Genomic DNA, 71,309 nt, shown 5'->3' with positions numbered 1-71,309 from the left:
TTCTTCCATCTGGGCTGAGTGTTTTGATGAAGAGCCAATAAACCAATTGTGTGAATTTGGTTTTGTAATGCTTCTTAGGTAAGGAATACAGAGCAGGAAGAGAACGCCATGGGGGAAAAAAGGTAGCTGTACAACATCATCCTTGGACACAGTGTCCCTGCTAACTATAGTCCCACATTCCCCTGGCTGAGGCTCACTATCCAGGCTCTTCTTCACTATTTATAGCTTCTCTTCAGAAGGTCAATTGTAGCAGGAACCTAGTGGGGGGAAGGAGTTGGGAGCTAGCAGCACAACTAAGAAAAGATCCAGACCAGGAACAAGAGCCATTACTTGTGTGTGTGTGTGTGTGTGTGTGTGTGTGTGTGTGTGTGTGTGATGGCATCTGGCATTATGACAAAGAATCCTAAGGACACTTTCTTAGAAAAAGGTCTTAGAAAATTCACCTTGAAACCCCACTGTGAACAGGAAGACCTGGGTTCCAGTACCATTTCCAACACTACCTAGCTCTCCAAACCTCAGTTTGCTTATCTATAAAAGTGGTTATGATAATAACCTCACAAGAGTTGGCTAAAAGAAGTTAACTTGAAGCACTACAGTATTTGCCACCCAAGTTAAAACACTCTTGTGTACCAGAGGCCTCTTCCCTTCCCCCATTCTCTGGCAATGCAACAGAACTATCAGCTCTCACTCCTAAGGCCATTCATTTAACTCCTTTCACTCAGTAAGCTGGATGGTCAGGAAAGAAGTTGGTGGAATTTCTGTTCAACAGAACTTCATAGCCTCACTACATAAGATAACTATATCAGTTGAAAAAACATGAATTATGGATTCCTTTTCAAAAAACCCATAGTGTCTTCTCCTTGATATCAAAGGAAGGAAACCCCCTGAATCAGACATCAATAAGCCTTTACTTTTTACTTCTTACTTCTACGGTTTATGACGCCGAGACCCAGCTTTGTTAATAAAAACATTTATTTTGCGTTTATACAGAACAACCTTAAGTCTGCAACAGGACTTTTGACAATTACCCAGGGGTTCATAGACAGTGTGTCCATCTCAACAGCTTGGTTCTAGGGACAAGGGATCCACACAAACACAGGCAAGATTGGAGAGGTTGGATGAAGGGGACACAGTGAGAGGAGTGTATTTCAGTCCTTTCTGGAAGAGGCAGCAGAGCATTCTGAATCACTGAAAAACCTGTGCAAATGGGGCTTTAAACAATGAACCACATGGGGGGGGAATTTGGAGGGGACAAGATTGGTTGGGGGAGTGAGCTGTGTGTGTGTGTGGTTATTTATATTAATGCCCTAAGCCCTGGGGTCTAATACTAACAGGATCAAATCCATTCAAGTAATTTTCACTTCCAGGTTAAAAAAAAATTATCCCTGTGGGCATATCATAAAGACAAGCATGCTCTAGGCCATTTGCAGGCCCCTGCTCTTTAAAATATGTATGGGGGGTGGAGGGAAGTGGTTAGAGATTTATAGCCTGATTCTGTCTATCTGGATGTGAACACAGTTCACACTAAAGGTAGGGGGTGTCAGAGACAGAGAGACTGTGACTGTGGAGAGGCTAAAACCAGTGGTATGTACAAAATGAAAGTTAAGAGAAGCCCCCAAAATGGTTAAGTCCAAAGCTTTTTCGGCCCAAGGAGTAGCAAGTACATAAAGTCTGCATGAAGGTTCCTTTAAAATAGTGAAAGGTAAGGTATCCCAAGACCTTTCGAAGGAAAAATAAAACAACCAAAAAAAAGTCCAAATCCCAGGTGCCATCCTAATAAATGCTATTGCCTCTGATGGCAGAGGATGCCAAAATGTCCTGCCAACTAATATAAGTGTGTGAGTGGGGAGTGGGTGAGGGCATAGTAGGCTGTAATGTGTTTGGGGTTGGTGCTGACACTCCAACATGATTCCTATGGAAAATGATTTAGGGGTCAGGATTCTGGTTTTTGGCCTATTGGTGGGTAGGTGGGGTTAGGCAAAAGTAAAACAAAACCCTAAATCTCCAAAATAAAGAAGTGAATGCATATTCCCTGTAACCAGCATTGACCCTTTTGGGGCAGGGCATACACTAGACTTCTGCTGTAGATGAGGCAGGGGGCCTATCGTGCCCCAGATCTGTATTAGTCTTGTTCAAACTACAAGTCAATGGACAATTCCTACATTGGGCAGGGAAGAGGGACTGACTAGTTAGGGGAAATAGTCTCATCTGTTTTTTTTTTTTAAATCTTAATTTACACTTTAAATAACCTCAAACTTAGTGTCAGTGCCTCAAATATAATTTAATCCTAAATCTTTAAAGGCCCCCTGAAACAAAAACAAAAAAGTATGTACTGTCTCTCTTAAGTCTCCTCACTCTGGTAGGCATTCTCTCCCCCCTCCCTGCCCAGCCCAGTCCCCATCTTTACCCTGACTTGGAGCTTACAAACTGCATTAAGCCTTCCGTGCTCATAGACTTGGGCCTCTCTAGGGGGAAGCCCAGAGCTCTGCTCCAAATGAGCTGTGCCAACACCCCCAGCGCCCGTGACACCCCAAAGAGAACTGTATAGTAATTCATCTCTGTCATCCCGTAGTACTGCAGGGTAGAAAAAGAAAAAAAAAAGTTTTAAGATGAGGACCAGTGATGATAATCAACAGAAAGCCTTAAATAAATCAAAGATGGATAGTGCTAGGAGAGGCATGACAACTTGGAAATTAGAAGGGAAAACATCTGGACATTTTGTTGGAAAAATATTGGGAAGCATGTAGAAGAGAATTGGGAAAACTGCCTAGAGAATTTGTCCAGCCAGTCATGACAAGTGAGATCAGGGAGGAAGAGAAACAGAAAGTAGGAGAGGCTCTTACCTGCAGAAGCACCCCACTGTGCGCATCTACATTAGGCCAAGGGTTCTTGGCTTTGCCCTGCTCCAAAAGGACATCAGGTACAATCTTGTAGAGTTGAGCCACCAGTTTAAACATGGGATCATTAGGCAGATGTTTCAGGGCAAATTCCCGCTGGCAGGTATATCGTGGATCAGTTTTTCTTAAAACAGCATGGCCATAACCAGGGACCACCTACAAATGGTATGGAACTAATCGGTACCTTTTAGGAAAGAACTCCCATTCTCTTCCCCAAATTTCTCTAAGTGGACAATGAGAAATCATCAACCTACTGAGGTGTTTAGGCAGACTCTCAACTCTTGTTTCAAATGCCAGGGAAAGCTGTAATTAATTTTCTTCTACCCAACTCTTCTCATCTAGAAAGTCTAGATCTGATATTCTCATCTTGCCATTATAATGCTTTGCTTACCCTGCCTGAATTGAGTGTGTTCCAGATGTAGTCACGCAATTTCTCATCAGACACGTCTTTGCCAACTTCTTTCTGCAACTGTGTCAGCCAGACGAGTACTTCCTGTGGATAACGTGGCAGAGGAAAGTTAACATGTAGGAGATAGCTTGAAAACTAGGAATGGAAAGAGCTGAAAGTTCAAGGGTCAGAAGCTAAAAGAATATTACCTGGTTGGCTAGTCCATGAAGGGGTCCAGCCAGTCCATTCATGGCAGCTGCAAAGGACAGATAGGGATCTGAAAGAGCACTGCCCACAAGATGGCTAGTGTGGGCACTTACATTGCCACCCTCATGGTCACTGGGGGGAAAAAAGAAAATCAGGTCAGTGTATCCATAAATAACTGTGTACAGAGGATGGGGGTGTTGACAATGAATGAAAGCAAAAGATGACCTTGTTGCTTGGGGCAGCTATTTTGACTCCCTCAACTTTTTTTTTTTTTTTTTGGGGGGGTATAATAACCATTATAATCCCTAGATCCACATTTTAGGTTTATTCTTGCCTTCTGTCCTTTTCCTGGAGTAATAAGTAAAATTTTGAACACTTTTTCCTGGAATGTTCCTGGGTACTTGGTACCCAATTCTGGCTCACCTGTGGATTGTGAGGTATAAGCGCATTAACTCAGTGAACTGGGCATCATTATAACCCAACATGCTGGTGAAGTTATGAGACCAGTCAAGTTTGGTGTCTATAGCTCCAATGCTGCTGCCTTCTCGATATAGATTCCGGTAGATCTTTGCTGCAACACAAGGTAGCTTGGCAATGAGATCCATACAGTCCTCATAAATCAGCTGGGGAAGGGGAAAAGAAGGAAAAGGTGGTATTAACTAAAGAGAGCTAGATATAAAGACAGTAGTTATCCCCATGGTTTCATCCCGAGAGACTAGGAAACTAAGATGATTTCATTGAAGGTAATGTTAACTTTTTCTTATGTACTTAAGTTGCAAAAAATGAAGACAACTTCATGTGATTGGAAATGGCAAATGCAACATGTTGTTCAACATATGTGCCAAAACGTATCATAAGCAGTATATTAAAATTATGCTTTAGTTTTCATTCACTAACACTAAGTGAGGGCCAAGAAATGACATCCTATACCATAATTATTCCACAATTATATTTTTGCATTAATAGGGTTTGTTGAGCTTATCAAAATGTTACCTAGTATACCATTGCTTCTTTTTTGAACTACTGTATATTTGTATTCTAGTTGTTTCATGATAAACTTAGTCTCACTCATTTAATCATTTGTCAATGTCAACACCTATGATTTGCCTAGGTCTACAGATTGAAGATTGAACAGATGTCTGGGGAAAAAAAAGGTAGCTTTTGAAACTAATGATGTAATGTATTATAATAATGTAATGATCACTAGGAGGCAGCATGGATCTACTAGTCTTGTCATGCTATAGAGATAATATCTAGATTTCAGAAAAATTAAAAACATTTTATAGTTGCTCATTGTATCCTTATGGAGAGGATGAAGAAATGTGGGCTGGCTGATAGTTAAGGGAACCTAAAAGTAGAATGATAGAACAAGTACTGCTGATCGTTTTAGATGACAGTAAGCTAGGTGGGAAAGAACATAAAAATTGTATGACAAAAACAGCCTCTGGCTGTCCTAAAAGGATCAGTTGAACCTAGTAAGATTAAATTTGGATAATAAACATAAAAAAAGTCTACTACTTAGGCTGAAAATGATTAAACTATACAGCTTAATTTATAACAAAGATTAATATGAATTACGAATATGAATTATAGATAGTAGCCAAAACCCCTCTTCAAATTTCACATAATTTTGGGCTGCATTAATTGAAATATAGATAGTATTGAAGCAAGGGAAGTAATTGTCTACATTACAACACATGGAATGCCATATTCAGTTCTGTGCACTGAATGGAGTACAAGATTACAATACCATCTTATATTTAAAATTCTCAAAGAACTTTCATGTATATCATCTTATTTAATTTTTACAACAATAGTAGAAGGACAAGTATCATTATTCCCACATTATCAACGAGGAAACTAAAGCTCAGAAATGTCAAGCGTACTACTAAAATTCTTCCCTGACATATCAAATTACTTTTTTATAGAGGTAAAAAATATAAAATTTATTCAGAGAAACCAAAAATCAAGAATCTCGATTCAATCAAGAATGAAAAAAAGTGAAGGAAGGGGGTTCTTAGTAGCAATAGATCTCAAACTGTATTACAAAGCAGTAATTATCAAAACCATTTTCTACTAATTAAAAAAAGGTGTCCAAAAAAAAAGTGTCCATCAGTGGAACACAATTATAACCTACAGTGTAAATAACCCTAATAGCTTAGTTGCCTGATAAACCCAGGTAGGGGTATAAGTACTCACTATTTGACAAAAACTTTTGGGTAAATCCAAGAGCAATCTAGCAAAAATTAAGTTTGAGCCAACACCTCACATATCTTGAAGTATACATTCCAAATGAATACATGACTAAGATACAATTATTATTAAAGAAAGTGTTCATATTGTATAAGAGAAAAAATTCACAGAAGATAAAGTGGATAAAAACTTTGATTACATAAATATTAAAAAGTTTTATTACATAAATATTACAAAGTTTTTGCAAAACAAAACCAATGCTAAAACCATAAAGAAAACAGTTGGGGGGGGGGGGAAGAAGAGTAAATTCTTTACAAATATTCCTTTCTTATTCAAATTTACAAGAATAAGAGCCACCCCCTACCTAATTAATATATGGTCAAAGGATATGAATAGGCAATTTTTAAAAGGAAGAAATCCCAACTATTAATAACCATATGAAAAAAACCTTCCAATTAAAAGAAATTTAAACTTCAATTTAAATTTAAAGAGAAATGTAACTTAAAGCAACTGAGAGCTTATTCAGAAATACAGGCCATTTGCTTCTGGGCTCTTTTCCCTTACATTTTCCTTTTCTTCATGGAAGGCCAGAGAATGCTCAGAATTGCGGTTGACTGAAATTGGTCACTTGAAAGAGATGGCTTTGGTCCAATAGCAGAAGCAGAGTAACAAATTATTTTGTTACTAGGAAAGAGAAGATGCCAGGGAGGAGAGAAGAGGAAGAACAGGGGCTCACAGATGCTGTTTTACTCAGACCTCTGGCAGGTTTCACGAAAAGCTAACCCCTCCAAGGCTCCCAATCCCACAAACAAGTCTTTTCCTTCACCTGCTCTCACCTCCCTCCAACCTCATTTCACACTACTGATTTTCCTACCTCCCAGTACTTGGCCCGGTTGATGCCTTCAGCATAAGCCCGAGCGAAGTTACTCTCACTGTTGAGGGCTGTGATAGCTGCACTGAGCTGAGACATCGGATGCAGATTAGTAGGGAAGTTGTCCAACATGGTGACCACATGGGAGGGAAGAGCAGCTCGTTTTGCCCATTCTTTGGAAAGCCAGCTCACCTGGAGATAAGGAAACAATATGCAGAAGACTGGGGATGGAAAGAAAGTAAAAACAGGATAAAAAGAGGAGATAGCAATAGTTTACCAAATAGTGTCAAAGATAGCTCAACCCAATCCACTTAAATAGTAGATCTCTGCACTCAATTCCGTCCCTTGTCTTATCCTCACAACCACCCAGAGCAGGATTAAGTGTCTGGTATAAAGAGAAAGGGGGGGAGGGGTAAAGCCAAGTGTATTGCCTGGGTATGTGGAAGGAAGGGTAACAAACTATCCTGCTTTTACCTGTTCCTCATTTGGAATTTGTCCAGTCACAAGCAGCCAGAATAAACCCTCGGGAAGGGGTTCTTCCCCTCCCTTGACCTTAGGGAGCAACTTCTGGCACTCTGGAATACTGTAGCCACGGAAACGAATACCCTTGAAAGAAGGAAGAATGAGAATTACACCCTTGTGGATTTGTCAGTTTGAAAAGACACTACACCAAGTCCTGCAGTGTTATAAACTTCACATTAAGATTAGATGGGTCTGCTTATTCTAACCTGCCTACTTTTGGCTTAGCTTTTCTAATACGATCCTCAATAAGAAAGACCATATTTCTATATTTTCCAAAAAGCACTTCATCCATATCTCTGCACAATTACTCAATGATGTGACTTAAGAGAAGTTCTTACCTCATCAGGATCCAGAACTGATGTTTCATATATTAATCCTTTCATACCCCTCATGCCACCATACATCTAAAGAGATAAGCAAAAACAAAATGAGCTGTTCTGTGAAAACTCCCTCCCCTCCTCCACTTAGCTATGTAAAAGAGACCAAAGTGATTCTGCAGATCCATCAACTGGATGGAAGGAAAACACTGTCTCCACATAAGAATGATGGAGTTGAAATGCAGAGGGGATAAGGGAAAGAAGGCCTAACTTTAGAACCCAAAGTCAGCTAAAAGAAGCTATTATCCAGGTTCCCTCAATTGCTCCAGTTTCCAGGTGCTTCTCTGTTCTTTTTACTGAACGTTAGTGTAGGAGCATTACCTCTAATTCCCAAAAGGAAAGTATCTCTAAAAGGATGAGGATTGGGGTACAATGACTGAAGAAAGTGGTTTTCCGGACTGCTCCACATCTGAATGCACAGGAAGATATCAAAGTTTACAGCAGATAGTATCATCATCTCATAAGCAAAGCAGAAATTCCAAAGAAGAGGTAGGTATAAGGGGCAAAGCAATAAAAGAAATTTATTTCTCTTCCAGTCTAGGAGCTTCAAAGAGTTTCTTTCTTTCTTTCTTTCATTTTTCCTGAGGCAATTGGGGTTAAGTGACTTGCCCAGGATCACACAGCTAGGAAGTGTTAAGTGTCTGAGACCAGATTTGAACTCGGGTCCTCTTGACTTCAGGGCTGGTACTCTATCCACTGTGCCACCTCACTGCCCCTGGCTTCAATTAGTTTAAAGGCTGTTACATAGGGATGGATCTTTTTAGAAATTACTGATTCTCCCAATGCAGCACTCACCATGTCCACAGTGATCTGCCCCACTACAGTTTTGCCATGCTGCTGCCTGAAGTTCTTGATTCGAGTTTGTTCCTTAGGTATCATGTTGCTGAGTACGTCCTTGAGATTCTAGGAAGAAAGATGCAGAAGTTAACACTCAGAAAGCTAATGAACTTGTATCATAAAATATAGAATAATGCCCACCCCTCCTCTCTCAGAAGTGAAACATATTTATCAAAGCAACTGATTTAACTAAGCAAATCAAGACACATTTCAATAGAGAATATTTGATCTCCCTACCCTAAACTCTTGTGTAATTTCTCTGAAGTTAGTCTTCATTCCCAGAATAAAGAGAAAGGCTATTTCCAAATAAAGCCAAGCAATTATTTATATATATATATATATATATCCCATAATTATATGGTACTTAAGATTTACCAAGAGCTTTTTCAGCAAAGAAATCCAGTGAGGACTTTATAGAAGTATTAACTCTAGTAAGCAGATGATGAAACTGAGGGTCAAGGGAAAGGAAAGGGATTAAGCATTTATATATCACCTATATGGTGCCAGACACTGTATTAAAGCACTTTACAAATATTATCTCAGCTGCCCCTCCATAACATTCCAGCAAGGCGGATGTTGTTATTCCCATTTTACAGTTGAGGAAACTGAGGCAATCAGGTTAAATTGATTAATATCAATACATACAGAATATGAAGCTCATTCACATAAGCTTGTATGTAAAGTAACTCAAATTATAATGGGATACTTTACAGAATTAGATAAAATTATCAACTTTAAATAAAACCAAACCAGTAAGGTCAAGGGGAATAAATAAAAATCAGAATTTGCCATGTTATATTTCAAAATATAACCTAAATAATTATTTTAAAAACTATCTATGAATTCCTTAAAAGATCATTAGAACAGAATACAGAGCCTAAAATAAGAGACTTAATGTTTGATTAGCTCAAGATTACAAAACACTGGGGGAAAGCAATTATTGTTCAATAAGCAGTTGAGAAAAATAAACAAATAGGGCAAAAAGGTTAGTCCCACATTTCACACCACATAAAGATAGTAAGTTCAAATGAATCAATATATAAATATTTATTTTAAAAAGCATCTAAAATGTGGCCGAATTTTTTAAAAATTCCATTTACACTCAATTATCCAAGGGAAAAAACTGATGTTAAGAAAATCAGGGGCCACAACTTGCTACAAAGTAATCAGCCCTTTTTTTGTGTCAAAAAGAGGTCATAGACATACTTCATACTCCATAGGGAAGTAATACAAGACAGAATATGAAGCTCATTCATGTAATCTCCACTTCCTGTTAATGTGATCAATAATGATCAAGTGGAGCTGTATTGCCTTATCTCCCCCAACCCACCAACTCCAATCTGTACTGATCTTCGAACCTTTACCAAGACTTACTGTAGAAGCACTGACATGTCGGGCAGCAAGAACAAGACAGGATGCATTCTATAAAACAAAAACCAAAAAAAGGTGAGAACTCAGTATTAAAGTGTTCCTACCAGACTACGATGTCAACTTTGGCACTGAAAATAGACTAGAAAACAAGAAAAAATGTAAAAAAATTATCCCCTGACCAATCAGCAAACTATCACCAAAGTACTTGGCCAGAGGAAGCAGTCACAGCCCTATTAGTATTCACTGAAGAGAGGCAGTTTCTGTCATCTGGGCTCCAGGTCAGGGCTTTGCTGCATACAGTAGGAAGGGGCCAGTTACACTAGACTTATGAAGTCTTTTGGAAGCATAATATGGAAAAGAACAGAGCTAGTGGCTAGCTTGCCTCATCAAAAGTCAACTTCCAAAACCTACTAGTCAATACTCCTATGCAATTGCAATGAGAAAAGCAAGTATAGCAAAGTCCTTTGTGCTGTTGGTAAAACAGCCTTAGTTCCTATAATCTACTGTAAGCCTTTTAAAGACAGCCCATAAGTGGAAAGCAGCCCTTTGAAGAATTGTTTTCAAACCTCTAAACTTTAGAGGCAGGGGTCCTCAAACTTTTTAAATAGGGGATCAGTTCACTGTCCCTCAGACTGCTGGAGGGCCAGACTATAGTAAAAATAAAAACTTTGTTTTGTGGGCCTTTAAATAAAGAAACTTCATAGCCCTGGGTGAGGGGGATAATCGTCCTCAGCTGCAGCATCTGGCCCTCGGGCCGTAGTTTGAAGACCCCTGCAAAGGAAAAGATAAAAGAAAAATGTCTTCCAGAGACCACTTATTCTATCAAAAAGGATCCTTAGTAGCTCAATTCTCAAAGTACTTTTACTTTCAAGAAAAACAAAAACACCTGTAATCTCTCAGGACAGAAAAGAGGAATCTAGACAGCCAAGTCATCTGAGAATGTTTTAAACTTGTATGAAGACTGCCCCAACCTTTGAGCCTAAATGAAAATTTAGTATTTAGGATTTTTTTTTTTAAACCAATGAGCACTAATACTTTACCAACATTTTCCTCGATAAGCTTATTTAAAATGAAGCTAGACATTTTCCCCCTGCCCAAAGAGTATCAAGGATACTATAACACTATTTCTCATATACTTAAAAAGAAAGTACCAAGTTCACCAAGACAACCCCAGCTTAGCCAGCTGTTTCAACATTTCTTTGTGTCTTATTCTCCCACTTCCAAAATAAGACCGTTATCCACCATCTTTTCTATCAATGTGAGTCTAAAAGAAAGGCAATACAATTTTGTTTAGATTATACTGATGCCTTGTCCCCCCCCAGTTTTCATATATCCTCTTCCCCTCCCTCTGACCACTGGCAGTAATTGTAATATTCTACATTACTAGATGCCCACTGCTACCAATAGTAGGTAAGTATATTTTGGCACCTCTTTCTCCAGAGTAACAGCTGTAAGACAATGAATCTTGTCAGCCAATGGATTCAGATGTCTCTTTTAACTTTTCCTGGATTAACTTCAGCTCCAAAGTAAGATGGGAGGAGAAAATGAAGGGAACAGATACTTAAAGCTACAATCCTTCCATTAACCTTAGCTAAAGTAAGACATTCTAAGCACCGCATAGCCATTGAATTGTCAGAAGTGAAGGTACTTTAAAGATAAGTATAATGTCCTCATTTTATAAATAAGGAAACTGGGGTTCATAAATGTTAAGTGGATTTTTTTCAAGGTCATAGGTAGCACTCCACCTGCCTCTGCACTAGTCATACTTACCTACCTGGAAAAATCCTTAATTAAAATTTTTTTATACTGTCTTCCCCAATATCTTTCCTTCCCTAAATTTCCTTTTACTTATTTTGCATACACTTATATATGTACAGGACTCCACATAATAGAATGTAAACCAGAGTCTGCTGTCCTCAGGCCCTTGTTACTAATTACCGGGTAAGAGGAAATAAAGCCTATATGGCCATTTCTACAAATTCATGGGGGAAATCACAGTTCTAGAGCTGGAAATGATCTCCAAGGTCCATCAATTTGTATTCTGCCTTTTACAGGTGAAGAAACTGACCCAGAAAAACTAACCCATCTCATTTTATCCTGCTCAGTTCCATTTAGATATATTAAATCCTATAGCTCTAGAAAAGCAAAGGGGAATTTTAAAGACAAGTCTACCAAGCATAAGGCTAGAAGGAAGCCTTTAAAATTGGCTCTGACCAATCACAATCTTCTGATGACTAGTCTCATTCCATCTTCCCTAGTTCCCTCACAAAACCATCACAAAGATAATATATGAGAAAGGGCCCTAGAGGTCATCTAGTCCAACCTGCCAGGCTTGTCTATCAAGTAGAGGTGGTTTTTTTTTTTTTTTTTTTTTTAAACTCATCCATGTTAGGCTTCCTTTATTTTAGTGTCAAAAGTAGCTGACTACCTCCATTTCCTCATCTGGGCCTGCAGCTCCTTTCAGGACTGCCAGGAGGAATAAATATATGAAGAGCCAATACACAAATGCAGTTCCTAATTCAGACTGACAATTAAAGTTGCCCTGGTACCATGAGAGGTTGATGACTTGCAGTGATCATATAGCCAGTGACAGGACAAACATGGGACTTAAATTTGGGCCTTTCTAATGTTGAATCTGGCTAGTCATTCACTGTGCCATGCTGCCTCATTACCCAAAAGCATGGTTATTTTTATGGAGTTGAGATGATGCTGGATTATCAAAAATTCATCATTTCTCCAGAATTCTGGGCCAAAGAAACGACAATCAGTGCTACAAGTTCATGGGATCTCCTACAATTAGGCAACAAGAAATATACACACACACACACACACACACCCGTTTCCCTAGTAAATAGAATCTCATAAAAAAAGAGATCCTCAGAGAAAAGTACACAAATATCAGAGAGTTGATCTCAACTGCCAGTTCATAGACTGTGACAACCACATAGAAAAAAATAAACAGAACTTGAGAAAAGGGATGTTCTCCAAGACAGAGCAAGAATTTACATCCTACTTAATTTGGCAGAGATCACTATATGATCTCCATAAACACTAGCTCTAAGTTTTATAAAATATGAATGAACAGATTACAAACCTTTCAGTCATTCCTGTCCTTTCCCCTACAACTCTGAAAGAAGTGTGTCTGGGCTGTGACTCTCTGCCCTGATTACCAGACACTGACCACGTGGAAAGGCACTGTACTATGATAGTAGCTACCAGGTGAGTCAGGCACCCATTTATCCACCTTACCCAATAGGTCAATTTATTGATGGAAGAGTCATTTCCCTCAATCCGCTAGACTCTTGGCACTGTCCTACTGAAGTTTGAGACAACTCTAATGGAAATTTTGGAGAAAACAGAATCTCATTTCTTACACCAAGGAAAACCACATAAAAAAAATCCTTTTAAGAAACAAACCTTGAAAAATTGGAACAAGAGGTTTGGCAATTGTTAATGCTGTAAAGTTACCCATGCATATATCCTGTAAATAAAGGCTATTAAAAAAAAAAAAAAAAAAAACAACAACAACAACAAACCTTTACAAAAAGTTATCAAACTGTGCATATCCTTTGATCCAGCAGTGTTTCTACTGGGCTTATATCCCAAAGAAATCTTAAAGAAGGGAAAGGGACCTGTATGTGCAAGAATGTTTGTGGCAGGTCTCTTTGTAGTGGCCAGAAACTGGAAACTGAGTGGATGCCCATCAATTGGAGAATGGCTGAATAAATTGTCGTATGTGCATATTATGGAATATTATTGTTCGGTAAGAAATGACCAGCAAGATTATTTCAGAAAGACCTGGAGAGACTTACACGAACTGATGCCAAGTGAAATGAGCAGGACTAGGAGATCATTATATACTTCAACAACAATACTATATGATGATCAATTCTGATGGACCAGGCCATCTCCAGCAATGAGATGAACCAAATCAGTTCCAATAGAGCAGTAATGAATTGAACCAGCTCAGCGAAAGAACTCTGGGAGATGATGATGAACCACTACATAGAATTCCCAATCCCTCTATCTTTGTCCACCTGCATTTTTGATTTCCTTCACAGGCTAATTGTACAATATTTCAGAGTCCGATTCTTTTTGTACAGCAAAATAACTGTTTGGACATGTATACTTATATTGTATTTAATTTATACTTTAACATATTTAACATGTATTGATCAACCTGCCATCTGGGGGGGGGAGGGGGGGATGAGGGGAAGGAGGGGAAAAATTGGAACAAAAGGTTTGGCAATTGTCAATGCTGAAAAATTACCCATGCATATAACTTGTAAATAAAAAGCTATAATAAAAAAATGAAGAAAGAAAGAAACAAACCTTTAGCTCTTTTAGTACTCACTATCAAGTACTCCTTAATACTTAAACAATCTTTCCATTGTTTAAGACCTTTTCTTTATAAGTAAAGAGGTCACACTGCTCTTCCCATTTGCCTATTCCCTGCTTTCTTTTTTGTTTCTCTATCAGAACAGACCAGGATCTAGATCTTTCTTTTTTTTTATCAGATGAAGATGGAAGCCAAGCCTGCCCAAGCCAACAAGGCAGGCAAAGCTCTTTATTCAATTAAAGAGGAAAGCTTTGAGCTGCAGATGGCTCCCAGGGCAGAAGAACAACTTCATTAGGGGAAAAGCAAATCAGGACAGCACAAAGGCTCTTCTCTCCTTAAACCAGGTCAAAGAACTAAACCAGCATTTGTATTTCACAATGGGGTTGATTAGAAGTTTTCCTTGACACCTTGGTCTGACCAATTAAGCCCCAAGTCTCTATTTCAGATAACCAAACCTAGGAAAGACATTTCTTTAAGCACAGAGTTAAAAGATTAGAAAGAGTTAGAGTTAAAAGAGATAACCTGGCCAAAACCTTGCCCGATGATCCCTTCTACAACATCCCAAACAAGTAGTCATATAGGTAAAAAGAATTTCAGAATTGTAAGGGACTACTAGGGTGAGCTAGTAGAATCCATACAAGAAGACTTGCCACACTAGAAACTGGAAACTGAATGGATGTCCATCAGTTGGAGAATGGCTGAATAAATTGTGGTATATGAAAATTATGGAATATTACTGTTCTGTAAGAAATGACCAACAGGATGATTTCAGAAAGGCCTGGAGAGACTTACACGAACTGATGCTAAGTGAAATGAGCAGGACCAGGAGATCATTATATACTTCAACAACAATACTAGATGATGACTAGTCCTGATGGATCAGGCCATCCTCAGCAACAAGATCAACCAAATCATTTCTAATGGAGCAGTAATGAACTGAACTAACTATACCCAGAAAAAGAACTCTGGGAGATGACTAAAAACCATTACATTGAATTCCCAGTCCCTATATTTATGCACACCTGCATCTTTGATTTCCTTCACAAGCTAATTGTACAATAATTCAGAGTCTGATTCTTTTTGTACAGCAAAATAATGTTTTGGTCATGTATAAAAAAAAAAAAAAAAAAAAAAAAAGAAAGAAAGAATGCTAGTGCTTTCTACATAATGTTTAGTAAATACTTGTTGAATTTAATTGAAATTTAATTGGCAAAATTGAGAGCAAGCCATAAAGGTAGATTAGAATTGGATATTGAAGATCTCCAAAGCCAGATTAAAGAGCTTGATCATTACTCTGAGGGCAATGGAGAGACATTGGCAGTTTTGAGGGAAGGGATTGTGAAATGATTGCTGTCAAATAACAATTATCTATATTAATGGTGATTTATAAAGATTATATGTATATATATATATATATGTACATATATATATTTAAATGAATCTTGAGATCATAGCTACAGCAGTCTCAATTGAAAGAACTGAGGGTGCTAGCCTGGCAAAAAAAAATAATAATAATAACATCAAGGAAACATATAATAAATGATATCAAGTATTTAAAGGGCTTTCATATGAAAGAGGTAGAAGACTATAGTGGGGGAAGTGGCAAAGAGGTAAATGTAAGTTCGATATTAGAAAAAACTTCCTAATATTTAGAGCTGTCCAAATGTGAGCCAGGTTACCTGTAAAGTAGTGAATTCTCCCTGCTTGCTTGGAGATAATTCAAGCTAATCTTCTCAGGACTCTTATAGGGGAGATTTTCATTCAAGATCTTGCAATGATCTCTGAGGTTCCTCCCATCGGACTTTCTACAGTCTGTTGACCCCAATTCTAAATTGAGAGCAGCCTTCTCATTGATAATGAACTAGACTGGACAGGAAATGGTAAGTTGCCACTTTATATTTCTATACTGCTGGATTGCTATAGCTAATGCAGATTGAAACACAATAGCATCAATATGTTATTGAAAGCCATGTTGACTCAATAACCCATTCTTCCCAGATTTGCTTTTAAGCAAACGTTGGGGGGAGGGATCATCCCGTCTACCTGATAATCATCACAAAGTGAGTCTGTTTGTACCTGGAAATTGTCATATACTTGCTACCTTGGGATAGAACTAAGATGCAACTTACCATCCCCTTTTGCTGAAATGGACCTATTAGAACTGACTTTTATCTCATCACATCATCATCTTTATCATTAGTAAAGCTGGCTCTACCTTGATGCCATTGTTGATCCCCAGTGACAAGCCCATAAATGTGTTACTACCTTGACATATCTAATAAACTTCTTTTAATTCTCAAAAAAAAAAAAAAAAAAAAAGAAGACTTGCCACAGACATTTGCAATATGTGATCATCCAGTCTCCACATTGAGTCCTCTAGTGAGGAGGAATCCAGCACCAACTGGGCCAGCACATTTCACGTTTAGATAGTTTCAATTATTAGGAAGGAAATCAGGAAGTGGCCCAGGAGAGAGCCCTGGGTTCTGGGGTCAGGAAGATGCGAGTTCAAATCTGGCTTTAGTCAGACAAGACCATGTCACACACTTGTATGACATTGGGTAAAATTCCTTTAACCTGTTCACTATCTTTGCCAAGAAAACCCAACATGGGGATTGGACATGATGAATTACTAACAATTTAAAGGAAATCTGTCCTTTTACGAAACCCAAAACTGCTACTCTTACACTTTCTAGGTCTCCCCTCTGGGTCTAAACAAATCTAATCCCTCTCTTCTACATGCCAGTCACACACTGACAAGAAATCTCACAGATTTTCAGAGTTCTCTCAACCTATATCTAAAAACCTCTATAGTAATATAGAATTCATTGTCACACTAAGTCGTTTACTCTGTTGCTCCACAACTATTTGCTGTGTAATCTGTTGCCAAAAGTTTCACTGATAGTCTGTCAAGAAAAAAATCCAAAAATAAGTTCATCCAAGCACCAGACCCCAAGTCTTTTCAAGGAGATGCACTTTCCTTCTTACTCCCAGATTTAGGAACCAAATTCAAATCAAATAGAATGCTACTCTTCAGTTTTTCTTTCTAGAACGCAAAACACTTAGCAACCTTAGTTTCCAAATCTCTGCTCCATGAGCTTTATTTGGGGGTTCCTTAAAGAGATGGAAAGAATAAAGCTAGATAAGTCAGTTCAGAAGTGACATTCAAAATTATGTGACCCAAGAGCTATACTTGCAACATTAACTAAAAGAAACGCAGCATTATGCATACATACATATAATAACTAATAATAAAATATATTAATATTTTAATAAAGGAATTAGGGTTCTAATTGCAACCCAAGAGCTTTTATCTTTATGATGGAAGAAGTTCAGGGCCCAAGGATAAAGAAAAGTTGGAGATAATTGAAAGGGTATCTATGAAATAGGCAAAGAAAAATATACTGCTAAAACAACCTAAGCCCTTTGATCCAACTGTTTGGCCTGGCAAAGAAAATATTGAGGAGGCAGGGTATGACAATTTTCTTCAAATATTTGAAGGGTTATCATATGGAAGAATTAAAAGGGTACAACCAGGACAATTGGGTCAAAGTACAGCACTCGATTTCAGTTCAATATAGGAGGAAATTGCTAATAATCAAAATTGTTGAAGATTAGAATGGATATTTAGCCATTGTATTTCTTCTCTCCACATCAGCATTTTTCCAATTCTCCCTATTAGAGAAAAAAAAAAAGGAAATTCAGGGATAAAATCTATTCCTATATTGAATGGACTAATAAAGCCTTATACTTTTTGCTTCAAAGTTTCACCTCACAGTACTGATTTTGCTTTGCAGATTCATAAGATCAGATTTAGTTAGAGCTAAGAGAAACTAGTCATCTAATCCAAACCTACTTTACAGATTTTAAAAAAAAGGTTGTGAAACAAAGGTTGTCTTCCGGAATGAAAGAGCAGAACCAGGACCTGAATTTTTGGGTTCTTCTGACTCCAAACTAGTGTTCTTAATACTGTGGCATGTAGGACTTAAAGGTTCCAGGTATAATGAAAAAGTTATAGACAACAGACAACGAGCTTTGGACTATTTTCTGACTACCAAGAAATTATTCTTTTTAGTAACAGTGGTGGCAGAGCCAACTGAGTTACTTTAAGGGCCTAGAGGTGAATTATAAGCCCTGCTCAACTTCCTGGAAAGTATCATAGGTATAATAAGTTGTACCTGGGAAGGGCATAATTACATCACAAAGTAATTACTCACAGATTCTTATCACTACTTTAAACCCAAGAAAAGCTTGATGATGTACATTACTCTTTAGGCATAAACCATTTCAGATAAATGAGGTCAAAATCTCAAGGCAGAATTGGCACACCTATGGTACCATGGGATCATTTAAAATACTTGCCAGGAAGTCGAAACTGAACAAAAAGAAATCATCTGAACCTTCCAGGAATGGTAACTGAAACAGCATCATGGTGGAAGAGGGTATATCAACCTTGACACTCTAAAAGGTCAAGGGATACTTCTTTGAGGTCAGATCTTTTGAGGTTCACATGACTGCTGACTAATCCTTCAGCTACCTCTGGGGTACTGAGGCAGAGGACAGACCCATCTGATGGAGCAATCTGAACATTTGCAAGGTTTTCCAGGAAGAGGAGACATTACTTGCTATCTGGGTCACATGACCTCTGTTCTCAGTGCTTCCTCAGAGTGGTTCATTTTAAGGGTCAAGAAAACTCCACTGAATTTTAAGCCTGAGCTCCTTGGGTTAACCTTTAATAGGCTCCCAAACCAAATTAGTAGTAAAGCCAAATTCCAGCCAAATCACTTCTCTCCCAAAGCAAAGGAAAATGCCCAAGTTTTATTCTCTTTACAGTGAAGTTAAGCTATCCAGTTTAAGTTACCAGCTTAGGAATGTGCTAATTTTAGTGTCTCTCTTTCCTCTGCCAACACAGCCTGAATTTCCCAGGAGGTATCCTCAGTGTTCCCCTGGCAGCTGTAAGAAATAGCCAAATATCAAACTTTCCAAGAGACTGACCACTATCTTCTAGCTAGAAAAAGTCCCAAAGTAAAACTGACCCATTCTACCCAATTTCAACTACCAACCATGCCCAATATCAAAAGGAACAAAACTCCAAACTTATCTCCCTTTAGCAAGAAAACTGAATTATTGGGAGAAGGTAAGAACAACCAACCATACATAGAACTATTCCCTTCTTTACCTTAGAAGGCTAGGGCTTCAACACAGGAATTTTTCTGTGTAAAGGGCATACCTACCTGGAGCCAAAGTTTCTGGTAATTTGAAACCTGGGACAAGTTGAACAAAACTCTCAGAGCTTTAGAGGCAAAGAGTTTCGTAGATTTAGGACTAGAAGTCACTTCAGAGGTCATGCAGTCCACTCCCTCTCATTTTACGTAAGGAGGAAATGGGCCTGCAAAGACACCAAGAGACCAGCTTAAGGTCATACCCATCTTCGACCTCGGACTGCTACTGCTAGCTGCTCCTATGTCTCCAAACTCAGGAGGAGGAACCCCGGCTTCACTTTTTGGAAAGGAAGCAGCTTCGGCATAGTAGAGATCATAACTAGCGGCAAAAGAGGCAGAGCTAACCGTGTTAACGTGACCTTGCGCATAACCCACTTCACTGTACCTCAATGTGCTCATCTGCAGAATGGCTAGAATCCCGCTCCTCTTCCATTCTAGAAGATCAGTGACCTTCTTGCCCGGCCCGTCCAGAGGCATTCCGCCCAACCCAAGTCCCCCACGATTAGGGGGGTGGGAGGTGGGGAGAAAGCCCAAGCACAGGGTGGCCCCCAAAACGAAAGCCTCCAGCCTTTCCGGGAAGTTCGAGCCAACAGCAGAAGCGCATCTTCCCGGCAGCTGTGGCCCTCGCGCAAAGGATGAGCACATCTGGCTTCCGGACTTCAGTCTGGCAAGACAACAGCCGTCTCAGCCCCCACCCCGGGACCCCCAGTTGCAGACGAGGCTCCGGCCCACGCGCGCACGTATCACGGGACCCCGGGCCCCGCCGGTCCGAGGATGGCTGGCTCCCCGCACCCCGCAGAGCAGGGGAGTGGCCGGTCGCACATGGCCCGGGCGCCCCGGCCCGGCTTGGCTCCCAGCCCAGGGCTCGGCCCCTTTAAGGCGAGAGGACGGCGGGAGGGGACCGAGCAGGGAAGTTCGGGGGCGCGCGCGGGCCTGGCGGCCGCCTCCACCCGAACCGGAGGAGAGAGCGCGCTCCGCCTCAGTCACTCACCTTGGCCCCGAGGAGCCGGGCAGCCGCAGTGAGTAAGGCCATGGCGGGCAGTCTGGGGAGCCGCTGGGCAGGGAGGGAGGAGGGGACCCACGGCAGGAACCGAAGCAGCGGCCACGCTAGAGGCCGCGCGGAGGAGTGGACAAGGTTGAAAGAAGGCGGCTGAGGGAAAGCGGAGACAAACCGGCGGCGGCGCCCTGCCCGGGGTCCTCGCCGAAGCCCCGCCCACTCCCAGGGGCTTATTAGCATGGCCCCACCTTCCCACGTCGGGGTCCACCCCTCGTCGTACATTGGCGAAGCTAGGAGGATGGGGCGGAGCCTGCGCGGCTGATGGGGCGGCTGACGGGGAGGCTGCAGGAAGGATTGGGCTGGCGGCGTTATAGGGTAATACAAGGAGGGGGAGAACATATAGGTGTCTATATTTATGCCTGAGAACTTGGATCTGGGCTCTCACTCTGGGACCCAATTGGCACTGGGGTTGAGGATTTTGGAAGAAACCTGGGGAAAAAAAGACGAGAGAGCGGGACCACCTTATGATGCCATCAGAGAACATTCTCCCCCAGACTTGCCCCTCCCCCCCGGAGGACTCCCTTTTGAGAACGTCATTGGCTAATGACATCACTCCTCAAATCACCTTAAGATGAGGTCAGTGGCTGAAGTGGAGAAGTCCTACTGCAGCTTGATGACATCATCAAGAGACCATCCTGGTCTCTCTAGGGTTCTCTCTAGACTGTCAGTCTTGAGCTTGGTCCAGGAGCCTTAAGAAGGTTCTTCCCATACATATACCCATATACGGTACACATGTACATACGTGCATGTGTACATTACACCATCCCCATACAGGTGCATCACACACATGCCCATGTACACAGTACATATATACAGGTACATCCGTGTCTGCATGCATGTATGTAAAAACACATCCCACTGTCAGCTCCCACCTCCTCAGATCAGGAGGGCTGAAAACTGCCCCTCTTAGTAACTGTATCATTTTGCTGCCCGCTTTCTTCCCCAGAACCTTTGAACCCTTTTCTTTATTTGACTTTCACCTGTGATCTGCCCTTTTCATCTTGTTCTCTTGATGGTTTAAAGCCAGGATCGACTCTTCTTCCAAAACTTCAAATCCACTTTAAGACTATCTGTCTTGCTCTCATTTTCATTGGCTGAAGAGGCTGATTGGAATATTCTTTCCTAGTACCAAACTGTGAGAAGCCTTAGAAATGTGACTGTCTGGGACTTAACTTGATTTTGGATAGCCCTTGGCTCTCAGACAATGGATTTTAGCAACAAAAATTCCTGGTTCCCAAGTTCCTCCATTCATCCAGCTACTCACTTCTCTACCCATTGCTAAATTGTGGAGTAGACATAAGCTAGTCATAGTGTTCCAGGTTCCCTTTAATTTGGCTTTGGGACCAGATAACACTGTGCTTCCAATGAAAGAGGTATCCTCCCCAAAGAAATGGGCAAGGCTAGGTCTAGAGTTCTAGAGAAGTACTTAAAACAGCTGCCTCCTCGGCATGATCAAAGCAGTAGGGATCAATATTTATTCCCAATTTAGGGTCTTCCAGAGGATTTGCTCATAGCTCTTGCACACCATCTGACCTGAATACATTTCTTCTGGTTAATCATCCACAGAGATCCAGTCACCAGTCCTCAGGACAGGGCTTTTTCAGTGCTCCAACAGAGATGCACACTCAGTAGGATGATCCAGAAGGTAGCTATAGGGTATATAGCAACAAGCCACATTTGGTGGGCTCTAAGTAGTAAAGAAAATGGCAAGATTTATTCTTTGATACTTTTGCATAGTGTTGAATAAATATTTTTTAAGAACTAAAAGTGTCTGTTAAGATGATATAACTGTTTTGTTCTATAATTGCTATTTTTGCTATATGATGTCTCAGCAAAATCTCTTTTGTTGAAAATAGATTTATAGAATAAGGTAAGTGACTCCATTTTGTCCTCTACCTGCCATTTTTCCTTCTGCTCATACCTCTTCTGATTGTATATCTCTTTGACCTCTCTTCTCCTTAATGGTTTTAAGCCTCCAAAAGAAAACCCAGAGGACCTCAATAGTTCAAAGAGCTTCTTTTCCTTAATCCTGTCTAATAAACCATATAGACCCTTAACAAATGCTGATTAAATGCTTATTGACTGACCCAAATAAAGGTCTTTTTCTAGTATATGTTGTAAGTGGCTCTGCTAACAAGGACACATTCTTTCCTCCTTTGTTGTAATTAATACTTTTTCTCTGCTTTGTGGCAAGTACATCTTCTCTCTGTCTTATAGGCTTTGGAGTGAAAAATATATGCCTGTGTGTGTGTGTGTGTGTGTGTGTGCACGTGTGCATACCTTCACTTACTGGTACTGTGTCACACTCTTGACTGAATAAAGAAACTGCAATTTATTTATCTATCTCTAATCTTTGCCAGTTTATCTGAGCAGTAGCTAGAGGATCCTGAAAATTATGGTGACCAGTAGCTTAGACTAGTATAGACTCTCATCTCCAAGGATTTTCAGGTACACACATGAAATACATAAATTCTACAACTTCTACGAGTGGAAGAACTGGGAGAGTTGATAAAATTGCAGTCCAGTACCTTTGCCTTTAAATTGAGAAAAATACAGAAACAGGTTAGAGGTTAGTGGTTGTGTATTTTGGTTCCTGAAATTTGGTTCTGCACTAGTCTGTCTCTTTTATAATTTGTGACTGAGAAACCTTCCATGTTTCAAAGTAGGGCTTCTATTTCTGAGTAATACCTGAGCTGGGACTAGGATTTTTTTCCTTCCTAAATGTGGTTTCCTCTTCTCCTTATTTTCTGTAAGCAACTAAGTAAGAAATTTGTCTATCTGATTGTCAGTCTGTCACTTGTGATCACTATTATTTCAAACATCCTTCCTTTCTAAATTTTTCCTTCTGTTTCTAAGCTGAAGTAAACGTCCATCTCTTAGCAAGGCACTATATCATTCATGAAATCAAACGGATGCAAGCCTCAATTCCAACTGAAGTAGTTTTCAATTTGAGATCCTCTGAATTCCTTTGTCAATAATGACATAATTCTGACATAAACAGAGAAATCAGTGGTCATCTCAGAACTAATTCCAAGGACAATGTTGGCAAATTGGAAAAAAAAAATTCCAAGGATTAGTCCCTCTCTTTGTATTAGTTGAGCTGTCAATCTAAATGGCCAACAAATGAAGCCACTATATAATAGCTTTTACAAATTCTAAAGGTTAAAGTAGAATCAGTTCTGGTGCTAAATTCTCTTTTACAACAAACTAGGACTTCCACTAATCCATAGATTAAATTTTCAGTGGGAGATAAGTTTTAAGCTTAGTCTAGAAAGAGCGGGAACTTTTTCTGCTGAAAATTTCCAAACTTTCAAAAGCTCTAACCTCAGCATTGTGTTCCTAATTCTGACCAAGTTGGAAATGCAAAGAAATAAAGAAGAAGGAAGTAAATCCTTTCTTCTTTTGCAAAAATGTATAGCATTGCAAACCAAATGAGATACTAAATGTATGAACTTAAAGGAAACATTTCTTAGCCTCATCATTGTGTTCCTAATTCTGACCAAGTTGGAATTGCAGAGACAAAGGAAGTAAATCCTTCCTTCTTTTGCAAAAATGTATAGCATTTTTTTTTAATAGCCTTTAATTTACAGGATATATACATGGGTAACTTTACAGCATTAACAATTGCCAAACCTCTTGTTCCAATTTTTCACCTCTTACCCCCCCCCCGACCCCCTCCCCTAAATGGCAGGATGACCAGTAGATGTTAAATATATTAAAATATAACTTAGATACACAATAAGTATACATGACCACAACATTATTTTGCTGTACAAAAAGAATCAGACTCTGAATTATTGTACAATTAGCTTGTGAAGGAAATCAAAGATGCAGGTGTGCATAAATATAGGGACTGGGAATTCAATGTAATGGTTTTTAGTCATCTCCCAGAGTTCTTTTTCTGGGTATAGCTAGTTCAGTTCATTACTGCTCCATTAGAAATGATTTGGTTAAAAATGTATAGCATTGCAAACCAAATGAGATCCTAAATGTATGGAACTTGAAGGAAATCTATTTTTTGAAGTGTGATTTGAATATTTCTATAAATGCTGAAAGGAGTCTTCTTGTACCTATGGAATTGTTTTACATGATTACATATATATATAACATGGGATTAATTGTTTACTACCACAGGGAGGGGGGAGGAGAGGAAGAGAGAATTTAGAACTCAAAAGTTTAAAAATTGTTTTAACATGTAATGTGGAAAAATACAATATTATATAAACACAAAAATGCTGAAATATCCAAGCAAATTTTAGGAGTTACAGCCATTTGGGATTTAATTTTGTGAAAATTTCACTGGTATAACTCTTTTCTCCAGCTTGAAAACAAAGAGGTTTATTTAAATCAGAAAGCAAATAACTTGGAAGTAAGCAACATCTTATTTTAAGAGAATGTTTTACTTTGTCATTGTGTTTCTTCGTAAATTATTGAACAGAACAATTGTCTAGGTAAATTAGAAGCAAAGTCAACTAAAGGAATTAGAATAGTCTATGCATTTGTAAACCCTTAAGTAATCAAATTGGAAACAATTTTTCCTGAGTTGAGAAAATGTCTGTATATCTTGAAAGTTTCTATTTGGCCTGGGAAATAGTAAAAGTTTTTACAATATTTTCTTCCCGGGTTATTTATACCTTCTAAATCCAATTCTCCCTGAACAACAAGAAAACTGTTCGGTTCTGCACACATATATTGTATCCAAGATCTACTGTAATCTATTTAACAGGTATAGGACTGCTTGCCATCTGGGGGGAGGGGGTGGAGGGAGGGAGGGGAAAAATCGGAACAGAAATGAGTGCAAGGGATAATGTTGTAAAAAATTACCCTGGCATGGGTTCTGTCAATAAAGTTATTTAATATGAAAAAAAAAAGTTTTTACAATAAATCAGTTGCATAAGAAAATTAGTTATGAAGTTGAATTGAGATATTATTGGGAAATAAATGTGAGATTGAAAATATAAAAATGAAGGAAAATGTAGCATTTTAATCAATCTACCGAGAGATGCATCTTGGAAGTTGGTCCATCTTTAATCAAAGTCCATGGAAAACAAAGGAAAAAAACCATTGAGACTGACAGAATGTGGACATGAAGCTCAAAAAGAGGGCAACGTGAACTAAGTAATGGCAGATGAGGAAGCTAGCTCTATATTGAGGGGAAAGGGCTGCCAATTTGATTCCCGAATGCTTGCTCAAATATAATTAAAAGCCTCAGGACTGGTAAAGGTCCTTCTTTGCTTTTCCTAACTACTGAGACATATTCAGGGAGGGTGGGCCTGATTGAATTGGTCAGGAGCTGCACGATGGTGCCCCCCAGTGGCTATGAAACAACAGTTCAACGGGGGCACAGTGAAAATGTAATCTGCATTGCCCCTTTTCTCACACTAATGAGTCTTGGCTGAGCCATACCTCCTTCCTACTCCTCCTCTTAGGAACTAGAGCTGGAAAGGATTTCAGACGATATCTCGTCTAGCTCTTTTACAACACAGGCATCTCGGGGCAAGAGTGGTGAAGTGCCTTGCCCAAAGTCAACAGGCAGTCAACATCCAAGATGGGAGTGATTTTGACTTCCAGGATTTGTGACTAGAAATTAACTTATCTAGGAAAGTTCAGTATAATCTTACATTTTAAAAAATAAACATTTAATAAACTGAAAAACTTTAAGGTATTTGTGACCAAAAAAATACCCTAGAACTTAATGAAAACTTAGACATATCAGATCCAGGAGAGATGTAAAGTAAACATTAAAGACCAATTATAAGAGACTCAATAAAGTCAAACTTTTTTACTTTTTATATGTGAAAATGTTATCAGTATTCTTAAGACTGTCATTATTAGGTAGTTTAGAATTAAGATTGAGGCTGAGCTGAATATGATGGGATAATTCTAAAAAAACAAAATTGTATAGGAAAAAGATAAAAAAGAAATAAAAATCTTGATGAGATCTGGATGAGATGGTAACCAGGTGAGTGCTAGAAGAAAAAGCCTGAAGCAAGCAGGCAGGCATGTTCACTTGGATCTCAGCCTTAAGTGAGCCTTTTGTTCTTAAATAGGTGTTTTGTTCAAATGGACTTTCCATTAACGGTTCTCACTTGGAGTGGGGGGGGGGGGTCTCTAGAAATCCCACCTTTACTTATCCAATCAGAAAGCCAAGTTATGATATCAAACCCCCAAGATTATATTTCCCCTACAAAAGATCTGCTTATGGTGTAAAACTTTGCTAACTCCTTTTCAGATCTAATCCTACTCTCCGGTATTCTTACCTCATAGTCTCCTTTAATGGTTTCTTCCTCCTGATTGTAAATTCTACTCGGGGACCTTTCTTTTTCCTTTTTTGCCAACTTCTGTGTACTCTTCACATAATAAAATAGCAAAACCTTAGTAACCTATGATAGATGGTTTGTCATGGTTAATACCACTGCTTGTGTTATCACTTCAATCTCATGCAAATGAGTCGTGAAAGAAAGAACTGGTACAAGGGAAGCTGGTGGGGTTGATGGGGAACAGAGGTGCAAAACATATTGGGTTCTTTTAAAGAGATAACTTTTTCTGTGCTTTTCTCTGCGGACCTCAGGGTGTACTTGGCTTCTGGTAGAGTCAACACCCACTTAGCTACCAAGGATCCCATCCAGAAGGGAGGAGTAGTAGTGCTGGAACCTTAATCTCCCTGGGTCCAGGGTGAGGAGGGAACAATACATTTGTCTAGTAGGCTATAAAAAGTCTTCTAAATTTATAAAGAAATAAGAGGGCAAGAGAATAGGATAATGGAGAAAATTTTAGAAGCATTTGTAGATTAAGATTGAGGAAGATGTGGGAACAGAATAAGGAAGGGATTCTTAGAGGGATGGGTAGAATTATGAATATAGAGGAGGTTAAAGAAGGGATACTTTAAAAGCACGTAGATAAGAAAATGGTTAGAAGCAAACTAGACTATGAGGAACAATGTTTGCCACAATTCTGTTTCCATAATTATCCTGACCCAGTCCTAACTCAGTTTCCCTGCTTCTTAGTCCTGCAAAACCTCTCCTCCCTCTTTATCAGAATATTTGATAAGGATAAAGGATCTATATATACTTATTGTGTATCTAATTGATATTTTAATATATTTAACATCTACTGGTCATCCTGCCATCTGGGGGAGGGGGTGGGGGGAAGGAGGGGAAAAAATTGGAACAAATTGGCAATTGTCAATGCTGTAAAGTTACCCATACATATAACCTGTAAATAAAAGGCTATTAAAAAAAAAAAAAAAAGGATAAAAGATCTTATGTTTTAGAATATCAGAATGCCTCTCCCCATCCCAAACTATTGGAATGTCAGATACTGTCTTATCAAGATGCCTCTGCCCATGTCCGGAGTACCTCCCCCTGATTATGTCATCTCATCTCCTGAGGCTCACCCCACCCTGTCAGAGTCCTGTTCTCTCTCTCAGCACTCTGACTCCGCCCCTGCCTCCCTCTACCCCTGTGTCTGAGCCACGTGTATTATAGGTCACTGAGAACTCTCATTGTTGGCTGGATTCTTGGAGACCATAGTCTCATTCAGCCCTGGGACCAAAACATGGATCCATTTAGTTCCAGCATATCTCTCCATTTTATAAATTGTTAAATACTCTCTAATCTCTATCTTACTCAGTTTATCTAGCATTACAAGGATACACTAAAAAGATAAACTAAGGACAATAGTGAAGAAAAATAAGATGGAGGGAAATGCACAAATACTTTCTATTACTAATTACTGATAATGGGATGAATTCCAAATAAAGCTTAAATAGATTAAAAATCAGAATCCAACCAGGAGTTGGAGGGCAAAGGCTAGGGGAGAAGATAAAGTTTTTTGTTTTTTTTAAGAAGAAGGTATATATAAAGAATTACAAGGATGAAAGAGTAGATAACCCCTCTTAAGAGGGGTGAGGGGTGCAATTTAAAAAGCTAAAAAAAGACCAAATTAAAAACCCCCAATCAAATACTAAACTTGAAATTCTAAAATTAAAAGGAGAAATTAATGATATTGAAAGTTAAACTATTGAATTAATAAATAAAACTAAGAGTTGGTTTTATGGAAAAAAAAAAAACAAATAGATAAACCTTCGGTAAATGTGATTAGAAAAAGGAAAGAGGAAAATCAAATTGTTAGTCTTAAAAATGAAAAGGGAAAACTTTCCACCAATGAAGAGGAAATTAGAGCAATAATAAGGAATTACTTTGCCCAACTTTATGCCAATAAATTTGATAACCTAAGTGAAATGGATGACTACCTTCAAAAATATAGGCTTCCCAGACTAACAGAGGAGTAAGTAAATTACTTAAATAGTCCCATTTCAGGAAAAGAAATATAACAAGCTGTTAATCAACTCCCTAAGAAAAATTCCCTAGGACCAGATGGATTTACATGTGACTTCTATCAAACATTTAAAAAATAACTAATTCCAATGCTATATAAACTATTTGAAAAAAGGAATGAAGGAGTCTATCAAATTCCTTCTATGACACAGACATGGTACTGATACCTAAACCAGGTAGGTTGAAAACAGAGAAAGAAAATTATAGACCAATCTCCCTAATGAATATTGATGCTAAAATCTTAAATAAGATATTAGCAAATAGACTACAGAAAATCATCCCCAGGATAAGACACCATGATCAAGTTGTATTTATACCAGGAATGCAGGGCTGGTTCAATATTAGGAAAACTATTAGTATAATTGACCATATTAATAACCAAATTAACAAAAACCATATGAACATCTCAATAGATGCAGAAAAAGCATTTGATAAAATCCAATATCCATTCCTATTAAAAACACTTGAGTATAAGAATAAATGAACTTTTCCTTAAAATAATCAGTAGCATCTATTTAAAACCATCAGTAAGCATCATATGTAATGGGGATAAACTGGAACCATTCCCAATAAGATCAGGAGTGAAAAAAAGTTGCCCACTGTCACCATTACTATTTAATATTGTATTAGAAATGCTAACTTTGGCAATAAGAGTTGAGAAAGAGATTAAAGGAATTAGAGTAGGTAATGAGGAAACCAAATTATCACTCTTTGTTGATGATATGATGGTATACTTAGAGAACCAGAGAGATTCTACTAAAAAGCTATTAAAAATAATCCATATCTTTAGCAAAGTTGTAGGATACAAAATAAATCCACATAACTCATCAGCATTCTTATATATCACTAACAAAATCCAACAGTTACAAAGAGAAATTCCATTTAAAGTAACTACCGAATGTGCACGAATGTTTGTGGCAACCCTCTTTGTAGTGGCCAGAAACTGGAAACTGAATCGATTTCCATTAATTGGAGAATGGCTGAATAAATTGTGGTATATGAATATTATGGAATATTATTGTTCGGTAAGAAATGACCAGCAGGATGATTTCAGAAAGGCCTGGAGAGACTTACACGAACTGATGCTGAGTGAAACGAGCAGGGCCAGGAGATCCTTATATACTTCAGCAACAATACTATATGATGATCAATTCTGATCGACCTGGCCATCTTCAGCAATGAGATGAACCAAATCAGTTCCAGTGGAGCAGTAATGAACTGAACCAGCTACACCCAGCGAAAGAACTCTGGGAGATGACGAAGAACCATTACATTGAATTCCCAATCCCTATATTTTTGCCTGCCTGCATTTTAGATTTCCTTCACAAGCTAATTGTATAATATTTCAGAGTCCGATTCTTTTTGTACAGCAAAATAATGGTTTGGTCATGCATACTTATTGTGTATCTAATTAATACTTTAATATATTTAACATGTACTGGTCATCCTGCCATCTAGGGGAGGGGAGGGGGAAGGAGGGGAAAAATTGGAACAAAAGGTTTGGCAGTTGTCAATGCTGTAAAATTACCCATACATATAACTTGTAAATAAAAAGCTATGAAAAAAAAATAAAGTAACTACCAATAGTATAAAATATTTAGGAATCTATCTGCCAAGGGGAAATCAGAAACTATGTGAGCAAAACTACAAAACACTTGCCACCCAAATAAAGTCAGATCTAACCAATTGGAAAAATATTAAATGCTCTTGTATAGGGCAAGCAAATATAATAAAGATGACAATATTATCTAAACTAATCTATTTATTTAGTGCTATACCAATCTCCCAAAAAACTATTTTAATGATCTAGAAAAAATAACAACAAAGTTCATATGGAAAAACAAAAGGTCAAGAATTTCAAGGGGATTAATGAAAAAATTAAATGAAGGTGGCTAGCTGTACCAGATCTAAAATTATATTATAAAGCAGTGGTTACCAAAACCATTTGGTATTGGCTAAGAAACAGACTAGTTGATCTGTGGAATAGGTTAGGTTCAAAGGAGAAAACAGTCAATAACTTTAATAATCTAGTGTTTGAGAAACCCAAAGACCCCAGCTTTTGGTATAAGAACTCACTGTTTGACAAAAATTGCTGGGAAAATTGGAAACTAGTATGGCAGAAACTAGTCATTGACCCATACCCAACATTATATACCAAGATAAGGTCGAAATGGGTTTGTGATCTAGACATAAAGAATGATATTATAAACAATTTTATAAACAATTTAGAAGAACATAGGATAGTTTATCTCTCAGATCTGTGGAGGAGAAAGGAATTTGTAATCAAAGAAGAACTAGAGATCATTATTGATCACAAAATAGAAAATTTTGATTATATTAAGTTAAAAGTTTTTGTACAAACAAAACTAGTGCAGACAAGATTAGAAGGGAAGCAATAAACTGGGAAAACATTTTTTACAGCAAACATTTTGATAAAGGTCTTATTTCCAAAATATATAGAGAATTAACTCTGATTTATAAGAAAACAAGCCATTCTCCAATAGATAAATGATCAAAGGATATGAACAGACAGTTGTCGGATAAAGAAATGGAAACTATTTCTGGCCATATGAAAAGGTGCTCCAAATCATTATTAATCAGAGAAATGCAAATTAAGACAACTCTAAGATACCACTACACACCTGTCAGATTGGCTAGAATGACAAGGAAAGATAATGCAGAATGTTGGAGGGAATGTGGGAAAACTGGGACACTGATACATTGTTGGTGGAATTGTGAATACATCCAGCCATTCTGGAGAGCGATTTGGAACTATACTCAAAAAGTTATCAAACTGTGTATACCCTTTGATCCAGCAGTGTTACTACTAGGTTTATATTCCAAAGAAATTTTCAAGGAGGGAAAGGCAGCCCTCTTTGTAGTGGCCAGAAACTGGAAACTGAGTGGATGCCCATCAATTGGAGAATGGCTGAATAAATTGTGGTATATGAATATTATGGAATATTATTGTTCTGTAAGAAATGACCAGCAGGATGATTTCATTAAGGCCTGGAGAGACTTACATGAACTGATGCTGAGTAAAATGATCAGGACCAGGAGATCATTATATACTTCAACAACAATACTATATGATGATCAATTCTGATGCACGTGGCCCTCTTCAACAATGAGATGAACCAAATCAGCTCCAATAGAGCAGTAATGAATTGAACTAGCTATACCCAGTGAAAGAACTCTGGGAGATGACTATGAACATAGTCATAGAATTCCTAATCCCTCTATTTTTGTTCGCCTGCATTTTTTATTTCCTTCACAGGCTAATTGTACACTATTTCAAAGTCTGATTCTTTTTGTACAGCAAAATAACTATATGGACATGTATACATATATTGTCTTTAACTTATACTTTAACATATTTAACATGTATTGGTCAACTTGCCATCTGGGGGAGGGAGGAAGGGGAAGGAAGGGAAAATTGGAACAAAAGATTTTGCAACTATCCATGCTGAAAAATTACCCATGCATATATCTTGTAAATAAAAAGCTATAATTAAAAAAAAAAAAAAGAGGGGTGAGGGGAAGGAAAGGAAAAGTTGGAACAAAAGGTTTTGCAATTGTTCATGCTGAAAAATTACCCATGCATATATCTTGTAAATAAAAAGTTATAATAAAAAAAAAAAGAGGGGTGAGGGGATTAAGGAATAGGAAGACAAGGTAGTGAGTAAAAGTAAATTAGATTTTTAAGGAGCTATAGGGTAAGTAAGGCAAGGATAGTGAAGAATAATAGAATAACAGGATGGGAAGAAATATACATATAGTTACAAATTTTTAACACGAATGGGGATGAATTTATCCACAAAATGAAAATGGATAGCAAAATCTGAATTCAATAACATCTTGTTCACAAGAAAAAATAAAAAATTTGAAATATATACAGAGTTAAAATAAAGGGCCGGAGTAGAATTGATCATACCTTAGCTAATTAAAAAAGGCAAGGGTAGCGATCATGAACTCAAGTTAAAGGTAAAATTGATTTAATTAAATACCAAATAATGAATTCTTATCCCTAAATCTTAAATCTTTTATGTTTGACCAACACAAGGTTACTATAGTCCTTTAAAATTGAGGTGGGGGAACTTTTGCAGACAAATATAAATATGTATAGTATGATCTTACATAAATGTTTATGTATGTATATGTATAAACATATGTGTGTATATGCATGTGTATTCACGTTTAATTATAACCTTTTCTACAGTGAGGTGGGAAGGGAGGGAGTAAAAAAAAAAATAAAAAATGTCCAGAGAACAAGGAAACTGCAGGATATTTTACCAATATTATTTAACATTGTTTTAGACCATTTGAAATAATTGTACACAGTATAAAATACCTGAGAGTAAACCTGCCAAAACAGACACCAGGAACTGATGAGTTTTGGGTTTTGGGATCCCTTTCAGGGAACCAAATGATCTCTAGTTTTTTGGGGTTCCTGGTTAGAGAACCAAAACATGATGAGGTTTAGGTTTTGGAGTTCCCTTTCAGGGAACTAAATGAGGTCTAGATTTAGGGAACCAAAATGAGATTAGAGTTCCTAGTGGTCAGGGAGTTAAATGATAAGATCTAGTGGCAGGTTTGGGATCCAGGGAACCAAATGAAGAGGTCTGGCTCCCATACACCCCCTTGGGATTTGGAGAGATTCTGCAGAGATTCTCATCAGAACTACATGAATGTAATCATATAATTATAAAACACTCTTTATACAAAGTTAGATTTAAATCATTGGAGATATATTAATTGTTTATGGGTAGGCAAAAGCCAATATAATATAAATGACAATATTACCTAATTATTCAATCCCATCCTAATTAAATTACTAAAAATATATTTTACTGAGTTAGAAAAAATAACGATTCATTTTTTTAAAAAGGTCAAATTTCAAAGACACTACTAAAAAAAAAAAAGCAAAGGAAGGAGATTTAGAAGTATCAAACCTTAAATTATATTATAAGGCAGTAAACATCAAAACTCTCTGGTACTGGTTAAGAAATAAAAGGTAAATCAGTGGAACAGAGTAGACATAAAACACAGTAGTAAAGGATTATAGTAACTCTATGTTGGACAAATGTAAAAATTTAAAGTTTAGGGATAAGAATTTGTTATTTGGTAAAAATTATTATGAAAACTAGAAAGCAGTCTGGCAGAAATTGGGCATAGATCATTATTTTAAACTATGTACTGAAATAAGATTAAAATGGATACGTGACTTAGATATAAAGTGAGATATAACAAGAAAATCAGAACATGGAACATATTGCCTATGAAATTCATGGATAAGAGAATATATGAGGAAACAAAAGAGCATTGTGAGGTATAAAATAGGTAATTTTGATTATGTTAATTTTTAATTTTGTTGTACAAATAAAACTAATATATCCAAGACTGGAAGGAAACCAGAAAATTTTTGGGAAAAAACTTTCATAGACAGTCTCTCAGATAAAATTATCATTTCTGAAATAAAGTACTTTGTCAAATTTTGTAATATATGAATCGTTCCCCAATTGACAAATTGTCAGTGGGGTGGATATGAGCAAAAAGTTTTCTTTTTTTTTTTTTTTTTTTTTTTTAGTCCAACCTCCCTATTTTATTTATTTATTTATTTATTTTATTTAATAGCCTTTTATTTACAGGATATATACATGGGTAACTTTACAGCATTAACAATTGCCAAACCTCTTGTTCCAATTTTTCACCTCTTACCCCCCCCCCCCCCCTCCCCTAAATGGCAGGATGACCAGTAGATGTTAAATATATTAAAATATAACTTAGATACACAATAAGTATACATGACCAAAACATTATTTGAGCAAAAAGTTTTCAATGAAGAAATCAAAACCGTATATAGTCATATGAAAAATGTCCCATGTTATTGGACAATGTCTCCATATTATTGGAGAAATTCAAATTGAAACAACTTTGAGATATCATCTTATAGCTATCAGATTGGCTAAAATGATAGATACCCTTCAATTAGGGAATGGCTAAACAAATTATTATATGTGTGATGGAATACACGATGAATTGATTGATTTTCGAAAAACAGAAAAAAAATTGGACCTATGAAGGAAGATGTTATCTAACTTCAAAGAAAGAAATGACAAATATAAATATGTATAGTATGGTCTTATATAAATGTTTATGTGTATATATGTGTGTGTGTGTGTGTGTGTGTGTGTGTGTTTGTTAGTCTTTAATTATAATCTTCTGTAAGGTGAGGTATGGAGGAAGGGAGAATAAAAAAAAATAATGTCCATCAGAGAAAAAAAAGAAAAATTAGAAAGAAGCATAAAAAAGCTAGGTAGCTTTTAAAATAATATGTAGCATTTATCATAGATTTTCAAAAAAGTAAAAGTTGGAAATGAAAATGTTTTGTGTTAAAATCTCTTTATATTCTATTGTTTACATGGCAAATGTTCTTTTCTTTTCTTCTCATTTTGCATTTAAATTTAAAATCATTTTTTTTTTTTGCTGGGGCAATTGGGGTTAAAGTGACTTACCTAGGGTCACACAGGTAAGAAGTGTTGTGTCTGAGGCCAGATTTGAACTCAAGTCCTCCTGAGTTCAATTTTTTTTTTGAAGAAATGTTTAATTGGATTGGATTTTTAAAAAGACTTTTAAAACTTTTTGATATTGATCAATTTAATATTGATTATATTTTTTAGTTTCCCCATTATTAAGATTATTTTCCAAAACATATCTATGGGTTTGACTATAATATACCTTAAAAGAAGATATTTCAACTAAATTACAAGAAAAACATTTATCAAATAATTGTAATTAGTCTTCACATGGCATATATAAATATATGTCTTGTGTAAACTGCTTCAGCTAATCCTTCCTTTTGTTTGGAAGCTTCATCTCATTAATTTGGAGAGAATATTAATGATAGCCTGGCTTTTTACTGTCATCTCCACATTGAAGGAAATCAATCAAGTGTTAGGCTGTTTTTGAGAAATGTACAGGTAGTTATGATTCCAAACTTTTTAATATATGTAGCACTGACACTTCCAAGAATGTCCTACCTATCTGAGGAATACTTTAAAAATATATTGAACTGACTTAATTTTACAAAAAATTAGGGAGCAAAAGAATACTGCGATGAATAGGTTCTGGATTTGACACTTTTCTTTTGGGGTCTGAGCAAGGAGGACTATTGCCTTGAAGTTACTAACAATTTGTGAAGAACACAAATGTCTTTGTTGTTTGCCATGGTGTGTTTGTGTGTGTGACAGTATTCTCTACACTCTGAACTCAGCTCCATTGCTCAGTACTGCTCTCCTCTTCTATTGGGTCATTTCCAATAGCATAAAGAATAGAAATACAAACTCCCCCATCAAAGTAAATGTTTGGACAAAATGCCCCCAGGCAAACCTCATCTCTAGAAAACTCGATAGTCAAATGGAAAATCAGAGCAAGAAAAACAAAATTCAAAGTCAGTGCCTTTTGGTCCTAAAATCAAGGCTTCTCATTTATTTAAGGGACTTTACACTATTATTCCTGTGAATTAGTTGCTTATACTTGATGGGCAATGAAATGGTCTTCTCTACTATAGCAGCTCATACTCTCTCAGATATTTTTTTTTTTCCCACAAGAATTGTTGATTGATTGAAGTCACTGATATAGATCATGAACATTACAGGGCCAAAGACAGATTTTTTTTTTTTTTAAATTTAATAGCCTTTTATTTACAGGTTATATGTATAGGTAATTTTACAGCATTGACAATTGCCAAACCTCTTGTTCCAATTTTTCCTCTCCTTCCCCCCACCCTCTCCCCCAGGTGGCAGGATGACCAGTAGATGTTAAATATATTAAAATATAAATTAGATACACAATAAGTATACATGACCAAACCGTTATTTTGCTGTACAAAAAGAATCGGACTCTGAAATATTGTACAATTAGCCTGTGAAGGAAATCCAAAATGCAGGTGGGCAAAAATATAGGAATTGGGAATTCAATGTAATGGTTTTTAGTCATCTCCCAGAGTTCTTTCGCTGGGCGTAGCTGGTTCAGTTCATTACTGCTGATTTGGTTCATCTCATTGCTGGAGATGGCCAGGTTCATCAGAATTGATCATCATATAGTATTGTTGCTGAAGTATATAAGGATCTCCTGGCCCTGCTCGTTTCACTCAGCATCAGTTCATGTAAGTCTCTCCAGGCCTTTCTGAAATCATCCTGTTGGTCATTTCTTACCGAACAATAATATTCCATAATATTCATATACCACAATTTATTCAGCCATTCTCTAATTGATGGGCAAACACTCAGTTTCCAGTTTCTAGCCACTACAAAGAGGGCTGCCACAAACATTCGTGCACATACAGGTCCCTTTCCCTCAAAGTCAGATTTTTTGAAATATTCCATTAGTGCTCCCTCCAAATGGACATTCATTAATCCATTAATAACCAGTCTTTGGTTTATCTTTACTTCCAACTCTACAATCCAAATCTAGCTAAATATCACCTAGCCCTTATTTTTCCATCTTGTCTACAAAAATATAATTTTGTTATGTACTTTGTTGAAATCTATCTACTGTGATTGACTAATATAATAACCTTATCAAAAGCAAGAAATACAGTTAGGTTCATATGACTAGTTTTTTCTAAAGTTATAGTAGTTCTTGATGACTAGATTCCCTAGTAACAGATCACAAATTCTTCATTTAATATGTTCTGGAATTTTGTCAGGAATATAAGATAAGCTTTCCCTTTGTTTATGAACTACATTTTTGAGAGGAAAAAAACTGGGATATTCTGATCTTGTATAACTTCCCTTTCCCATGATTTTTCAAAAATCAAATTCATCCATGAGCTCTTTCAGTTTTTCCGGTTCTTAGAATGTAATCATCAAAACCAACTGGGTGCTCTCTTAGAACCTTCTCATTTGGAACTGTGCTCAAAAAGTTATCAAACTGTGCATACCCTTTGATGCAGCAGTGTTACTACAGGGCTTATCTCTCAAAAAGATCTTAAAGGAGGGAAAGGGACCCACATGTGCAAGAATGTTTGTGGCAGCCTTTTTTGTAGTGGCAGGAAACTGGAAACTGAGTGGATGCCCATCACTTGGAGAATGGCTGATCAATGGAACATTATTGTTCTATAAGAAATGACCAGCAGGATGATTTCAGAGAGGCTTGGAGAGACCTACATGAACTGATGCTGAGTGAAATAAGCAGAACCAGGGGATCATTATACATGGCAACAAGACTACGATGATCAATTCTGATGGACATGGCTCTCTTCAACAATGAGATTATTCAAACCAATTGTTCAGTGACGAAGAAAGCCATCTACACCCAGAGAGAAGCCTGTGGGAACTGAGTGTGGAACACAACATAGCATTCTCGCTCTTTCTGTTGTTTGCTTGCATTTTGTTTTCTTTCTGTTTTTTCCCTTCTTGATCAGATTTTTTTTTTATGCAGCAAGATAACTGTATAAACACGTATACATATATTGGATTTTATATATTAACATATGTAACATGTATTAGACTACCTGCCATCTAGGGGAAGTGGGGTGGGGGAAGAGGGGATAATTATTTGGAACAGGTTTTGCAAGGGTCAGTGTTGAAAAATTACCCATGCATATGTTTTGTAAATAAAAAGCTTTAATAAAATAAAATTTTAAAAAAGAATCTTCTCATTTATCTTGGATATCAACATTCTGTTTGACACCTTTGCTCTATCACTTGAAATCCAAAGATCCTTCTCCTTGACAGACAGAACAGAAACAAAATAAAAGTGTAGTTCTATCCTTACTCACTTATGCACTGTCAATATCCCATCTACCCAAAGAGCAGCCTTTCCTTCCTTGATCCTCTCATTTTTCTTAAGATAGCTAAAAAATTATTTTTGTTTTTGACATTCAGTTCATTCTGAGCTTTAGTACTGATACCATTTTCATGAATAGTGTCATTCTTTTGTTTGTATTTTACTTGTTTCTGTGCTCTCTGAAAATCTGGTAAACTGTAGTCAAGATGGTGGAAGCAGAAGAAAGAAGTAAAGGGAGTCTGCTCATTCCCTTTCCCTCCACTTCCAAAAAAGAAAAAAAAAGCCCACAATAATTTCAAATGGATTTGGAAAAGGTATTATATGGAATCCTGAAATCCAAGAAAAATCACAATGAGTCATTTTTCCAGTACAGAACAATATAGGAAGATAAGTGGGATCAGGTCTGGTCAGAGATGTACAAGTATAGCGTGAGCTTTCCAGCACAAGGGGAAGCTGTGCTTCAGAGCAAGAAGGGGTCTAAACTTGTGTAAGAAGCCAACCTTAGGTCATATATCTAGAACAAGGAGCAAGTTCAGAAGCAAGAGACACAGTATGTGTAGTTCCAGCTTCTAATCCAGTCTGGTGAGGAGGATAAAAATGAACAGGTTAAAACCAATTAAATATCACCTATATAAGGAACTGAATGGAATTAATGTGTCTTCACAAGCAGGGAAAATAAAACATGCACAAGTATAACCATAATATAAATAATTATACATAAATAATAGCAGAAACTCTTTGGAGGAATAGTCCAGGAAGGAATCCCAGACCAAAGGGAATCCTGTTCTGTCATTTAAAAAGAATTTCCCAGCTGGTTGATAATAGCTAAGTCCAACATCAATCTACTGAAAGTCCAAACAAGATAAACCAGCAGACCTATGGCTCAGACCCAACCTCTCAGGAACTTACAGAGTCAGTGATCAGACTTTGCCCTGGATCATACTATTTTGATAGCATAGAAAGCTTGCAGGTCCCCAGTCTGAGCTGTCCCTGAGATCCTGGATAGCACAGCCCAGAAAGCCATAGTAGGACCAACCCAGACATTCTGCCCACCTCCACCCCATCCCCATCCAATGCTTGGATCTGGCCCTAACATAAAGTCCAAAGGCATGAAGTAGGCTGAAGAATGAGCAAACAAAAGGGGGATGAAGAAAATTATCTCACATGAACAGGATGAACAAGTAGATGTTTATATAAACAAAGAGGAAGGGATAGGGGCAATAGTTGATACTTGAACTTCACTCATCTGGATTACCTAAAAGAGGAATACATCTTTACAGAGTTGGGTACAGGAATGATGAAGATCCTAGTTTGAGGTCTGGGAAGACTTGTATGAACTGATGTAGCATAAAGTGAGCAAAACTAGGAAAATAATTTATACTATAACATTGCAAAAATGAACAATTTTAAAAGACTTAAAAACTGATCAATGCAGTGATAAACCCTGATTGCACAAAACTAATAATGAAAAATGCTGCCCACCTCCTGACAGAGGTGATAGACTGACTATACAGAATGAAAAATATAATTTTTGATGTGGCCATTAAAGGAATTTGACTAGAATGAGATGGGTTTTTTTGTTTGTTTGTTTGTTTTTCTTTTTTAGTGGATAGAGGTCAGGAGAGAAAATAAATGGTTTCTAATTGATGAAAATAATTTTTAAAAGAAAAAATAATCATAGAGTATATCTTTATGAATCTCTTTAGTCTGGCCCTCCTTTTCTCCCTCATTGGATTATCAGAATTGTCTTTGATTGAATTTTGAGAAATTTTGATTTTAAAGATTCCCATTCTGTTTTTTGACTTGACTTGAAAGTTTCAGGCTATGAGTTTCTGTGATTCTTTATGTATACTTATTTATATTATGGTTATACTTGTGCATGTTTTATTTTCCCTGCTTATGAAGACACATTAATTCCATTCAGTTCTTTATATAGTTGATATTTAATTGGTTTTAACCTGTTCACTTTTATCCTTCTCACCAACCTTTCAGTACAGTACCTTTCAGTACTTATGTCAATAAGTGTTGAATTATTTCCAAAAGAAATCACTTATTATGTTTATGGAGGATATAGAAACAGAAAGCACTCAAAAATGCTTATTTACGATTCTGGTGTATTACCTAATTTGCAAGCACTTGGGGTCAGTATATCTCAAAAAAAGTCATGAGTTTAAAACAGTCAAAAAAGAGCAACTAATGACAAGTCTATTTTAGTCAAAAGAAAGATGCAAAAGATGGGCTCTCTTCAGTTTAAAAAGAAAAAGTCTGAAGAGTCATTTAATAAAAGTTGATAAAACCATAAAGGTAGGGTACAGATGACTTGTTCACACAGACTTGTTCACCTGAACCTTGAAATACTACAATTAAGTATATTTCTGGAAACTTCGAAGTATAAAAACCACTATTTTACAAAGGTTCCCATCTTCCATTCTTTTGTTTCCTTGTTTCCTATTATCAACCAGCTGGAAAATTAATTAAATGGCAGAATTCAGCAAACATTTATTGCCTGCTTGTTCTCTGCATTTTTTTATTTAAAAAAAAAAATATATATATATATATATATATTTTGCAATCATCCTTTCCTTCATCTTATCTTCCCCTCTCTTGGTTTCTTCTCCCAATTCACAAAAAAACCCTACTTTAAAATAATGCTCTCTCTTGACTGCCATCCTCACAAGCCACTATCTTTTCTTTCCTTCTTCTCAGTACCAAACTTTGAAAAAGAGTGATTTCTATCCCATACCTTATTATACACTGTTTTACCAAATCATTCCTCATTCTGGACACCTTGAAATTCAGCTTGTATGTTTACCACTCTATTTATACTCTGCAAAATCTCTGATTGCTGAATCCAATCTTTTTTTTTTTTTGTTTTCATTACGCATGATCTCTGCAGCACTAGGCATTGTGCACTATGCCCTCTTGACATGCTACTTTCTTTGTGTTCCCTTACCCCACCGCTATGCTCCTGGTTTTTGTTCATACCTCTGTGGTTGTTCCTCTGGCTTCTCTTACTCAGACATTCCTCCAAGTTTCAGTTTCTAGTTCTGACCTCTCTTTGAATTCCAGTTTTTTGATGAAAATCCCCATGTATATGGAGATCCTCTTGCCATAAACTCAACATAACCAACATGGAATTCATTTTATGTGTAATATTACCATTCTCTGTGTTGGGAGACACTGCAGACTACTTTGAAGACCTCACCTAGGTTCCATACACCTATTCTCACCCTTACGTTCAATCAGCTGCCTTTTGGATCTACAAAACTTCTCACATCAATCACCCACTTGTTTCCACTATCACTTCAACGTCATTTATTTGAGCCTTCATTCTTTCTTCTCCCATCTCATGTCTGTCCAACTCTAGTCCATCTTTGAATCTTCACTAGGCTACCAGAATAACTTTAATCTTCCAGTCCTATTCTCAGACCTCTTCAGTGGTTCCCTATCCTTTTAAAAGAAAAAAAAAAAAAACTCTCTCTTACACTAACATTTAAGTTTCTTCATGATTTACCTCTAACCTATTTCCCCTCTCAGGCAATTAAGAGTCACACAATTACTGCCAACTGTTTGAGGCCAAATAGGAACTCAGATCCTCCTAAATCCCTCAACTCAAACTACTCTTTAAAGCTCATCCCATGCTGCTCTAGCTAAGGCCTCAGTACTCTGACCTAATCCAATCTTTTTGTCCTTCTATCCCTTGATTCCTAGAATATTCAAGTGTTGACATTTTAGGTTAGTGAATCCTTTACTTCCAAGACCCACTCAACAGTTTTACTTTTCAGATTTCTCCCAAAATTGATTTCTAGCTCCTCAAAATTTTTATTTCACTGTGTGAACATCCCCTATATATTTGTAACATGTATATTATGTTTATGGGAGGTAGTGTCTTATTTGCTCTCTACCATGTAACAGTGTTTTGTGCATAACAAGCATATACTAAATGTATTGTATAACTTATTTTCAAATCAGCTCAGTGAAGCAGTGGATCAGTTAGGTCTGGAGTTCCAAGTTAAAAGTTAAAATTCAGTCTCAGATACTAGTTGTGTGATCTTAAGCAAATCCCTTCATTCCTGTGTTTCATCATTTATAAAATGGGATTAATAGCACCAATTTCACAGCGTTACTGTGAAGATCAAATGAGGTTTAACATTTGCAAAAAGCACTTAGCATACTGCCTGGCACATGGTAGGCACTATATGAATGCTTCTTCCTTTACTTTCTTAATAGTAGTTATTTAACATGAGAAACTCATAGGTTAGAACTAAATTGAATTCAAAATTAGAAATATAAAGTGTCTTATTTTAGTTGAAAATATATAAAGTGTTTTATTTTTATGATTCACTAGTCACACTTGATGGACTGGATTCTAAAACAGTTCCAATATATATGTGAGAAAGTCCAAAATATTAAACAAATTTTTACAAGAGCTTTTTTTCAAAAAGGGGATGGTTATATAAGGGCTTATAGTCTATGTGCAAGATATTATGCTAGCCACAGCGAATTAAAAACCATAATTAGAAACAGCCCCTGCCCTCAAGGAATTTGTATTCTGTTGAGGTGAGGGGTTTGGAGTTAAGTCAATCATTCAATGAGCATTTATTATGTGCCAGGCATATATGAAATGGATATTTATAACTTGAAAGAATGTGATATTTCTTTACATATACTCTAACATCTCATGAATTGGGCCTTAAATTAAATGAGGATTTTGAGAGGCAGGAGAGAAAGTAATGGACTCCATGGACAGGGGATAGTCTGTGCAGGAACTTCAACTCAGATAATAGAAATCCAACTTCAGAGAATGGCAGACGGCTAGAACATAGAAATGTGAAAAAAAAACCTTAAAAGGTAGGCTCGGGTTGGATTATAAAAGGCTATCAGTGCTGGACTTCTTAAGGCTTCAGATATGGTGAATGGAAGGGCACATACTGGGGAGGCAGGTATGCAGTATTTCTGCATGTGGATTAATTATAAATTACACTCATTATTGCAATATAATATTCCATTACAATGAAGCTGCATTTTAGGTACCACATGATTTTAGGTCAATTCTTAAGTTTCCTACAGTAACATAATGGAACTTAAAAGATTATTGAAGTATCTCCCTAGGCAGCTAGGTGGCACAGTGGCTAGTGCCAGACCTAGTCAAAAAGATCCGAATTCAAATATAGCTTCAGATACTTGTGTGACCCTGCCATTAAACCCTGCCTCTGTTCCCTTATGTATAAAATGAGCGAGAAATGACTGCTAAAAAAGGGGGTCAGGAAGAATCAGACAAGACTGAGCTACAAAAGGCACCTCGTTAAGTCTTTCTAGGTTGTTAGGGAGAATGACTACCATTTCTCCTTGCTGCTGTCAGAGGCTGCAAGGTTGGAAATTCTAGAAAATAAAGAACGAGTGGAATTTAGTACAATTGATATTTCACAGGACAGCTGTCTTCAACAAATATATGAGCATTTCCTGTGTGCAGAGAACCTTAGAGATTTACCCACTAATTAGAGCTGTTAAAAACTGAAACGGGCTGCTTAGGTGTGTCCTTTCTCACTGCCATGTTTTCATGTCTGTTCATTAAAAAGAGTAAATTCGGATCACAAGGCTGTACTAGCAGGTATTATTATAGTCCAATGACAGCCTTATCTTTGCAAAGCATAACCAGATCTACAGGACAGTGCTAATTTGTCCCTGCAGACTAGATGGGTCAACTAGTTGAACCTCTAATGATGAGGAGAGGCCTAGAGAGATTACGATTCAATATCACAGATGCAGTGTAATGAAATGAAATTCTATGCCTCCAAATCCAGTGTTTTCTCCTGTACCAAGCAGGGTTTAGCTGCAATCTAGGTATCATAGGAAGCACCAAGCAAATTAGGGTATCTACAAAGGAAACAACTACATTTAATCCGAGTATACTGGAAAAGCAAATCTCCTTTTCATCTCCTATAGACCTCGGACAACCTTTTCATATTGCTCTTCCATTCACCTTTCGGTTATGAGAGCTGGAGCCAGGCCCTATAGGAAAAGGTACAAAACATTTGTCTAACATACTCACTCCCAAAAATCAGCACCAAAGTGAAAAGACAGGACCTTCTCTCTTCCTTAGTGTTTACTATAGGGATTTGGGTAGAGTGACAGTTTCCCATCACTGTTGATAGGGAATGAAGGAATGAAACGAGTACTTAATCCATGCTGATGAAAAGAAACATCATTGTCAGGAATCTCAAGTTCCTTTCTGGATCTGTCATCGAGGTATTGGACAATAGGAAGAGGACAGACTGTCAAATGGCAAAAAAAGGGGATACCAAGATGGCTGGTAGATAGTACTTTTGGTGCTGGGAGAGAGCAAGAAATGCCTCCAGCACATTGAGGGAATCTACCTACATGGGGAATTAAGAGAGTTCATGGATGGTCTGTACAGGAAGGGTAGGCACAGATGGGATGCTATCTATGAGGAAACTTGCAGGTACTTCTGAGAATAATCTCAGCTCAGCACTGAAAGTCCTCTACGTTGGGAGAGAGCCAATAGGCCATCCAGCCTAAGCCACTCAAGAACAGGAAAGCCCTGTACATCCTTGACAAGTTGACCTCTGCTTGAACACCCACCCTCTCTTTCTTCTGGTGATGGAGAACTTGGCAAGATAGTACAAGTCACTTGTGAACAGACTCATTGGGGAGGTGTTTCTGCTATGAAGCAAAAACTTGTCTGTAATTATGGCCCCATTGCTGAATTCTGCTTTCTAGATCCAAACCACCAACCACCATTCACAGAAAACCCTTCAAATACTTGAAGACAGCTATCATGTCACACCTTATCTGTAAAAAGAGGAGAACAGTAATTAACTCACAAAGTTATTGGGAGGTGCAAATGAGATAACCTATTATATGTAAACCCTTCCCAAAAAGATAGGCAGGAGAAAGGGTAACTTGTGTCCATTATTATTTCCAAGATCTTTCTCCCTTTTCTTACTCTTTTGCTTTTTAGAAAAAGTTAAGCTAAAATAAACTATAAACTAAATCTTCCAAATGACTTAAATATTTCTAGTTCCTTCACTGACCTTCATGTAATGTTTTCAGGTCCCTTCACTATCCTGATCACCCTGCTCCAGATGCACATCTACTTTTCAATATTCTTCCTAAGAGGTAGCAAATCTAAACCAGAACTCTAGCTTCGATCTCACCAGGGTCGAGAATACCATGAAAATCATCTCTCTCGTTCTCAACACAATGCAATTAATATGGTCAGTTGATGCTGGGAATCACTTTTTTTGTTGCTACATCAGACTCCTGACTTTTAAAACTTATACTTCACTAAAAGTAACTTTTTCTAAAAAAACAAAACAAAAAAAAAGCTAGACACCCTGCTCTTACCTATACTTATGAAATTATTTTTTAGACAATCATGCCACTCCCACCCTATGCACTTTAGTCTCTCCTAAGCTCTAGTCCCACATCACCAGTTGTTTTTTTTCTGAGGATATCCAAGGCCATCTCATTCTATTTCTCACGTGTAGCTCTTTCCACCCAAATTTTTCCACTGTTTAAACACCCTCTACTCTAGGTTTGAAGCCTTTATGTCATACTGGACCCATTTGTACTCATCCCATAAACCAATCAGTTATCAGATGTTATCTTACTTTCACAGCATCTCTTGTATTTTTTCTTTAGTCATATCCACCACTACCCTTTTGCTAAGCTCTATTTTGGACACCAATAGTTTACTTATTTGGCATTTTTACCTAGAGTCTCTTCTGACTAAATCCATCCTCCATTCAGCTGCTAAATCCCAAATAATTTTTCTAAAACACAAGGTTGACCCCTTCCCTTCTAAACTACAGTGTTCCCTATTACCTTGAGGATCAAACATATAGATCTTGTCATTTAAAGCTCTTTTCCACCAGACCCCTTTCTACCTTTCCAATATCTCACTTGACTCCACACCAGACAACCCATCTTCTTATTTTGTCTTTTCAATGGTTAATCTTTCATATCTATAATGCTTTTTCCTAATCTGCCTTCAGGCTTCAAGAAGCCTTTTTAAGTCCCCCTCACTTTCCCCAATGAGTGCTGTCCTTCTGAGATTATTGTTACATATGTAGATCTTGATATCCATGATTATTTGAATATTACTTCTCCATGACATACTAGCTCCTTGGGTAGTATATATTTTTTTGTATTTGCACATGTCCTGGTATGTAGTCAGTCCTTATTAAATGCTTACTGATTTGATTGTTGTACCTGAGTGAGTCTCTTTATTCATTTTCACCTCCATGTATTTACTTGCTTGATTGGCCATCAATCCTGCCTTGTAAGAAGGAAGAACAATTCATATCCAATTTCTTTAAGACAAAGACCAAGTCTCAGTTCCTACAAAAAGCCTTCCTACCCCTACTCCACATCAAAGAGTATCTTAATTTTTGTTCCTGTACAATTTGCACTGTCATGTTCTTTCTTTTTCTGTTTGCTGGTAGGAGTGTGGGGATGAAAAAGATCCTACTGCACAGACACCATCCATTAGGTCTTTGCTACAGTAACTTTAGATGCTTTTTAGCAGTTCTTTTATGTACTACTTACCCACTCCCTTCTGTTCAACAAATGCATACTGTTCCTATTTGCAAACTGCCAACCTCTACCTCCTCATTTCTATAGCTTCTTCACCATTTGTTCATATGCAATCGAGTCTCCTGAGAGCAACACGTCTTCCCTTCCAGCCAAGGCTGGCCTCTCCACTTTGGCATTCAATCTCCTTTTCCTGTCCAGCATCTTCAATCTCCATCCAACTATACATTCTCTCTTACAGGTTTCCACATCACCCTCTCACAAGCTTTCCTACATACGATGTTCAGTTCTTATCTATTCTAAAGAACCAAAAAGACAATTTCACTATCCCCAGGAGCTTCTGTCCTATGTATGTCTGACCTCTTCCCTTTTTAGGCACAATCTAACTCTATTTCCTTTTCTTGGATTCCTCATGCCACATGGCTTCTATCTTCACCACTGAACTCAAATCTCAAAGAGCTCCAATGATCTCATCCTTTTCTCAATCTACATCTTTCTTGATCTCTCCAGTACTGGAGACACTGACATGTCATTGACAGTGACATAGTGGAGACACTGACACCATGGCCAGTTCTTCCTGGATGGTTTGCAACGGTCCCTTCTCACACTCCCTCGTCTCCCTTTTTCACTTTTAGAGAGTAACCATCTGCCAAAGGCTGAACTTGGATGTCTGTTTTCATTTGGGGATCTCTACCCAAGAAGCCAACCCACAAGCAAATATTCCTGGGCCCGATCTCTCCAAGTTGCAGTCTGTCATTTCCATCTGTGTGTCCCACTTAACTCTCAAGCTCAGCACATCTAAAACTAAATGAATCCCTCCTACTTCCCATTCCTGCGCTTTTACTTTCTTACTGTCTTAATCAACCACATACTGTTCTCCCAATATCCACAAACATCTGATACTTCAATTTCCTTTCAACCAATCTAGTCCCATTCTTAACCAATCTCACTGCCCCCAATATATCACCTAAGCTAATAGCCTCTTGTTGTGCTTCCATGCCCTTCTTCTTCCACATCCACAGTTTATCTATCAATGCTAGATTAGTATTTCTGGCACTCATGCCTACCAAAATCCAGTCTCTATTGTGGTTTTCAAGACCCTCCTCAATATGATTCCAATCCATCTTTCCAGTGTTATTTCTCACCACTATTACAAATATTTAGTTCCTGATCATCTTCTACCTCACAAATACATTCCATGTTTTTCCACCTAAATACATTTGCTGAACCTCTTCTTTAAACCTGGAATGTCCCCCAATCCTCACCTTTACTTACCAACATTCTATCTGTCTTTTAAAGTTTATTATTATGTATTCCATGAAATCTTACCTAATCCTTCATATATGGGAAGTTACTAAGCCGAGTTCACATATTACTCATGTACTTACATTAAAAATGCATGTAACAGAAGCTAATCTTGTCTGCTCAAATATAAGGGCAGAAATCCTTGCTTCTCTGATGCATTATATAGTACATGGCAGGTAATGTTTGTGAAATGTTGGGTCTCTAGTTTTCATGTTTGTTTTATACCCTAAATTAGGGTCATAATGGGGCTGGCTCCATCATAGAATAAGCATTCAAGAAATGATTGAATGAATAAAACCAGTTCCTTGGGAGAGATACATGTTCATTCTACCCCGACTCCCAAATTCTTTCTCTGTTCCTCTTCTGTAGGCTTCCAGACCCAATACAAGGGAGTGAGATTGGTGGGAAGACACAACTTAGTTTGCACCATTATTTTTTTTTCTCCTTTTTTGGTGGGGTTCATTTTAGTAAAAACATCATATAAAAGGTATTGCAGCCCCTCTTCCCCTCCTAGGGGGTGGTCCATCAGGTCTGCTCCAGTGGGTCACAGTTCATCATGAGATATGTGCAGGGCATGGTCACATAAATCTGCAGGGACAATAAACAACAAAATCTTGCAGACAGATACTACAATTATGCTGAGACATTTCATTGAAAACACACACACACAAACACAAAATCAGAATAATTACTAGCATCAAGCTGGCATACACACTTCCCAACCATTCTTTGGAGTATTAAACCCCCTCCCAAAACTGCTTACTATTCCTACTCCCAAATCTCTCTCTTTTTTTCCCCCGAGACAGTTAGGGTTAAGTGACTTGCCCGGGGTCACACAGCTAGGAAGTGTTAAGTGTCTGAGGTCAAATTAGAACTCAGGTCCTCCTGACTTTAAGGCTGGTGCTCTATCCACTGTGCCACCTAGCTACTCCTGCTCCCAATCTCTTTATCCCAGATGGGAACACGCCACTGAGACTTGGGAGAAGCAAATAAGAGCTGGTTGCTGTGGACAGTGGAGCTGAAGGATAGTGAGGCAATTGTGAAGCTCAGGTCTCCAAGGAAGGAAAAACTCAGGCTACAGTCAAGAATATGGTGAGGTGAAAACAGGGAAAACTCACCAGTACGTTTGCTACAGAGTCGGTCTTTAACATTGTCAGTCTCTCGGGAAAAGAACTCAATAAGCTCATCCTCATATTCTTCTACGATGCTCTCACACTGTAAGCCCAAAGGACAAGTCAAAGTGAAGAATGCTTGTGGGGAGGCCTCTGCCCCAACCTCCAAAAGAGAAACTAAAGCAACACTGACAACCCAGAACACCTGAAACCCCAGTTCCCAGTGCTTGTTAGCCCTCACCGCAAACTTGAGGCTGGCTCTGATGTCTCCATCAATTCGAATGCCCTCCGTGTCCAGCTCATTAGCTTGTTTGTCCCGGTTCACTACACGTACATAATTCTTTCGATGAGTGGTAGGGTTAGCCTGTTCCCCATATTCCTTCATTTGTTCACAAACCCGTTCCAGCAGTTCAGTCAAGTGTGCTTCTGAGCGGGCATAGGGCACCTAGGAGAGCAAAACATAAAAATCCTTAGCCTGGCTCAATCCCTCCCCTCTCTGTGCATTCACAGAGGTTATTTTCCCAAACTCACATCCTTCCTTTTCTTCTGAACTTAATTTAAAATTAATGTTCTCCAGAAAGCCTTCCTGATTAACTATTGTTACCTATATGCCTGAGTACTGAGTACTGAGAGCCAGTTTACATAATGCATATTTTTTGTTTATTGCTCTAACAATGAAAATAATTCAGCAAACATTTATCAAGTACCTTTGTGCCAAGGCAGAGACTTACATAGAATTTGGAATATTTTTATTATATAAAATCATTTCAAAGTGTATATTGCTTTACAAATATAAGAATATATACATATAGCTTAGGTTATCTTCAGTGCTTTCAGCCACTGACTTGATTAGTTCCTCCAATAAGATTATAAACTTCCCAACTATAAGATAACACCTTTTTAATCTCCTAGTATATTTATAATATACTGTTCTCAGAATAGAAGCTGATTATCTATTTGTAACAAAGACACATGGCAGTCAAAACCTCCAACTCCATCTTCTCCCTTATTAGGTATAGCCAACTCTTTCTTATTCCCCTCTGAGTAATGTTTCATTCACTCCTAATGAGATCAAAGCCCTCTTCTGCCAGAATAAATCTTCAGGCTCTGCCCAGAGTCAATGAAGCTATTCAATTATAGACAAAGTATAAATTACCTCCACAAATGACTGGCTGCCATCAGGGTTAATACGAAAGGAACCCATCTGGATGGTCTTCTTGGGATCTACTTGGGCAATTTCCCACTCCAATTCATCCACAAGAGCCCTGCAGGCTGAAATTAGAGGAACAGAGGAGCATAAAGGATTGGCAGCCTTAGAGATTATTTAAATCAAGGATTTTTAACCTGGAATTCACAGTCTCCCAAAGAGTACATGAATAGATTTCAAGAGGTTCTTGAAGTTGGATAAAAAAAAATTTAGATAGCTGTATTTCAATGATTATTTTCTTATGTAATTCTATATATTAAAAAATGCTTAACTATACAAACACAACTATAAAACTTTTCATACAAATAAAATCAGATCTAAATAATTGGAAAAATACTAATTGCTAATGGGTAGGCTGAGCCAATATGATAAAAACAACAATTCAGTGCCAATACCAATCAAATTATCAAAAATTATTTTACAGAACTAGGAAAAAATAATAACAAAATTTATTTGGAAGAACAAAGGCTCACAGATATCAAAGCAATTGATGAAAAAAAGTGAAAGAAGATGGTCTAACCATACCATTTCTCATGCTGCATTATAAAGTGATGATTATCAAAACAATCTGATACTGGCTAAGAAATAGAGTGGTGAATCAGTGGAATAGATTGTACAAATTACATTACAGTAAATGACCATAGTAATCTAGTATATGATAAACACCAAATTCTAAGCTTTTGGAACAAAAATTTATTATTTGATATAAAAAAAAAAAACTGTTGGGAAAACTGAAAAACAGTATGGCAGATAAGTAGATATAGACCACCATCTCACAACATTTTGGCCATTTGCTAAGATAAGATCAAAATGGATATATGACTTACACATAAAGGGTGAAAACATAAGTAAACTGTGAGAGCCAATGATAAATCAAAGGATATGAATAGGTAGTTTTCAAAAGAAGAAATAAGATCTATAATCAAATGAAAAATACTCTAAATCACTACTGATCAGAGAAATGCAAATTAAAACAACTTTCAGAGTAGCTAATAAGACAAAAAAGGAAAATGTTGGATGTTGGAAAAACTGATCCAACATTCTGCAGAGAAATTTGGAACTATGCCTAAAGAGTTATAAAACTGCATACCTTTTATCCAGTAAAACCACTGCTTGCTAGGTTCATATCCCAGATATCCAGAAAAAGAGAAAAGGACCTATTTGTTTATATGTATATATATATATATATATATATATATATATATATATACATATATATTCATGTATTCATATATTCATACATATACATACATATATATATACATACATATACATGAATATATACATATATTCATATATATATATATATGGAACAAACATATGCAATAAATATAAAATGTAAAAATATAGCATTTCTTTTTGTGGTGGCTAAGAATTGGAAATTAAAAATCAAAATCCCCCACCAATTGGGGAGTGGCTAAACAAGCTGTGGTATGTGACTGTAATGGAAAATTACTGTGGTATAAGAAATGATAAGCAATATGATATCAAAAATGCCTGTAAAGACTTACATGAACTGATGCACAGTGGAGTCAGCAGAACCAGGAGAACATTGTACACAGCAACAACAATGCTGTGCGCTGAAGAACTGCGAATGGCTTAGCTATTATTCTGAGCAACACAGTCATCTAAAACGATCCCAAAGGACTAATGATGAAGCATACTCTCTGCCTCAAGAACTGATATAGACGGGATACAGACTGAAGCACGATATTTTTTCACTTTTTTTTCTTCTATTCGAGTCTTCTCGGACAAAATGTCTAATGCGGATTTTTTTACATAATTGCACACGTACAATCTCTATCTGACTGCTTACCCTGGTGGCGGTGATAGTGTGTGGGGGGGTGGGGTGGGGGGAGAGATCAGATCTAGAACTTGGAATTTAAAACTTTAAATAAAAATGTTAAAAAAGATTTTTAAAAGAAAAAATATGTGATTTGAGGAGGGGGTCCACAAGCTTCTCCGGAATGCCAGAGAACCTCCGGGACTCCCCCAAAAGTTTGGGCTGCAAACAAAGCTCCGAGGACCCCTGGGCTCTTTCCCCACCTCCGGCCTGACCTTTACCTCCACAATGCAGGTCCTGGCTCCTCCGCGCCCACGCACTGCCCAGCAGGGCGGCCAGGAGCAGGGCCAGCCCCCCGCAGCCCGCCATGATCCGCGCGGGGCCGGGGCAGCTCCGTTTGCCTGCGGAGAGAGAAGCGGCCGAGGATGAGCAAGGGCCCTCCTCGCCGCGCTTGCCTCCCGGCGCCCCCTCCCCCCCGCCTCGGCGCGGCCCGCCTGCCCCCAGTTCCGGGGGCAGCGGCCATCTGGTCACCCCACGTCAGCGCAGCAGCCCGTACCTAGGCGCCGAGCGCGGCAGATTGGGTTGTTGCGGAGGTCTGGGGCGCCGCGCACTGCCGGGGTCGTAGGACTCCGCGCCTGCAGCCTCGCGGCCCGTTCGCCCTCCCGGCGGGGCCCAGCCTCCCGGCGAACACGGACGCCGCAGCCGCGCGGCTCGCAGTCCAGGCTCGACGGTTCTCGCGGCAAAGGCAGTATTTAGGACCCCGGCGCCCGCTGGCAGGACCTGCGTGGCAAGGGAAGGCGGCAGCCCGGCGGAGGCGTGGCCCAAAGGCGGGCGAGTGGGAGTGGCGAGGCCGAGGCCCGAGCCCGGAGAAGCGGGGACAGGTGAAGAGAGGGTCCTAGGTGCAATCGGCGAGGGAGAACTACAATTCCCGAGCAGCTTTGCAACTCCCGGCAGCTCCCGCCATCTGGCACTCAGTTTCCTGTGCACTTTCCCATCCTCTGGCGAGAGGTCCTTAAGGAGCAGGAACCGACGCTCGCTCCGCCCAGCTCTCCACCCCCGGAATCCCCACTTCCACTCCCGAATTTTAAATTACTCTAGAATCCGATGCAAACAAGTGAAGGCAAGAATTCGCGGTTGCACTGCCCGCTGTCCCCCCAAAGTTGAGCCAGTTATACTCCACCACAGAGATTTTTGCTTTTATTTTATAAAACATTCCATTGCAGACAAAGCTTAGGAAGAGGGTGTCAGCAAGAGTAACCCTGCTGAGCTTTGTAGCCAAAAGATCATAGGCCTGGGACACGAAGGCCCTTTGGCAATGCCCTTGTGTGTTTTTGCTCTGGGCCCTGAAGCTGTACCCACTAGATCCTCCATCAGATCCTCAATCCAGAGACACTGACCTGTCTTGCCATTGTCTGGCACTACTGTCCCTAGCCAGCTAGGGACTGAGTGTTCTGTTAACTAATGGTACTGCTGCTTCCTTTAAGGGCCAGTTTCCAGGCTTTACTCTCCATGTTGCCACAGGGATAGAGGGAGCTCAGCTCCTGCATATTTTATAACATCCTAGCTGCACGGAGGAAATTCCAACAGTTCTAATAATAGCACCATCAGCAGAGTCCCTATAGGTCTGAGTTGGGGCCTGAGGCCTGGGCCCTGTCCCCAGGGCAGTGCTGGAGCGGGGGAGACAGAGGACCAGCAACTGGAGAAACCACCTCTCCCTGGTGCTGCTTCTGTCATGGAGCCACAGAGCGCTCAAGGAGGGGAGATGGAAAGATGTGGCTGGAAAAGAGCAGTCAGAGAGCCAGCACTGTGGAGAAGACGGCAGAATCTGTTAAGACACAAAAATGAGAACATGACGGCTCAAGTGAATGAAGACTCAGGTGTTCATGCAGGGGGGAATTAATTTCTCAGGTAGTGGTGAATCCATTCATAGGCATGCACACAGATACAGACAGCACATACATCCCAACACCAAGTCAGCATTTCCCCTCTCCCAAATCTTACTTTTGGGGCTTGCCTGGCCATCAGGCTCAGGAACCTTCCAATCCATTTTTCGGCCCTTCTCATAAAGCCCCTTGAGCACTTTGTGGAAGGACTCTGGTTCGCTGCCATTTTTGCTTAACTCCAGATACTTTCGGTAAAGTTGAAGAGCTGTTCGAGCATCCTCAATGCTATCATGGGTCTCCCCTTGGATCTTGAGATCTGAGGAAAATAAAAGTGTTTTGAGTGTTTGGTAGAAGAAAGGAAGATCAGTCTTCACTATCAACCCCTCCTTTTCCCTGAAGTTTCCTTACAAAAAGAGCAAATTAACTCCCCTACAGCAGAGGTGGAATGGTTCCTGGATCTCTTAATCATTACACAAAATGGGGGGAAAAAAGCACTGAATCAGAGAACCTGGGTTTAAATCCCAACATTGCTATTTATTACCTGTGACTTTGGGTAAATTATTTACCTTTTCTATACCTGGTTCCTTATCTGTAAGTGAGAAGTTGATGATTTTTTTCTAGGATGCTTTTCAGGTTTCAGTCTTTAGCTCTTATAACACGCCACTATTATACTTTGCCACCACTAACCAACTTCCTTTTCCCTTTCTTCCCCTTTCCCCCACTTCATTTCCCTCTAACAATTTCACCTTGAAGAAATGTAAAACATGGTCACTCACCCAAGAAATACCAAGCAAGGAAGCGCAAGGAGATCATTCGTTTTCGGGGCATGTGGAAGAGGTAGACAGTATCAATAACCTGGTCTTTGGGCACCTAGCAAATATGAAAGTGGGAAATAGAGTTGAAAATGTACAAAGTTAAGAGTGAGACACTCGATACCCATCATCAGTATAAGGAGAGCCTATACTCTGGGGACATACCCTATTCTCTCCCCTTGCCTCTATATCCCCCTCCCCACCAAATACTCAGGGAAAATCTAGTCCGAACCATGAGATTGATGACCCGGAAGTCCTTTTGCAGTCCATGACCCACAAACTTGACACCAATATCTATAAGAAAGCGAAGTTTCAGGTACGTAGACTTGAGAGTGGTAAGGTGTTTAGAGGAAATCTTAGCATCAAGGTCTCCAGGCTTTATCCCTGAGTACTGGGTCAAGTAATCCACCACCTAGGAAGACAAAGAATGGAATAAGTCATCCTAGGAGATAGAGTCTCCACCAGCTTTTAAGATCATCAGCATAATTTCTTGTCTGTCCAAACTCTCAAGCCGCCTGTTACCTGCTCCTGTGTAGAGATGTAGTCATCAATGAAGGGGACGCCTTCGTTTGGCCCTTGGCCCCGAACACAGGTGATTCTAGCCACTGACATCTGGCTTGGTTTGATGGTGGACTTGGTGCCATCACTGCGCAGCTCTGCCTCCTCCTACAGGAGTAGGGAAGAAGGTTCTTATAGCTTTGTCTATCCCTCCTCAGTTCCTTAGGATTCTGCTCCAAGTTCCCATAGATGCTTGGGCCCAGTTACCTCATTAAGGGTGACAAATTCAGCATCCAGGCCCACCAGGTCCCCGGCCTGTGGCATCTCACTCAGCATCAGTGGGATGAAGGTAGCATGGGTCTTGCGCTGCTTCCGGGCCAGTGAGGCCTCGGCCAGCAGCACGCTTGCTTCAATAGGGTTCTTGACTGGAGGGCAGAGGGGCAGACAGCCAGGGCAAGGATGGGGAGTGGTGAGGGGAAGGAGGCTCAGGGTGACTGGGGACTCTGAGTCTGCATCGTGGCCCCTCAGTAATCAAAGCACATAAGTAGAGGGAATGAAGCCTGGTGGACAGGCTGATGGAGAGGTCAAGCCAGGGAGTTATCAGGAAATACACAAAGTAGAGGCTGAAGAAGGGGCTGAGGGATGAAATAAGAATTTCAAAGTCAGGGTCCTAGTTCAGTTAGCTCAGGGCCAAAAGAGAGAAGAAGAAAGGGTATGAGGGTGTTCACAGCTTGTGGACAGATAGGAAGTCAAATACTGAGGCTATTCAAAGGAAGTGGAGATGGTGGGAAAGCAATGGGGCCAGGCAAAAGGAGCAGAGTAGCTGGATGGTTGGTGAAAAGGGAAAATCACTTGGCTCACTGTGGGATAAGGACATCTGGCAATAATTTGGGCCCAAATCTGTGGATCTATATTCAAAATAAAAGCTCTGCCCTTTTAACCTTAACAAGGTCGATAAGCAGGAATTTCTACAGTGTTTCCTGACATTAAACACTAACCCAAAAACTATTAAGAAATTTCCTTGATCTCTTAGCTGCCAGGGGGCCCAATTAAAACTACCCATATTATTTGCCCACCCTGTACCACTCACTGCTCAGGTTGTATTTGGTGTTGAGGTTCCTCTTGACATAATATAAGATGGCAGGCACCTTCCAGCTCATGTCAAATTGTACGGCTTCACACTGTGGAATGGAAGAATCAGTTACTGTCCCTGGCCCAACCTTTTGCTTTTTTCTCAACACAAGGCATGAATTTGCTGCTCTTCCAAATCTTTGTTATACAATAGGAATCTATCCCTTTCTCCCAAATGTGTGGCTGGGGCTTTTTTTCAGTGTCTTGAAATTAATACAGGGTTGGAGAGAAATGAGAAGACCAACCTTATCCACAGGTTCAATAAGGAAGTCATTGAAGAGGTACCACTGCTGGTGAGTAACCCCCTGTAAAAGGAAAAAGGGATGGCATGTGTCTGACCACAGTGGGATGAAGAAAGTTCCACTGTGGCCACCACCTTAAGACCCTCCTTCAATATCATACTACTGACCTCTTTGCGCTGGTGGTAGGTTTCCCCAACTTTGATGTGACCCACCAGGCTGCCCCCAGTTCGTGAATCCAGAATGTGTACCACAGTAGCCATCAGATCATACACATAGACGTTATCCTCCCCTTCCCTGAGTGGATTCTGCTGTGAAGGGAATTCCCAAGTTGTTAAGCTAGATATAATGGTGGGGATGGAAGGAGAGTAAGGACAGAGGGCATGGCGCAGGAGCCAACAAAGGTCTTCTGAGATGCTGAAGTGGCTTCAAAAATTCCTCCTCCTCCAACATAGTCCTTGCAGCATAAGTACCTCATCCCCATCGGTCCAGTTGCTGACATCCAATCCCTTGTTCCTCGTAAGCTTCATCTGAATAGAGTATGGAAGCCAGACATTCTTTAACTCCTCAATGGAAGTACACAAAGGGCGCCCTTTTGGACTTCCTAGGTCCTTCCTGCCAGACAAGCAGTCAGGAAATGGAGTTAGAAATTCTGCCTGAGATAATAGGAGTTATCTATTTCAGTATTCCAGCCACCAGTAGGAGGTAAGCCAGTACCTACCAATCAGCCAGAGCACTCTCTTTGTTTTTAGGGATCTCCCCACCTGCCTTCTTCACTGCCATCTTGAAAGCAAACTGGAGAGGAAAGAAAAATCAGAGTCCTCAAAAAGGCCTAGGGATGGCCAGTGTTAGGAAGAAACCACAAAGTACTCTGGCCTCCCTGATTCTTAGCTCGGCTCCAGATCTTACCTCTGCCTGCAACTTCCAGAAATCTGCCTCTTTGGAGCTATTGACCTCACAGTTGATAACTAGAACATCTGGGAGATGGCGAATGTTGCGGGTCTGCACCTAGAGAAGGAAACTGTGAGATGAGGCAATCCAAGGGGTAGAAAATTTGGGCTGAGATTAAAAAAAAAAAAAAATCAGGGTTTGTATTCTTGGACTAGATCCCCTGCCCTGATATCCTTTATAGGTGCTATCCTGATTGATTCTAGAGTGCACTGAATCACCAATGTAGGTGAGGAAGAGGACATAAATGGATCCTGGATGAGACAGAAAGGTGGCCTAAAATCCAAGTGCTACTCACTGTGGGCTGGTACTTCTCGCAGTTTTCACACCAAGCTTGTGTGTTCTGTTCCAAGCAAATGCTTCTCTTCAATACCTGTGCAAAGTCGTAGTTCTTCATACTCTTATCTGAAGAAAAATGAGGCCAGTCACTCAAGTTGTCTTCCCAACTCTACAGTGCTCTGGCAATGACCATCAACTGTCTTTCCTCCTCCCTCCCATGCCCACCAAATCTGCCCAGGGTCATACCGCTACTGTGGCTCTCTGGATAGGAGAGTGTGAAGAGCAGGGTAGAGGACACCCGTACTGTTTCTTTGCCACATCGGCACAGGCTACAGTTCTCTACCTCACAGCTGAAGAGCTGCCCAATGACTGAATCTCCTGATGAACAAAAGCTGTTGGGAGATCAAGAGGAAGCACACAGTTATCAGGGAAAGGCACTTTGTGTACATCAAGGGGTTAAGAGACACACACCTGAGGGGACCCCCATGCTCCTGTCTTGTACCTGCCTCCTGCACCTCTGTAGGCCTGAGGGCCTTCCTGTTCCTGCATGTCTTGGTGTAGCTGTGTCAAAATAAAACGGTTCCACCTTTGGATGAGCCTGGCTAGATTGCCCTTGCCTGAAACCTCGTCTGAATCTGCCAGGATTAGGCCGAGGGCTGAGGCTTCAGGGATGGTGCGGAATGCTCTCAGAAAGTTACTGCCCTGTAAGAAGAGGAAGGAAAATAGAGATAGCTTCTCAATCCTAGAATCTGGCACCGAGTGCCAAAATGTGGCCCTACTTAAGTGGCCTCTAACCTGACATGGATCACCACGAGAAAGGTCCAGCATGTGGAACAAGAAACCCAGCTCACAGCCCAGGCAGAACTCCTTCTGGCACAGGTGGTTCTGGATTAGACAGCGGACAGGCTCCAGGAAGTATAAGACCTAGAAGGAAGACAAAGAACTCTAGAATGGGGAAAGGCCAATGGAGCAGAGCAGAAGAAGAATCACAGAAGTAGTAGAGACTGACATACTAAGACAGGGGTCCCTAACCAGTTTGTGTGTCTTGGACCTCTACCCCAATCTGGTCAAGCCTTTGGATATCTTTTCAGGCATAATTAAAGGAAATACAAAATTTCGATTGAAGATTAATGAGAATAAAGACATTTTTTTCCCCATCTAACTTGCCATACTCCCTGAAATCTATCCAAGGGCCTCAATTAAGAACTTTTATTCTGGGAAAAGGAGTGGTAGAAGCAGGGAGAAATGAGTAGAGAGAGAGCTTCAGAATATAACTAGGTATATTTAGTCAGTGGCCCTCAGTCCTTACCTGGATCATGCAATTACAATAGGCATTGGGAATGTGGGGTTCCAGCCCAGCAAACAATGTCTTATTGTAGTGCTTGAAATCAAAATCCTCTAGACCTAGCTTTGAGTATTTGATGGTCACCTGGAATGAAGAAAATAACCCAGGTGAAAAGTGGGAGAGCTCCCAGATAACATTTACACATCTTCTCTAAGTTCTGAGTGGAAGATCAGGGGATGAGGAGGAAGGAATCCTACCATTCCTGCCCAGTGAACTTGTAAGACAGGTCAACTACTTTGGCCTCTCCAATCCTTTTCTACTACAATGCTTCTCTCTTGCTTCCCTGCTTTTTCCCTGACCCCACACCTTTCGGTACTTTTTGGAGACCATGTAGAGATGTGGCTCTTCTTCCCGCCCTATGGGTGACTCAGGAACCTGGTTGAAGTTATCAAACTCACTATCCAGTTCCTTGAGGCGGTAAGGAATCTAAAAAAAGAGAGAAGCACACAGGTAGGAAATCTCTTATTACCTCTGATTCTGACATTATCTTCCTAACCCCTTAAGACCACTTACCAAATCTGATCAATAATCCTTTCTATTTCTACACTGCTGGTTCAGGCCTTTTATCAATTTGCAATTTGATTATTCAATAATTTCCCAACTGGTCCCTTGATGTCAGTTTATCTTCTATCCTCACAACTGAATTAGATCAACCTCCCTAAAACAGTGTTTTTTTCCACAGCTATTTACTGTTTAAAAGATAACAGTCTAAAATCTTTACCCTAACATTTGAGATCTTCCATAGTGAGCATTCAAAAAATATTCCATTTTACTGAAAATAGCAACTATGAGGTTGTTAGAGAAGTAGAACAGAAGGGGAATGAGGCTGTCTTACAGGTAAAGGAAGCTGGAGTTGAGGCCTCCCGGTCTCCCCCTTTCATCTCCTGTCATACACACCTGGTTACGAAGCCTGGTTCGGGGATTAGGTGCATAGCCAATGAAGCCCACCTTCTTCATGGTGCGCAGAATCTCTGCATCCACTGGTGGTGCCCGCCTACAATGCAGCATAGCTCTGGGGCTTAAGGGATCCTGGGGCCCACAACTGCCCAATCCCCAAGTCCCAGAGAAAGGAGAAAACTGAGGCCAAAAAAAATGGGGACACTAGCTAATGGATGGGACAATGACAGAGCAAGAAAAAGAGAATACCAGTATCTTGGTCCCTCCTTCCATCTGATCCAGGTAAACAAATTACCTGGGCGCAGGAGCAGAGTTGGCAGCTGGCCAGTCAGAGAGAAGAGTGTCAGTGGTGAGTGGAACTGGGATGAGGGAGAGAGGCAGTAGATCCTGGTTCCAGTCCAGGGGTGGCAGTGAGTCAACAAGGCAAGGTAGGGCAAATTCAGTTTCACGGGAATAGGGGTTGAAAGTTGCCTCAGGGGAATCAGCCCAGAGGTGTACGCAGCCCTCTGAGTCCCCAAAGGCTAGGGCTTGCTTGCTAGCTGACACATCAAATGTCATCAGCAGAGGCCCCACAGGATTCACATGGAAGATATCTGCTGGATTAGCCAGGCCTGTGGGCTCACAAAACTGGCATTGCCCTGGAAAAAGAAAAGTGAAGACACTGAGCCATGTGGAAAAAATACTGAAGTACTATCCAACTAGCCTTTGGTAAAATTGAGAAGGACTATGTCCTCATTCTGGTGACGAGCAGAAATTTCCCCACCTTATCAAGTAACAGCAATGACCTGTAATCACTAAACAATACCCCATCTTTTTCCTTTTCCTGTGTCCTTGGGGGAAGGAGAGAAAGTCAGGGATAATAGCTTCAGGTTCGATCCTACAATCTTGCAGAGGCTCCCTCCCTTGTCCCAGGGCCAGGGTTAGCTATTCTGCCTTTCCATTCCCCCACTTCATCCCTCTTTTCCATCACTGATCGAGCACCTGTCTGTGAGATGATGGCAAGGCGGGAGGTATAAGTGGGGATGAAGCGCAGGAAGGCAGGGTCAACGTGCACTTGTAATGGTGTAATGGCTCGCATCATTCGCAAATCATAGACCTTGAGGAATCGGTCACAGGCCAAACCACTCAAGCGGCTAGAGAAGCCACAGGCTGCCAGCAGGTTGCCATGCACATCAAAGTCTGACAAACTCCCTGAGAAGGCATCAAATTCATGCTCCACCTTGAAAGTACGAAGATCCCGAAGGGATACCTATGAGAGGAATACTGCAATCAACTATGTCAGAAAGAACGAATGGTAGCTGCCACCTACTTGTTACTGATGGGAAAAGTCAGACCTCAAGATCTGAGAAATCAGCTTGAGAAGAGAATAAAAGAAGCTGAGAAAGAAAGGGACTCAAAGAGATTATTAAACTGCTGCCTTACCTCTATGGTTCAGCTTCTTAAACTGTGGTTCAAGACCCCACATGGGGTCTTGTAACTGAATGTGGGGGGGGGGGGTCACAAAATTATGATTTGTTATCAGAAAATATTCAATTGGTATATCAATTTTATATGTCTATATACGTAAAGCCATATAAAAATTTCTCAGGTCAAAAGAGGTTGCAAGTGAAAAAAAGTTTAAGTCCTATTCTATAACACTTAGCATAACGAAAAGGAAAAAGAGCAGCCAGAATCTGAAAGAAAATGATCCAGAGTAAGGCACAAGTAGATAGGAAGATAGCACAGCTGTTGGGCCCAGTAAATCACCTGGTGAGATAATTGGAGAATTGGAGGGGGTGGGGGGAAAAACAAGCACATTAATGCACTGTTGCTGAAGTTATGAACTAGTCCAGCTATTCTGAAAATCAATTTGGAACTATGCTCCAAAAGTTACTAAACTATGCTTTATATTTATTTCTATAATATGCCATACCAACAAGGAGATTGAGACTACAACCCATATGTACAAAAATATTTATAGCAGTTCCTTTTGTGATAGCTAAGAACTATAAATTAAGGGTGAAAAGGTGCCTATCATTTAGGGAATAGCTGAACAAATTGTAGTATATAAATATAATGGAATACTATTATGTCATAGTAAATTATGAAAGATATGGTTCAGAGAAACCAAGAGGAAACTTTTATGAACTGAACAGAGTGAAGTAAATAGAGCAAGGAGAACAATGTATACAATCACAACATTGTAAAGACAAACTTTAGAACTGTGAACAATGCAATAATCAACCGTGATTCCAAAGGAATGATGATAAATGGCTCTGCTGCCTCCTTCCCTGCTTTTAGGTGATCGATTCAAGAAGCAGAACAGAACAGACATCTTTGGACATGGATGATGTGCTAAGTTTTTTTTTGCCCGATTATGCATGTTGGTTATGAGTTTTTTTTCTTTTTAAATTGGAGGTAGATGAGGGAAAGAAAAGGCACCTTGCCGGATGTGTGGCCACAGAAGAAAAATCGACTTGACTGCCTCATGATGGTGATGCCTGGGATCTCCACAGCGTACTAGGGAGGGAAGCAGAAGGAAATGTCTAGGAACAGCGTCCCCCACAAAGCCTTCTGTCCCAGCAGAGCCCAGCTCCACAGCCCCTCCATGCCTGTTCCTATGGCCCCTCTGTCCCTATCCCCATCTCTCCATGCCTGTCTCCATGGCCTGTGGCCCCGGCCCCTTTGTGCTGTCCCTGTGTCCCTTCCATCCCCTTCCCTGCAGCTCCTCCATGCCCGGCTGGCACCTTCTGTGTTTCCTGGACAGTGTTGAGGTCAATCTCCAGCACGTGGTTTTGCAGTCCTCCTACCAGCAGGGTGCTGCTCTCGGTCAGGAGAAGGCTGTGCATGTCTTCACTCTCATCCAGGCTGTGGAGGCAGGGAAAAGATGAGGACCCCCTCAGGTTTCTAGCCTAGAGCCCCCAACCACAACACAGTGAGTGACAGCTAGGGAAAGAGCTTCAGATTTCCCCTATCAATTCAGGTACAGGGAGCCACTTACAGGTAATCAAAGATAATGAGTCCCCCACGGGCCATATACTTTAAGTTGTTCTTAGTAAGAAAAAGAACACCATTTTCCAGGCTCTGGATCTGCCGAATGTCATCACTGCCATTGACTTGGAAGGATGAATAGCGCTCCAGGGCTGGGCCAAAGAACGAGGTGGCATGGCCCTAGAAGGAGAGAAAAGGCCCAGTCACAATGCAAAGTCGCGATAGCCAGCTCCCTCTGCTTCCCTTCACCATACAGCACATTGAAGCAGAAAAAAGAAATGGACAGAAAAGCAATCTAAAATCAATTAACATTCATTTACTAACAGCCTAGCCCAGAAAAAGCCTACTGTGCACCAGACACTGGGGAGACAAAGACAAAAATGAAAGTCTCTGCCTTCACAGAGCTGATATGCTATTAGAGGAGGTGACATATGCACACAAATACAGCACACATTTCTGAAGGGGAAAGCACCAGCAGCTGGGAGTGGTCCCTGAGCAGGGCTTTGGAAAAAACAGAGTATTCTAAGAGGCAGAGGTGAGATGGGAGTGCAGAGCAGAGAGACGCAGTAATATGAGGAAAGTAGAGCAAGGCCGCTAGTTTGGCTGACTGTGGGGCAAGAGCATTACATAACAAGGCTGGGAGGGTGGGCTGGGGCCAGGGTGTGAAGGACTTTAAAAGTTAAATAAAGGGGTTTATGCTTTATTCTAGAGACATCAGGGAGCCACTGGAGCGTACTGAGTAAGAGTAACATAATCAGATCTGCATGATAGGAAAAACTTTGGCAAGGGAGGGGAAGGGGGGAGAAGGGAAGGGAGAGGAAGAGAGGACAAAGTTTTTGTTAAATTAGTTCTGAAATCAGAGGATAGCTATAGCAAAGGATTGAGAAATCAGTCTGGCTGTGGAGGGGAGAGATCTCCAGTTGCAGAGTCTAATGTTTTGTAGTGGTGTTTTTTTTCCAAGATGGGAAAGGCAGGCAACGTTTTAGGCAATAAGGGAAGAAACCAATAGATAATAATGATTAAATGGGGGGGGGGGGGGGGGGGGGGGGGGGGGGGATTACAAAGGCAACCTATTAGAGAAAATAGGAAGGGTGGAGTTGGCCTTGAAAATCACTTCTTAATCAGAGACTGGAATAAAGAATAAACATTGGGTATGTCCAAGGGTTTTCAGATGTAGAGAAGAACTGTCTCCCTGTCTGCTTCTCTCTTCCCCCACCATAAACATATGAAATGAGATTCTTTGCTAAGAGTGAAGTTTGAGAAGAGGAGAGGTTTAGACAGTCTCTGTGGGGACTGAGCAAAAAGGTTATTTTTTGAAATAAGAAAGTAATTATCAGTATCAGTTCAGAATTATGATTTCTTCCAAATCTTGAAGAGGAACAAAGGAAATGGATGGTGGTGGTTACCCAAAAGTGACCTTTGCCAAGTACTAACAAGAGTAGGGATCAAGGAATTGTCAAGGAGGGGATAGGTTAGAGTTAAAGTGGTTACTATAGGTTCATTAATGGGAAGGGAGGAAAGTGAAGACAAATCAAGGTGAGAGGTTGGGAGAGTATTAAAAAAGGAATAAATTGATGAGGAGACATAACAGGCTTACGAAAGTAAAGTGTAGAGAAAGAGATAGAATGATAGGAAGTGAGAAAAAAGGGATTTTGGAGGTTTTCATCATTGAAACCAACCATTTTTGGGTAATGCCAGATCTAGAATTAGGCTTTCTTTGTATATATGTAATATCTTACATATGGGATGGAGGGAAGGGTTTAAATCATAACAGTTAGAAAAATGCAAACATCCTTTTATCTAATAATCCATTATTGGTAGTATGGCTTAAGAAAAATTTTCAAAAATCTATTTGCTCAAAGATATTTATGACAATGTAATTTACTGTAAAAAAGACAATCAAACTAAGAACAAAAACTGAAATCCAAAGATTAGGGAATAGAGGAACAAACTGAAATGTTAATGTAATTTAAAAAATCACATTAAATCAAATTAACTAAATTAATATCACATGAAAACCACATGAGAGCTTTGGAGTTTGCATTTTCAAAAATATATTTCTGCTGATCTGTCCATTCTCTTGCCCAATCCCCCTATGGTCACTGCCAATAAGTGGTAGAATTGGAAACAGGTCTTCTGATTTTCTAGTTCAGAGCTCTTTTTTACATAAATAATGTACTGTTTGCTTCAAATCATAACAAAACCAATTAAGTTTTTCTTTAAACTGATTTTGAAAAATTAACAGCTTCTCCAGTTGTTTATCTTCATCCATCCCATTGTATATTTTCCTATCGTAGTCACAGTAAATATATACTGATCTTTTTCTGCTTTTTTACTTAACAATATTTTCAGATGTCCTTCTATATTTATGGTTTTCATGTGATAAAGGTGATCTCTTAAGGATCTTTCTTTTGAATTCTATAAGTTTATTGGCAACTGGGATACAAGGCCACGGACCAATCAATGAGTCTACCAGCATTTATTATCTCTAGAAAACTATGTGAATTGGTTTAAAAAGGGACAAGGAGACTTAAGTCATGGATTTCCTCCAACATTGGTTAGTTTTTGTTCCAACCCCTGAAACTCCCATCTTGGAAATTTTTCATCAGTCATAGGGGGATTGGGCAAGAGAATGAACAGATCAGCAGAAATATATTTCTGAAAAAGCAAACTCCAAAGCTCCATTGGCGTCTCAGGAATGTTATTTTCATATATGAGAAATAACACATCATTCTTTACTGAGCTCTAAGAGTAAGTATGTTGGGCACTCAAGATACATAAAAAATTCACTATTTACTAAGCACTATATGGAAAACACTGTGCTAGGAACTCGGGGAGTTTCAAGTAGTTAAGATCCTACCCACAGAGCACAAAGTACCTGATCTCTGACACATGATCAAAATGACACATATATAACATAGAGATATTTGAATAAAAGCTAGCTAGGTGGCCAGTGGACAGAGCACCAGGGCCTGGGGTCAGAAATACTTGAATTCATATCAGGTCTGGGACACTTCTTAGCCGTAGGACTGTTGCCTCATCTGTAAAATAAGCTGGGGAAGGAAATGGTAAAACCATTCCAATAACTTTGCCAAGAAAACTCCAAACAGAATCACAAAGACTCACACATGACTGGACAACCAAAACAGGTATAAAAATACTATGACCGCCTAAGTACATATGTGAGAAGGAAACATAAGTACGATTTAAATGGCTGTAAAACAACTAGCGGAGTTGATTGGGGAGTCTGACCAGAACTTGGGGTAGAACCTTGCAGACATTAAAACGCCCCGGGGGGGAGGACCCCAAATCACCCCCAAACTGTCCCCTTCCCCGTTCCCCAGCCCCGGTACCCACTCTACCCCTGCACCAACCGCGGGCGGCTTTCTGCAAGGTCCTTGCCCTCATACCAGACAGACAACTTCCCCGTCGCCCCGCCAAGCAAAAGTCTCTTACCCCATGACTCCCCACCCACAGCATCTCCTCGTGGAGGTCGAAGTGGGACACGGACACGGGCACGCCCACCTCGGCCACCACGCTGTGCAGCTCCGAGTAGACGCCCTCCATGATGTGCACGGACTCCGGCACCGACAGTGCCTCCAGGGCCACTCCCTCGGGGTCCAGCTCCACATTCTGCAGCAGACTAGGGTTCAGGTGGGCATCTAGGACGGGGTCCAGGGTGGGATGCAGGGCTGGGGCATACTCCGTCAGTCCAGGATCCAGGCCCTCAAAGTTCATGACGACAGTCGAAGCAGGCAAGGCACCCCCACCCTCCCGCCCCGACCCCTTCTACTGGCCTGCTCCCCCCTTTAGTAGGGTAGCCCCTGAGGGGACATCCCGGTCTGCTGGGGGAGTGGAGGAGGAGTGCGTGGCCGGGATGGGACGGGGAGGCGGGCCCAGCCGCGGATGCCTAGCCAGAGCCCCACCGCGGGCTTTCCTGGGGACCCGAGTCGGCTAACCCGGGAAATCAGGCAATCTCCATTACCAAGGGGGGTTTCCACCCTCTCTCTACAGACCCTCACCTCCTACCGTCCCATTTCTTCCCTGGACCTCTTCCCCACACACTGTCTTTCCTTACCGCCCACACCATCCCCCCCCTTACCTGCCTGGCTTAGCCCTGATGCACCTGGGGTAGGGGGGAGGACGTGGGAAAGGTGGGGGGCGGAAGGGGGTGGAAGTGGGAGGAAAAGCTACCCAGAATCCTTTGGGAGAAAGGGGGACAAGGGATATGAAATTTTCCCACAGTCTGAGGCCTACTTGTTACCCAGAACCCTCTGGGCGGAAAAACAGGAAGGGGCGGGGATAGGAAAAGCCATACCCATAATTCTCTGGGAAAGGAGTGGGTGGGGGCAAATGATTAGCTCCCGAGAAACCACTGGGGAATACGTAGGAGCGGTTACCCAGAATGCGCCGGGGGTGGGGGAGGGGAGGGGGGTGGAGCGTCAGGATCCCGGGAGCTGCGTGGGTTCCCGAGACCCTTGACGCGCTGACTGTTGTTCCCGAGTCTCGAGTGACGGATGTTTCCGGTCGAGGGGACGAGATCACATTAGAGCAGGGAAAAAGCCAGTTCAAGGAAAATGTCTCCGCGGGAAATCCCAAATCTTCCCAATGCCTCTTGACCTGCCTAATTCTAGAAACTCTTCGGAGCCGATCGGGGCCAATCAACGAGTGGCGTGTGGGGGCCGGAGCCAATCAGGCTGGGCCGGAAGCGCAGACTCGGCGGGGCGGCAGTTGTTGCTTTCGGGTTGTCCCCGCCGAGAAGAGCGGAGCCGAGCAGGAAGGGGAAGAAGAGTACGGGGTGCCGCCACGGACTTCTCGGTCCCCAGGAAAAGCGCGCGCGCAGTACAGGCTTACTTCCACCCGGGGGACACGGGAGGGCAAGCAATGCTGCTAGGTTTAGGAATTAGATCTGGGTACGAGGAAGAAGCTCGGATGTGATTTTAGGAATTCTAAACTGACTATCGTGGGCAAGTCGCTTCATCTCGGGATCTGTCTCATTGTCTGCCAAATAAAGGGTTTGAACTAAATCGGGGAGTTCTTAACCGGGGGTCCCGCAAACAACAAAAAACTAACTATGTGGATATAATTAGTTGTTTTCATTTAAAAACAGGTTTTTGAGAAGTTTCGCAGGTTGCGGTCTCATTTCTCCCCTGCCCCGCGTGCATTTCCCTCCCCCTCCCCCGTTCTGACCACTTACCTTCCGGGCTACCTTCAAATCCCAGCTAAAATCCCACCTACAGAAGGCTTAACCCAACCCCTCTTAATTCTAGTGCCTTCTCTCTGCTATACAGCACAACTAGTATATTTCCACGTTAGATGGTGAGCATCTGGGTGGGTAGAGAGCTTTTATTTGCCTTTTTGGATTCCCTTAATCTAGCACAGTGCCGGTCTGGTACTTTGGGGGAGCCTGATGTTTACTGAATTGAATATTGTCAAAATCTTTCCACAAAGTTAATAACTTCTGGACTCGAGAAGAATTTAAAGCAATACAGCAAAAACTTTTAAGAGAAATAACTAAGAAACTTAGGAATGCAATCAACTAACTTCGAAATTTACGAATGCAATCAACTAACTTCGAAACTTACGAATGCAATCAACTAACCATGTCTCTAAAAGACCTGGAAATAACTTTAAAGGTGTGATACTTGTTCAGACACAAGATGGGAAAATGTTACATTTTAGATAATAGTCATTGTGTGGATTAGTTCTGATTATATTAAACTCTACTTGCTGCCCCTTTTATGTTTATAACTGGAAGAAAGGGAGGTAATTTTAATAATGTCTTAAAAGGCTTTTGTAACATTTTAAATTCACATAGTAGTTCACATAGTAACATGACAAGCAGAACTGCTTTGAAAGAATTATGTATTTAAATAAGCAAGTGGTATGAAGTAGAATTCAAAGTTTCATTTGCAGTCCTGTTGGGGGGAGCATGTTTTTGAAAATTCTTTTTGTTCCTGAAACTTAGTAATAAATTATTATAAAAGAACTTATGGACTCTGGACTAGATTTTGCCCATGGTTTCTTTCAGCTCCATATTTAATGATCCTATGATTAATGAGTCCTCAGCCACGTTGGGTTCTGTACATCCTGTCCTCTCCTTATTCTCCAGTACAAAGATAGATAAGTTACCATAAAACTCCCATCAACTTTCTGCTCTTCTTTGACCCCCTGGCCCCAAAACTTAATTGGCATTTCCTATGGTTTCCAAAAACATGAAAGGAAAAAAAGGAAGTGGGAGTCAAATAGCTGCCCAACCCAAGTGACTACATCTTCCACATCCCTCTCCCAGGAAAGAGGAGGAACTCCTGTCTAGCTGATTGGTCCGTCCCCAAATGCCCTGGAAACATTCCCAGGGGACAGGATTATGCAGCTGGGAAAATTCCCTCAGCCCTAAGAGTTGAGTTTTCCCGGAGATGGGGTGGAGTAGGGCTTCTTCTCTTGGGGACACTAGCTGAGATATTTCCCTGTCACCTCCACTAAAATAGTCTTAACAGATTGAAGAGGAACACTATGAGAGAATACTTCTTATAAAAAGGTTCCAGATATGCAGATGCACTCCTCTACTATTACTATTACAATAACAAATATTGGTATTATTACTGATGTTATTAAAAAGCACATAAGAGACACATGAACAGATATCTCTATACACAGGAGTCGGGACTGAAATTTTCCTTTCCCCAGCTATTGTGAACCTAAAACTATATCTTGGAGTGGATTTAAAATTTAAATTTCATAGAAGGGTTTGGATGAAAAGGTCCCAAACTAAAACTTATTTGGAACTGGCAGTTAATAGTTAATAAACATTGTTATCTTCTAGAGATTGTTAAGCCCCAGGGATACAAGAAGAGGCAAAAGTTCCTGTTCTCAAATTCAGAAGTGCTATTGATGAGGTTAGTTGGCAGGGAAGAGAGTTGTGGGAACCCCTATGGTCGGTGGAGAGGTTCAATGTGAATTTATGAACCCAAAAAGTTAGACTGGCAAAAAGTTTATTGGCACTGAGAAATCAGCTTTTGCTAGAAGACTGACTTCATCAGTGGCAAGGTCCTGAGAGAGAAGTAAAGGTCTAGCAGAGAAAGCCTGGCAGAGAGCTAAAGAGGGGTTAACGCTGAGAAGAGAATGTCTTCTCAGTGGGCAGGGTCCTGACAGGCAGCTATGCTGAGGAGAGAGATGTTCCTTGGCATGGTATGGTTCTACTTTGAGCCCCAAATTGCATGTTTTTATAAGGAGATTGAAGTTTCAACCAAATAAGATTCCCTCAATGCTGTCACTGCCCCCAGGCCTAAATTTCTGGTTGAATGGAACAGCTTACTGGGAGTGGTCCTGAGCTAATTTCCAGCTCAATAGGGGTACCTAGAAATATCAAATCTATCTCTGGCTAAAGGAGACCACTTAAGATTGGGCTAAGTAGGGAGTGGTCCTGGACTCAACTCAATAGAGGGTGCAGCTAATCCCACCAAGATAAAAGAAGGAAACCACTGTTTCTTGATTCCCTGAGATGAGCTTGTCCCAGAGTAGAGTTTCTCCCCTTCAAGGAGTTTCATTCAGGACAGTTTCAGGATTCCCCATCCTGATGGAACTTCAGCCTTAGCTCAGGGGCTGCATGCAGCTACAACCCTGCCAAAAACTCAAGTGCTCCTGATCCAGTATAAAATCTAACTGGGAAATAATTAACTAAATAAAAATGCAATAAAATGTTACATTTTAAAAACAAAAGAGTATGTGGCTAGAGAGATCTTCATGCAATATTAGTTCTCTCCCTCTATTTCAATTTGACACCACTGTACCAGAGGATTCAGGGTTCGACACCCCTTCCCCCAGTTTTGAGACTGTATAGTGAAGTTTCAAATTAAGAAAGACAAAGGCTCTGAATTAAAGAGGCAACTTTTCCCCTCCCACCTTTAATCATAGTAGTCCTGGAATGAGGAAGAC

General features: G+C 39.9%; 4 protein-coding genes across 6 annotated transcripts in view; 1 reads left to right on the top strand and 3 right to left on the bottom strand.

Moving 5' to 3' along the window:
• Positions 1-1,362, top strand: part of COQ10A (coenzyme Q10A) — a 4,691-nt gene extending 3,329 nt beyond the window's left edge. Inside the window, exon 5 of the mRNA XM_031941181.1 lies at positions 1-1,362. This exon is cut by the window's left edge and continues 737 nt beyond it. The gene's annotated coding sequence lies outside the window, so the exon portion shown is untranslated.
• A 772-nt stretch (positions 1,363-2,134) lies between these two features.
• CS (citrate synthase) lies at positions 2,135-20,518 on the bottom strand. 2 transcript variants are annotated; one of them, XM_031941179.1, is made up of 11 exons: positions 20,213-20,518; positions 9,667-9,714; positions 8,251-8,358; positions 7,417-7,482; positions 7,031-7,162; positions 6,560-6,748; positions 3,916-4,115; positions 3,495-3,624; positions 3,289-3,390; positions 2,844-3,053; positions 2,135-2,574 (listed from the first exon to the last, which is right to left on the bottom strand). In XM_031941179.1, exons 1-11 carry the CDS (start codon positions 20,498-20,500, stop codon positions 2,404-2,406), a joined length of 1,644 nt encoding a protein of 547 aa, XP_031797039.1. In that variant the 5' UTR covers positions 20,501-20,518; the 3' UTR covers positions 2,135-2,403. The 2 variants fall into 2 exon arrangements, with proteins under 2 accessions (XP_031797039.1, XP_031797040.1); XM_031941180.1 differs by lacking the exon at positions 20,213-20,518 and adding an exon at positions 19,607-19,669.
• A 27,083-nt stretch (positions 20,519-47,601) lies between these two features.
• Positions 47,602-53,155, bottom strand: CNPY2 (canopy FGF signaling regulator 2). Its single transcript, XM_031941178.1, has 6 exons — positions 52,929-53,155; positions 52,654-52,773; positions 50,539-50,654; positions 49,624-49,827; positions 49,389-49,485; positions 47,602-48,858 (listed from the first exon to the last, which is right to left on the bottom strand). The coding sequence occupies exons 2-6, from the start codon at positions 52,739-52,741 to the stop codon at positions 48,815-48,817; spliced, it is 549 nt and encodes a 182-aa protein (XP_031797038.1). The 5' UTR covers positions 52,742-52,773; positions 52,929-53,155; the 3' UTR covers positions 47,602-48,814.
• Positions 53,156-53,552: 397 nt separating this feature from the next.
• Positions 53,553-67,761, bottom strand: PAN2 (poly(A) specific ribonuclease subunit PAN2). 2 transcript variants are annotated; one of them, XM_031941177.1, is made up of 25 exons: positions 66,831-67,761; positions 63,385-63,554; positions 63,131-63,251; positions 62,826-62,903; positions 61,386-61,653; positions 60,700-61,042; positions 60,405-60,501; positions 59,814-59,933; positions 59,472-59,591; positions 58,958-59,086; positions 58,665-58,864; positions 58,409-58,554; positions 58,182-58,288; positions 57,845-57,943; positions 57,657-57,730; positions 57,409-57,550; positions 57,106-57,243; positions 56,942-57,001; positions 56,656-56,746; positions 55,833-55,990; positions 55,590-55,733; positions 55,300-55,479; positions 55,032-55,125; positions 54,374-54,571; positions 53,553-54,197 (listed from the first exon to the last, which is right to left on the bottom strand). In XM_031941177.1, the coding sequence occupies exons 1-25, from the start codon at positions 67,110-67,112 to the stop codon at positions 54,163-54,165; spliced, it is 3,594 nt and encodes a 1,197-aa protein (XP_031797037.1). In that variant the 5' UTR covers positions 67,113-67,761; the 3' UTR covers positions 53,553-54,162. The 2 variants fall into 2 exon arrangements, with proteins under 2 accessions (XP_031797037.1, XP_031797036.1); XM_031941176.1 differs by having other exon boundaries at positions 57,106-57,246; positions 66,831-67,759.
• Between the last annotated feature and the right edge of the window lie 3,548 nt (positions 67,762-71,309).

This window comes from Sarcophilus harrisii, chromosome 5 (assembly GCF_902635505.1).
Source record: "Sarcophilus harrisii chromosome 5, mSarHar1.11, whole genome shotgun sequence".
NCBI classification, from domain to species: Eukaryota; Metazoa; Chordata; class Mammalia; order Dasyuromorphia; family Dasyuridae; genus Sarcophilus; species Sarcophilus harrisii.
Note: the sequence above shows the minus strand (reverse complement) of the source record. Positions and strands in the feature narration are given on the sequence as shown.

Coding starts and splice junctions, on each gene's coding strand:
- CS (XM_031941179.1), bottom strand. CDS start 20,500: ATGTACGACGAGGGGTGGACCCCGACGTGGGAAGGTGGGGCCATGCTA. Junction 9,715..20,212: donor CCCGGCTCCTCGGGGCCAAG/GTGAGTGACTGA, acceptor TTTGTTTTATAG/AATGCATCCTGTCTTGTTCT. Junction 3,625..3,915: donor TTATACCTCACAATCCACAG/GTGAGCCAGAAT, acceptor TTTTCCCCCCAG/TGACCATGAGGGTGGCAATG.
- CNPY2 (XM_031941178.1), bottom strand. CDS start 52,741: ATGGCGGGCTGCGGGGGGCTGGCCCTGCTCCTGGCCGCCCTGCTGGGC. Junction 50,655..52,653: donor CCAGGACCTGCATTGTGGAG/GTAAAGGTCAGG, acceptor CTCTAATTTCAG/CCTGCAGGGCTCTTGTGGAT. Junction 49,486..49,623: donor GAGCCAGCCTCAAGTTTGCG/GTGAGGGCTAAC, acceptor TTGGGCTTACAG/TGTGAGAGCATCGTAGAAGA.
- PAN2 (XM_031941176.1), bottom strand. CDS start 67,112: ATGAACTTTGAGGGCCTGGATCCTGGACTGACGGAGTATGCCCCAGCC. Junction 62,904..63,130: donor CTGTCCAGGAAACACAGAAG/GTGCCAGCCGGG, acceptor TTCCCTCCCTAG/TACGCTGTGGAGATCCCAGG. Junction 58,865..58,957: donor CTCGTGGTGATCCATGTCAG/GTTAGAGGCCAC, acceptor CTCTTCTTACAG/GGCAGTAACTTTCTGAGAGC.